Genomic DNA, 72,089 nt, shown 5'->3' with positions numbered 1-72,089 from the left:
TAGCGAATTTGGTGTTTTTAACCTTATTTAAAGGTTTTTCAGTGTGTTTTAAAGCTTTTCAATACATTCTACGTCTGTTTGAACATGAATTTTACATTACAAAAGGAAAGACCTCTCAATTGTTCAAGAACAATTGACAGTTTAATTAAGGTCTTTCCTTTTACAAAAGGGAAAGACCTTACTGTATTTCTTCTGATTATTATTATTATTATTATTATTATTATTATTCTTTTTGTTCCGCCAAACTTTGACGAAGTTAGCCTCCGTAACCGTAAGACGTGTCGCTTTCATGTTCACACTTTGTATCGGTGTCATGAATACCTATCCGGAACTCACCCTGTGAGTCGAAATATTTTGTCGGTTCGGAGTAATCCCTCCGAAACCCAAAAACCTTGTTATCATTCAAACTCCATAACCATAATAGGTAGAAAAAAAACAAAGGGTGGAATTGGTTCAGGAACAGACCCCGGTTCTTCGTTACATTTGGATCGAAAAGATTCAACGACTCATTGGTAGGGTTATGCCCCTATCAAAATTAACCGGTGTCGGTTGGCCACCAAAACTCAGAAACCTTAAGTCGTAGACACCTAGGATCTTCACCATTCATCATCAATTCATGTGACTTTGAAAAATACCTCAAGGTCAAATGTGTATGTTGACCTTGACCTTTGACCTAACACCTTGTTATGGGATAATCTCAGCAACCATTATACTTACAGAAATTTTAAATAGTGGAAAATGTTTGGGTCATTACGGCGCAACTTTGTTATATTTTGACCAAAGAGATTTGACCTTTTTTTAAGGGGCATAAAGCCTGTTTTAGGTTTCTGAAAAGACAAAATCAGCTTTTACTATATAACAAAAGATCCTAGACCCATGGGGTCTTCAGCAATGACATTGGGGACTAATGACCTTGACAAGGTCAAAAGGTCAAAGGTCAAGGTCATGTCCCAAATCGCGAATTATGTGTTTTTGACCTTATTTAAAGGATTTTTAGTGTGTTTTTAACCTTTTTAAGTTTGACCTTGACCTTTCAATACATTCTACGTGTATTGGAACATGTATTTTACATTACAAAAGGAAAGACCTCTCAATTGTTCAAGAACAATTGACAGTTTAATTATTATTATTATTCTTCTTGTTCCGCCAAACTTTGACAAAATTTCCCTCCGTAACCGTAAGACGTGTCGCTTTCATGTTCACACTTTGTATCGGTGTCATGAATACCTATCCGGAACTCACCCTGTGAGTCGAAATATTTTGTCGGTTCGGAGTAATCCCTCCGAAACCCAAAAACCTTGTTATCGTTCCAACACCGTAACCGTAATAGGTAGAAAAAAAATGAAGGGTGAAATTTGTTCAGGACCAGACCCGGGTTCTTCGTTACATTTGGATCGAAAAGATTCAACGACTCATTGGTAGGGTTATGCCCCTATGAAAATTAACCGGTGTCGGTTGGCCACCAAAACTCAAAAACCGTAAGTCGTAGACACATAGGATCTTCACCAATCATCATCATTTCATGTATCTTTAAAAAATACCTCAAGGTCAAATTTGTATGTTGACCTTGACCTTTGACCTAACACCTTGTTATGGGATAATCTCAGAAACCATTATACTTACAGAAGTTTTAAATGGTGGAAAATGTTTGGGTCATTATGGCGCAACTTTGTTACATTTTGACCAAAGAGATTTGACCTTTCTATAAGGGGCATAACCCCTGTTTTAGGTTTTTGAAAAGACAAAATCAGCTTTTACTGTATAACCAAAGGTCCTAGACCCTTGGGGTCTTCAGTAATGGCATTGGGGACCAATGACCTTGACAAAGGTCAAAAGGTCAAAGGTCAAGGTCATGTCCCAGATAGCGAATTTAGTGTTTTTAACCTTATTTAAAGGATTTTTAGTGTGTTTTCAAGCTTTTTAAGGTTGACCTTGACCTTTTCAATACATTCTACGTCTGTTGGAACATGTATTTTACATTAAAAAAGGAAAGACCTCTCAATTGTTCAAGAACAATTGACAGTTTAATTATTATTCTTTTTGTTCCGCCAAACTTTGACGAAGTTAGCCTACGTAACCGTAAGACGTGTCGCTTTCATGTTCACACTTTGTATCGGTGTCATGAATACCTATCCGGAACTCACCCTGTGAGTCGAAATATTTTGTGGGTTCGGAGTAATCCCTCCGAAACCCAAAAACCTTGTTATCGTTCCAACACCGTAACCGTAATAGGTAGAAAAAAAACAAAGGGTGAAATGTGTTCAGGACCAGACCCTGGTTCTTCGTTACATTTGGATCGAAAAGATTCAACGACTCATTGGTAGGGTTATGCCCCTATGAAAATTAACCGGTGTCGGTTGACCACCAAAACTCAGAAACCGTAAGTCGTAGACACCTAGGATCTTCACCAATCATCATCAATTTGTGTATCTTTGAAAAATACCTCAAGGTCAAATTTGTATGTTGACCTTGACCTTTGACCTAACACCTTGTTATGGGATAATCTCAGAAACCATTATACTTACAGAAGTTTTAAATAGTGGAAAATGTTTGGGTCATTACGGCACAACTTTGTTATATTTTGACCGAAGAGATTTGACCTTTTTTTAAGGGGCATAACACCTGTTTTAGGTTTCTGGAAAGACAAAATCAGCTTTTACTATATAACCAAAGGTCCTAGACCCATGGGGTCTTCGGCAATGACATTGGGGACTAATGACCTTGACAAAGGTCAAAAGGTCAAAGGTCAAGGTCATGTCCCATATAGCGAATTTGGTGTTTTTAACCTTATTTAAAGGTTTTTCAGTGTGTTTTAAAGCTTTTCAATACATTCTACGTCTATTTGAACATGTATTTCACATTACAAAAGGAAAGACCTCTCAATTGTTCAAGAACAATTGACAGTTTAATTATTATTATTATTCTTCCGCCAAACTTTGACGAAGTTATCCGCGTTAACCGTAAGATGCTTCACTTTCATGTTCACACTTTGTATCGGTGTCATGAATACCTATCTGGAACTCACCCTGTGAGTCGAAATATTTTGTCGGTTCGGAGTTATCCCTCCGAAACCCAAAAACCTTGTTATCGTTCCAACACCGTAACCGTAATAAGTAGAAAAAAAATGAAGGGTGAAATTTGTTCAGGACCAGACCCCGGTTCTTCGTTACATTTGGATCGAAAAGATTCAACGACTCATTGGTAGGGTTATGCCCCTATGAAAATTAACCGGTGTCGGTTGGCCACCAAAACTCAGAAACCGTAAGTCGTAGACACCTAGGATCTTCACCAATCATCATCAATTCATGTATCTTTGAAAAATACCTCAAGGTCAAATTTGTATGTTGACCTTGACCTTTGACCTAACACCTTGTTATGGGATAATCTCAGAAACCATTATAGTTATAGAAGTTTTGAATAGTGGAATATGTTTGGGTCATTAATGCGCAACTTTGTTACATTTTGACCAAAGAGATTTGACCTTTCTGTAAGGGGCATAACCTCTGATTTAGGTTTCTGAAAAGACAAAATCAGCTTTTACTACATAACCAAAGGTCCTAGACCCATGGGGTCTTCAACAATGACATTGGGGACTAATGACCTTGACAAAGGTCACAAGGTCAAAGGTCAAGGTCATGTCCCAGATAGCGAATTATGTGTTTTTGACCTTATTTTGATGATTTTTAGTGTGTTTTAAATGTTTTTAAGGTTGACCTTGACCTTTGACCTTACAACTTTTTAGTTGATATCTCAAAAACGGTTAATCTTACAGAAATAGTAAACAGTGAAAAATGTTTTTGTGACAGAGGCACAACTTTTTTACATTTTGACCGAAAGGATTTGACATATTCTTAAGGGGCATAACCCCCGTTAACGGTTTCTGAAAAGGTAATATTAGCTTTAACTCTTGAACGAAAAGTCCTAGACCCATGGGGTCTTTTACAATGACATTGTGGACCAATGACCTTCACAAAGGTTACAAGGTCAAAAGTCAAGGTCATGTCCAAATTATTGAATTTGTTGTTTTTATCATTTTTAACGGTTTTGTGTGTGTTTGAGACCTTTTCAATGCATTCTACGCCTATTGGAACATGTACTTTACATTTCAAAAAGGAAAGACCTCTCAATTGTTCAAGAACAATTGACATTTTAATTAAGGTCTTTCCTTTTACAAAAGGGAAAGACCTTACTGTATTTCTTTTGTTTATTATTAGGTCTTTCCACTTTTCTGTGGAAAGACCTATTGTTTTTCTTCTGATTATTTTTTTTTTTTTTTTTTTTTTCTTCCGCCTAATTTTGTTCTTGCGATAAACATTTGTTTCGCAATATGTCGCTTAGATATTTGCTATATGATATCGAACAGTTTATGCGCTTTTGAAATTTACCCTGCGTAAACGAATACTTTTCTTTGTAGGAGTTATCTCCCCAAACACTGTTTTCCTTGTTAGCGCATCTCCTTCGCAACCGTAAAAGATTATGACAAATTTATTTTACAAAATTGCTCGTTATATCCTTCGCATGATTTGTCCTATTTTGACCGAAGCGATATGACCGCTCCATATGAGAGTTATTTCCCCTTATGCATCTGATATAAGTGATATGAATTTCTATCTTATAAATCATAAGTGATAGAGACCTAGGATCTTTTGATTTGAGGTCCTTGGTCCCAAAAAATGAAAATTAGGTCAAGGTCAAAGGTCAAGGTCATATTCTAATATTTGAATTTGGCTTATTTTCACTTATATCCAAAGACTGTATAAGATATCAACAAATTATTTTTACTAAATTGTTAGTTGCGACATGTCGTAAGATGTAAATTTTGATTGCAAGCGTACGTTGAATGTAAAAGGGAGTTTTCTACCCTCTTGTATTTAAAAATACGCGTTTGGTGATATAACTCATTAACTAAATATAATAAAGACCTATGGTCTTTTGATTTGAGGTCCTTGGTTTATGACCTTGAAATTGATCCCAAGGTCATAGCTTAATTTGACGTTCTAGATTTTGACCTTTGCTTTTATTCTATATGTATACATGATAAAGATATACAACTTTTAGAAAAAGGTATCAAACCATATAACCTTGTAAAAAACAACCGGAAGTGACCTTTTGTAAACCGGAAATAGCTATTTTTTAGTACTTTATTAATATAAAAGTATATAGAACCAGATATTTTTGGAATCAGTGTCAAGTAAATATTCAAATATAATCGGAAGTAACATTTTTCAAACCGGAAGTAACAAATTATCTCCCTTATTTTAAAAAAAATGTATGGAAACAATATATTTTTGGAATCACCTTACTAGGAGCTATCATTTGACGATTGAAATGACATTTTAAACTTAGTTTCACAACTTTTCATATCAAAATACATTGTTTTGATGGAAAGACCTTCAATTGTTCTCTGAACAATTGGTTTTTAATTAAGGTCTTTCCTTTTACTAAAGGGAAAGACCTTACTGTATTTCTTCTGATTATTATTCTTCTTGTTCCGCCAAACTTTGACAAAATTTCCCTCCGTAACCGTAAGACGTGTCGCTTTCATGTTCACACTTTGTATCGGTGTCATGAATACCTATCCTGAACTCACCCTGCGAGTCGAAATATTTTGTCGGTTCGGAGTAATCCCTCCGAAACCCAAAAACCTTGTTATCGTTCCAACACCGTAACCGTAATAGGTAGAAAAAAAATGAAGGGTGAAATTTGTTCAGGACCAGACCGCGGTTCTTCGTTACATTTGGATCGAAAAGATTCAACGACTCCTTGGTAGGGTTATGCCCCTATGAAAATTAACCGGTGTCGGTTGGCCACCAAAACTCAGAAACCGTAAGTCGTAGACACATAGGATCTTCACCAATCATCATCATTTCATGTATCTTTAAAAAATACCTCAAGGTCAAATTTGTATGTTGACCTTAACCTTTGACCTAACACCTTGTTATGGGATAATCTCAGAAACCATTATACTTACAGAAGTTTTAAATGGTGGAAAATGTTTGGGTCATTATGGCGCAACTTTGTTACATTTTGACCAAAGAGATTTGACCTTTCTATAAGGGGCATAACCCCTGTTTTAGGTTTTTGAAAAGACAAAATCAGCTTTTACTATATAACCAAAGGTCCTAGACCCTTGGGGTCTTCAGTAATGGCATTCGGGACCAATGACCTTGACAAAGGTCAACAGGTCAAAGGTCAAGGTCATGTCCCAGATAGCGAATTTAGTGTTTTTAACCTTATTTAAAGAATTTTTAGTGTTTTTTCGAGCTTTTTAAGGTTGACCTTGACCTTTTCAATACATTCTACGTCTGTTGGAACATGTATTTTACATTAAAAAAGGAAAGACCTCTCAATTGTTCAAGAACAATTGACAGTTTAATTATTATTATTATTCTTCCGTCAAACTTTGACAAATTTAGCCGCGTTAACCGTAAGACGTGTCGCTTTCATATTCACACTTTGTATAGGTGTCATGAATACCTATCTGGAACTCACCCTGTGAGTCGAAATATTTTGTCGGTTCGGAGTAATCCCTCCGAAACCCAAAAACCTTGTTATCGTTCCAACACCGTAACCGTAATAGGTAGAAAAAAAACAAAGGGTGAAATTTGTTCAGGACCAGACCCCGGTTCTTCGTTACATTTGGATTGAAAAGATTCAACGACTCATTGGTAGGGTTATGCCCCTATGAAAATTAACCGGTGTCGGTTGGCCACCAAAACTCAGAAACCATAAGTCGTAGACATCTAGGATCTTCACCAATCATCATCAATTCATGTGACTTTGAAAAATATCTCAAGGTCAAATGTGTATGTTGACCTTGACCTTTGACCTAACACCTTGTTATGGGATAATCTCAGAAACCATTATACTTACAGAAGTTTTGAATAGTGGAAAATGTTTGGGTCATTAATGCGCAACTTTGTTACATTTTGACTAAAGAGATTTGACCTTTCTGTAAGGGTCATAACCCCTGTTTTAGGTTTCTGAAAAGACAAAATCAGCTTTTACTATATAACCAAAGGTCCTAGACCCATGGGGTCTTCAGCAATGACATTGGGGACTAATGACCTTGACAAAGGTCACAAGGTCAAAGGTCAAGGTCATGTCCCAGATAGCGAATTATGTGTTTTTGACCTTATTTAAAGGATTTTCAGTGTGTTTTAAAGCTTTTCAATACATTCTACGTCTATTGGAACATATATTTTACATTATAAAAGGAAAGACCTCTCAATTGTTCAAGAACAATTGACATTTTAATTAAGGTCTTTCCTTTTACAAAAGGGAAAGACCTTACTGTATTTCTTCTGTTTATTATTAAGGTCTTTCCTTTTACAAAAGGGAAAGACCTTACTGTATTTCTTCTGTTTATTATTATTATTATTATTATTCTTTTTCCGCCAAACTTTGACAAATTTAGCCGCGTTAACCGTAAGACGTGTCGCTTTCATGTTCACACTTTGTATCGGTGTCATGAATACCTATCTGGAACTCACCCTGTTAGTCGAAATATTTTGTCGGTTCGGAGTAATCCCTCCGAAACCAAAAAACCTTGTTATCGTTCCAACACCGTAACCGTAATAGGTAGAAAAAAAACAAAGGGTGAAATTTGTTCAGGACCAGACCCCGGTTCTTCGTTACATTTGGATCGAAAAGATTCAACGACTCATTGGTAGGGTTATGCCCCTATGAAAATTAACCGGTGTCGGTTGACCACCAAAACTCAGAAACCGTAAGTCGTAGACACCTAGGATCTTCACCCTTCATCATCAATTCATGTATCTTTGAAAAATACCTCAAGGTCAAATTTGTATGTTGACCTTGACCTTTGACCTACCACCTTGTTATGGAATAATCTCAGAAACTATTATACTTACAGAAGTTTTGAATAGTGGAAAATGTTTGGGTCATAAAGGCGCAACTTTGTTACATTTTGACCAAAGAGATTTGACATTTTTTTAAGGGGCATAACACCTGTTTTAGGTTTCTGGAAAGACAAAATCAGCTTTTACTTTATAACCAAAGGTCCTAGACCCATGGGGTCTTCGGCAATGACATTTGGGACTAATGACCTTGACAAAGGTCAAAAGGTCAAAGGTCAAGGTCATGTCCCATATAGCGAATTTAGTTTTTTTAACCTTATTTAAAGGATTTTCAGTGTGTTTTAAAGCTTTTCAATACATTCTACGTCTATTAGAACATGTATTTTACATTACAAAAGGAAAGACCTCTCAATTGTTCAAGAACAATTGACAGTTTAATTATTATTATTATTCTTTTTCCGCCAAACTTTGACGAAGTTAGCCTCCGTAACCGTAAGACGTGTCGCTTTCATATTCACACTTTGTATTCGTGTCATGAATACCTATCCGGAACTCACCCTGTTAGTCGAAAAAATTTGTCGGTTCGGAGTTATCCCTCCGAAACCAAAAAACCTTGTTATCGTTCCAACACCGTAACCGTAAAAGGTAGAGAAAAAACAAAGGTTGAAATTTGTTCAGGACCAGACTCCGGTTCTTCGTTACATTTGGATCGAAAAGATTCAACGACTCATTGGTAGGGTTATGCCCCTATGAAAATTAACCTGTGTCGGTTGACCACCAAAACTCAGAAACCGTAAGTCGTAGACACCAAGGATCTTCACCATTCATCATCATTTCATGTATCTTTGAAAAATAACTCAAGGTCAAATGTGTATGTTGACCTTGACCTTTGACCTACCACCTTGTTATGGGATAATCTCGGCAACTATTATACTTACAAAAGTTTTAAATAGTGGAAAATGTTTGGGTCATTATGGCGCAACTTTGTTACATTTTAACCGAAGAGATTTGACATTTTTTTAAGGGGCATAACACCTGTTTTAGGTTTCTGGAAAGACAAAATCAGCTTTTACTTTATAACCAAAGGTCTTAGACCCATGGGGTCTTCGGCAATAACATTGGGGACTAATGACCTTGACAAAGGTCAAAAGGTCAAAGGTCAAGGTCATGTCCCATATAGCGAATTTAGTGTTTTTAACCTTATTTAAAGGATTTTCAGTGTGTTTTAAAGCTTTTCAATACATTCTACGTCTATTGGGACATGTATTTTACATTACAAAAGGAAAGACCTCTCAATTGTTCAAGAACAATTGACAGTTTAATTAAGGTCTTTCCTTTTTCTATAAGGAAAGACCTTACTGTATTTCTTCTGTTTATTATTATTCTTTTTCCGCCAAACTTTGACGAAGTTAGCAGCCTAAACCGTAAGACGTGTCGCTTTCATGTTCTCACTTTGTATCGGTGTCATGAATACCTATCCGGAACTCACCCTGTTAGTCGAAATATTTTGTCGGTTCGGAGTAATCCCTCCGAAACCAAAAAACCTTGTTATCGTTCCAACACCGTAACCGTAATAGATAGAAAAAAAACGAAGGGTGAAATTTGTTCAGGACCAGACCCCGGTTCTTCGTTACATTTGATTCGAAAAGATTCAACGACTCATTGGTAGGGTTATGCCCCTTTGAAAATTAACCGGTGTCGGTGGACCACCAAAACTCAGAAACCGTAAATCGTAGAGACCTAGGATCTTCACCATTCATCAACAATTCATGAGACTTTCAAAAATACCTCAAGGTCAAATGTGTATGTTGACCTTGACCTTTGACCTAACACCTTGTTATCAGAACAACTCAAAAACCATTATACTTACAGAAGTTTTAAATAGTGGAAAATGTTTGGGTCATTACGGCGCAACTTTGTTATATTTTGACAGAAGAGATTTGACCTTTTTTTAAGGGGCATAAATCCTATTTTAGGTTTCTGAAAAGACAAAATCAGCTTTTACTATATAACCAAAGGTCCTAGACCCATGGGGTCTTCAGCAATGACATTGGGGACTAATGACCTTGACAAAGGTCACAAGGTCAAAGGTCAAGGTCATGTCCCATATAGCGAATTATGTGTTTTTGACCTTATTTAAGGGATTTTCAGTGTGTTTTAAAGCTTTTCAATACATTCTACGTCTATTGGAACATATATTTTACATTATAAAAGGAAAGACCTCTCAATTGTTCAAGAACAATTGACATTTTAATTATTATTATTATTATTATTATTATTCTTTTTCCGCCAAACTTTGACAAATTTAGCCGCGTTAACCGTAAGACGTGTCGCTTTCATGTTCACACTTTGTATCGGTGTCATGAATACCTATCTGGAACTCACCCTGTTAGTCGAAATATTTTGTCGGTTCGGAGTTATCCCTCCGAAACCCAAAAACCTTGTTATCGTTCCAACACCGTAACCGTAATAGGTAGAAAAAAAACAAAGGGTGAAATTTGTTCAGGACCAGACCCCGGTTCTTCGTTACATTTGGATCGAAAAGATTCAACGACTCATTGGTAGGGTTATGCCCCTCTGAAAATTAACCGGTGTCGGTTGGCCACCAAAACTCAGAAACCGTAAGTCGTAGACACCTAGGATCTTCACCATTCATCATCAATTCATGTATCTTTGAAAAATACCTCAAGGTCAAATTTGTATGTTGACCTTGACCTTTGACCTAACACCTTGTTATGGGATAATCTCAGAAACCATTATACTTACAGAAGTTTTAAATAGTGGAAAATGTTTGGGTCATTATGGCGCAACTTTGTTACATTTTGACCGAAGAGATTTGACCTTTCTGTAAGGGGCATAACCCCTGATTTAGGTTTCTGAAAAGACAAAATCAGCTTTTACTATATAACCAAAGGTCCTAGACCCGTGGGGTCTTCACCAATGACATTGGGGACTAATGACCTTGACAAAGGTCACAAGGTCAAAGGTCAAGGTCATGTCCCAGATAGCGAATTATGTGTTTTTGACCTTATTTTAAGCATTTTGAGTGTGTTTTAAGTGTTTTTAAGGTTGACCTTGACCTTTGACCTTTCAACTTTTTAGTCGATATCTCAAAAACGGTTAATCTTACAGAAATAGTAAACAGTGAAAAATGTTAAGGTGACTGAGGCACAACTTTTTTACATTTTGACCGAAAGGATTTGACATATTCTTAAGGGGCATAACCGCCGTTAACGGTTTCTGAAAAGGTAAAATTAGCTTTAACTCTTGAACGAAAAGTCCTAGACCCATGGGGTCTTTTACAATGACATTGTGGACCAATGACCTTCACAAAGGTCACAAGGTCAAAAGTCAAGGTCATGTCCAAATTATCGAATTTATTGTTTTTGTCATATTTTAGCGGTTTTATGTGTGTTTGAGAGCTTTTCAATGCATTCTACGCCTATTGCAACATGTACTTTACATTTCGAAAAGGAAAGACCTCTCAATTGTTCAAGAACAATTGACATTTTAATTATTATTCTTTTTGTTCCGCCAAACTTTGACGAAGTTAGCCTCCGTAACCGTAAGACGTGTCGCTTTCATGTTCACACTTTGTATCGGTGTCATGAATACCTATCCGGAACTCACCCTGTGAGTCGAAATATTTTGTCGGTTCGGAGTAATCCCTCCGAAACCCCAAAACCTTGTTATCGTTCCAACACCGTAACCGTAATAGGTAGAAAAAAAACAAAGGGTGAAATTTGTTCAGGACCAGACCCCGGTTCTTCGTTACATTTGGATCGAAAAGATTCAACGACTCATTGGTAGGGTTATGCCCCTATCAAAATTAACCGGTGTCGGTTGGCCACCAAAACTCAGAAACCGTAAGTCGTAGACACATAGGATCTTCACCAATCATCATCATTTCATGTATCTTTAAAAAATACCTCAAGGTCAAATTTGTATGTTGACCTTGACCTTTGACCTAACACCTTATTATGGGATAATCTCAGAAACCATTATACTTACAGAAGTTTTAAATGGTGGAAAATGTTTGGGTCATTATGGCGCAACTTTGTTACATTTTGACTAAAGAGATTTGACCTTTCTGTAAGGGTCATAACCCCTGTTTTAGGTTTCTGAAAAGACAAAATCAGCTTTTACTATATAACCAAAGGTCCTAGACCCTTGGGGTCTTCAGTAATGGCATTGGGGACCAATGACCTTGACAAAGGTCAAAAGGTCAAAGGTCAAGGTCATGTCCCAGATAGCGAATTTAGTGTTTTTAACCTTATTTAAAGGATTTTTAGTGTTTTCGAGCTTTTTAAGGTTGACCTTGACCTTTTCAATACATTCTACGTCTCTTGGAACATGTATTTTACATTAAAAAAGGAAAGACCTCTCAATTGTTCAAGAACAATTGACAGTTTAATTATTATTTTTTTTCTTCCGCCAACTTTTTTTTCCTTCGCAGGTTTTTTGTTTCACAAGGTGTCGCTTAGACATACGGTATATGATATTGAACAGTTATTACGCTTTTGTAACTGACACCGCGTAACCAAAATCTTTTCAATGTAAGAGTTATCTCCCCGAACACTGTTTTTCTTGTGATCGCTTAATATTCGCAACCGTATAAGAAACCGACAAATTTATTTTACCAAATTGCTTGTTATATCCTCAGGATGATTTGATTTATTTTGACCGAAGCTATCCGGACACTCCATATGAGAGTTATTTCCCCTTTTATATTTGATATAAGTGATATGCATTTTTAACTGGAAAACCATAAGTGTTAGAGGCCTATGGTCTTTTGATTTAAGGTCCTTGGTCCTAAAAATTGAAAATGAGGTCAAGGTCAAAGGTCAAGGTCATGATTAAATTTTTGATTTTGGCTTGTTATCTCTTATTTTCAGAAATCTTATAAGATATCGACAAAATATTTTCACATAATTGTTAGTCGCGACATGTAGTTACACATAAATTTTAGTCGAAAGGGTACATAAACATTTGCTGCGAGTTTTTCCCCCTTTTATAACTAATATCAGTTGTATGGTAATATAACTCATTAACAATATAGAGTAAAGACCTAGAGTCTTTTGATTTGAGGTCCTTGGTTCATGACCTTGAAATTGAGCTCAAGGTCATATGTTAATTTAACGTTCTAGATTTTGACCTTTGCTTTTACCTCATATGTATTCATGTTAAAGCTATTAGACTTTTTGCATTAGGTTGCAAGCAGTATGACGTTGAAAAAGCTAAACGGAATTGACCTTTTGTAAACCGGAAGTAGCTAATTTTTGTAATAAATTATTGTAAAAGTATATAAAACCATATATTTTTGGAATCAGCGTCAAATAAACTCTAAGACAGTACCGGAAGTAACATATTTTGAACCGGAAGTAAAAAATTATCTCCCTTATTTATATCTTATTGTATAGAAACCTTATATTTTTGGAATCAGCGTACAATAAGTTGTCATTTGACGCTGAACTTGACATTTAAAACCAAATTTTAATATTTTCATATAAAAAAAATCATTACTGGTGGAAAGACCATCAATGGTTCTCTGAACAATTGGTTTTTAATTATTATTTTTTTTCTTCCGCCTAATTTTCTTTCCTTCGCAGTTTTTTTGTTTCGCAAGATGTCGCTTAGATATATGGTATATGATATCGAACAATTAATACGCTTTTGAAACTGACAGCTCGTAACCAAAATCTTATCCATGTAAGAGTTATCTCCCCGAACACTGTTTTTCTTGTTATCGCTTAATCTTCGCAACCGTATAAGAAACCGACAAATTTATTTTACCAAATTGCTCGTTATATCCTCAGGATGATTTGATTCATTTTGACCGAAGCTATCCGGAGACTCCATATGAGAGTTATTTCCCTTTTTATATTTGATATAGTGATATGCATTTTTAACTGGAAAACCATAAGTGGTAGAGGCCTAGGGTCTTTTGATTTGAGGTCCTTGGTCCAAAAAAATTAAAATGAGGTCAAGGTCAAAGGTCAAGGTCATGATTAATATTTTGATTTTGGCTTGTTATCTCTTATTTTCAGTAATCATACAAGATATCCACAAAATATTTTCACACAATTGTTAGTTACGACATGTCGTAACACATAAATTTTAGTCGAAAGGGTACGTAGACATTTGACGCGAGTTTTCCCCATTTTTATATCTAATATCATACGTATGGTAATATAACTCATTAACAATATAAAGTAGAGGACTAGAGTCTTTTGATTTGAGGTCCTTGGTTTATAACCTTGAAATTGAGCTCAAGGTCATATGCTAATTAAACGTTCTAGATTTTGACCTTTGCTTTTACCTCATATGTACACATGATAAAGCCATGGGACTTTTTGCATTAAGTTGTAAGCAATGTGACCTTAAAAACACAACCGGAAGTGACCTTTTGTAAACCGGAAGTAGCTATTTTTTGTACTAAATCAAAGTAAAAGTATATAGAACCATATATTTTTGGAATCAGTGTCAAGTAAACTATCAAACAATACCGGAAGTAAACTTTTTAAACCGGAAGTAAAAGATTATCTCCCTTTTCGATATATTTTTTTTATAGAAACCATATATTTTTTGAATAAGCGTTCAATAAGCTGTCATTTGGCGCTAAAATTGACATTTTAAACCAAATTTTAATATTTTAATATAAAAAAGGTCTTTACTGGTGGAAAGACCATCAATGGTTCTCTGAACAATTGGTTTTTAATTATTATTAAGGTCTTTCCTTTTTCAAAAGGGAAAGACCTTACTGTATTTCTTCTGTTTATTATTATTATTCTTTTTCCGCCAAACTTTGACGAAGTTAGCAGCCTTAACCGCAAGACGTGTCGCTTTCATGTTCACACTTTGTATCGGTGTCATGAATACCTATCCAGAACTCACCCTGTTAGTTGAAATATTTTGTCGGTTCGGAGTAATCCCTCCGAAACCAAAAAATCTTGTTATCGTTCCAACACCGTAACCGTAATAGGTAGAAAAAAAACAAAGGGTGAAATTTGTTCAGGATCAGACCCCGGTTCTTCGTTACATTTGGATCGAAAAGATTCAACGACTCATTGGTAGGGTTATGCCCCTATTAAAATTAACCGGTGTCGGTTGACCACCAAAACTCAGAAACCGTAAGTCGTAGACACCTAGGATCTTCACCATTCATCATCAATTCATGTGACTTTGAAAAATACCTCAAGGTCAAATTTGTATGTTGACCTTGACCTTTGATCAATCACCTTGTTATGGGATAATCTCAGAAACCATTATACTTATAGAAGTTTTGAATAGTGGAAAATGTTTGGGTCATTAAGGCGCAACTTTGTTACATTTTGACCGAAGAGATTTGACCTTTCTGTAAGGGGCATAACCCCTGATTTAGGTTTCTGAAAAGACAAAATCAGCTTTTACTGTATAACCAAAGGTCCTAGACCCATGGGGTCTTCAGCAATGACATTGGGGACTAATGACCTTGACAAAGGTCACAAGGTCAAAGGTCAAGGTCATGTCCCAGATAGCGAATTATGTGTTTTTGACCTTATTTTAAGGATTTTTAGTGTGTTTTAAACATTTTCAGTGTGTTTTAAAGCTTTTTAAGGTTGACCTTGACCTTTGACCTTACAACTTTTTAGTCGATATCTCAAAAACTATTGTACTTACAGAAATAGTAAATAGTGAAAAACGTTGAGGTGGATTAGGCGCAACTTTTTTACATTTGACAATACATTCTACGTCTATTGGAACATGTATTTTACATTACAAAAGGAAAGACCTCTCAATTGTTCAAGAACAATTGACATTTTAATTATTATTATTATTTTTTTTTTTCTTCCGCCAACTTTTTTTACCTTCGCTGTTTTTTTGTTTCGCAAGACGTCGCTTAGATTTTTGGAATATGATATCGAACAGTTTATACGCTTTTGAAACCAACTCTGCTTAACCGAATACTTTCCCAAATAAGAGTTATCTCCCCGAACACTGTTTTCCTTGTTATCTCTAAGGCTTCGCAACCGTATAAGAAACCGACAAATTTATTTTTCCAAATTGCTCGTTATATCCTCAGGATGTTCTGTTTTATTTTGACCGAAGCTATCTGGAGACTCCATATGAGAGTTAACCCCCCTTTTGTATATGATATAAGTGATATGCATTTTTAACTGGTAAACCATAAGTGATAGAGACCTAGGGTCTTTTGATTTAAGATCCTTGGTCCAAAAAAATAAAAATTAGGTCAAGGTCAAAGGTCAAGGTCAAATTCTAAATTTTGATTTTGGCTTATTTTCACTTATTTTCATTAACCTTATAAGATATCGACAAATTATTTTTACTAAATTGTTAGTTGCGACATGTCATAACTTATAAATTTTGGTTGCAAGGGTGCGTAGACAATAAATATGAGTTTTCGCCCCTCTTATATTTAGAATTATGCGTAAAGTGATATTACTCATGAACCATACATATTAAGGAACTAGTGTCTTTTGATTTGAGATGTTTAGTCTATGACCTTGAAATTGAGGTCAAGGTCAAAGGTTAATTGGACGTTCTAGATTTTGACCTTTGCTCTTAATTCATATTTATACATCATAAAGCCATAGGAACTGACATTTTCAACTGAATTTTAATACTTTCATATCAAAATAGATCTTAATTAGTTGAAAGACCTTCAATTGTTCTTTGAACAATTGGTTTTTAATTATTTTTTTTTTTTTCTTCCGCCAACTTTTTTTTCCTTCACAGTTTTTTTGTTTCGCAGGATGTCGCTTAGACATATGGTACATGATATCGAACAGTTATTACGCTTTTGTAACTGACACCGCGTAACCAAAATCTTTTCAATGTAAGAGTTATCTCCCCGAACACTGTTTTTCTTGTGATCGCTTAATATTCGCAACCGTATAAGAAACCGACAAATTTATTTTACCAAATTGCTCGATATATCCTCAGGATGATTTGATTTATTTTGACCGAAGCTATCCAGAGACTCCATATGAGAGTTATTTACCCTTTTATATTTGATATAAGTGATATGCATTTTTAACTGGAAAACCATAAGTGTTAGAGGCCTAGGGTCTTTTGTTTTGAGGTCCTTGGTCCAAAAAAATGAAAATGAGGTCATGGTCAAAGGTCAAGGTCATGATTAAAATTTTGATTTTGGCTTGTGATCTCTTATTTTCAGAAATCATATAAGATATTTACAAAATATTTTCATAAAATTGTTAGTTACGACATGTAGTAACACATCAATTTTAGCCGAAAGGGTACGTAGACATTTGAAGCGAGTTTTCCCCCTTTTTATATCTAATATCATATGTATGGTAATATAACTCAAAAACAATATAAAGTAGAGGACTAGAGTCTGTTGATTTGAGATCCTTGGTCCAAAAAAATGAAAACAAGGTCAAGGTCAAAGGTCAAGGTCATATTTTAGATTTTTATATGTCTTTGATTTCCCCATAATTCTCGAATGGTTATAGATACAGAAAATTTACATAGTGAAAAATGCTTGGTATTTCAAGGGGCAACTTTGTTGCATTATGACTGTATTAGTTTTACCATTGCGTAAGGGACATAATCCCCATTAATGGTTTATAAAAAGCCATTATTAGGCAAAACTCTTAAACAAAAGGTCCTTGACCCATAGGGTCTTTTGCAATGACATTGTAGAGCAATGACCTTGACGAGGTCACAAGGTCGAAGGTCAAGGCCATGTACAAAAAGGCAAATTATGTGATTTTGGCACTATTTAAAGAGTTTTATGTGTTTAAATGCTAACTTGCCAACCAACCAACCAACCAACCAACCAACCAACCAACCAACCAATCAACCAATCAATCAATCAAACTATCAATCTATCAATCAATCAATCAGTGCATGCATGTATGTTTCTGTCTCGTGTCTTTAATATGGGGTTCAAGATCTTCTGTTTCTTTTTCGCATGTTCAATTGACTGCCAGCAACTATAGCTGACTATATATAGCATTGGTATCTTTCAAGAGGGAGCTTTCAACACTTTCTATCTAATCTGTGCAGTCCCCCATTTGCCAAGTAAGTCAAATGATGGACAGGAGCTGTGCCGGCGGGGATTATTTTTCCTGGTACCGCCACGGAAGCCGGATTGGTTCAGGCCAGATGAACGAAAAGCAAATGAAGTGTTCCATCTTAGAGCCTTGTATAACAATCTCTTTTTATGTGATCTTAAACGATAAATTTAGTGTAAGGGGTCTAATTTCAACCTTTTTTTTTTAATTGTTCAAACCGTGATGCATATGACTGTAAAATTTCATTTTGATAGCATTCTTCTTTTATTGATAAGAAACTTCATCCTACACGTTAACCTATGTTGGAAAGAACAGAAGGACTCAACCCTGTCTATTGTCCGAGATTTCTCTGACATCAAACGCCAAGCTGAGACTGTGGGACGTCAGAGCACGTCGGCGAATGTGAATTCCGTCCGGTCAGTCAACTTTTTTTGAAGAAAAACATTTTTATTTACTATAAAGTTTATATTTTCATATCAAGTATTTACTGATCTCGTAAATTTTTTAGTTTCGTGTAAAAATATTGTAAAACAAATAAGATATTAACACTTTTTTTTATCAGTTCAATATAATTAACGCGTGCATCGGCAAATGTGAACACCGTCCGGTCAACTTTTTTTTGAGAAAAACATTTTTTTTTACTATAAAGTTTATATTGTCGTATCCAATATTCATTATTCTCACAGATTCCTGAATTTCATGGAGAAATATTGTAAAACAAAAGAGATATTAACACTTGTTGTCGAGGAGTTGAATATATGTAACAGCGTTTAACGGCGAGTGTGAATACCGTCCGGTCAACTTTATTTACTCAACAACAACAAAAATCACTTTTTTTATTTGATTTTCATAAAATATATTTTAATATCTTTAAGGTCTACAAATATTAAACAAATCTACCAAATAACAAAAAAGTTATGACTATTTATATCTCGTCCGGTCAACCGTCCTGTCACTATCCGGGCAATCGTCCTGTCATTAGTGCTTCCCCAAAAAAAGAGATAGAGTATCATCATTCACCGTTCAACAGGTAAACATACATGTACATGTAGGCCTACATTGCCATTGACATAACAATTTATATACATGAGTCGACTTCACAAAAGTAAGATAAACACACTTGTTTGTAATTTGGCAGAGCGACCTCTCCTCTCAAGGAAGGCGTCCAAGAAATTTTTTTTTAAATAGCCTTGCCATACGTCATAATTATTTGGACTAAATTTCTTGTAATTCCGCCCTAGTCCAAATAATTATGACGTCTAGAAAGGCTATAATGTTTTTTTTATTTGATGCCTTACATCAACTGGGTAAACATAGGAAGGTGTTAAAGCAAAAATTTTAAATAGCCTTCCAATTAAGAGGTTATAATTATTTTGACTATAGTCATTGCCGGTATCAGGTCCGTTAGCCCTGAGTGTGTTTGCCCATATAGTCTGTTTGCCCTACCAAAAAAAATATTAATATTCAGGGCTTTGAAGTACATGTATATATTCTTGAAATTTATGGAAACATGGAAGTATTTAATAGTTTACGGCTTGTTTAGGATCATTGATTGTTCAATGACAAAATAATTTTGATCACTGATTATTGTGAAACTTGTCTTTTGATCATATTGATGGATTAATAATAAAATCAAACGATTTGTTTTTATAAAATATTCAGCTTCAAATTAAGAAAATATACCAAAGAAATGTCTGAATAAGTTTATTATATAAATTCAAAATATCTCTCGGACTAATCTCAGTTATACTGCATACATTAATTCATGATTGACTGAATGCAATTATTTTGTTAACAAATATCAATACAGATTATTATTACATTGGTTGCAATGAATTACATTGATTTCCCAGTGAAATAAAAACTGATATTTAACTCATACATGCGCGCATTCATGAATTAATGTGTTATTCGGTCACTCATAACTCGTTGAATATTTTTCTCTATTTGAATTCTTCAATACTTATTCTATAAATACATTGTACATGTTGTATTCTAGCATCTAGTATTCTACTCTCTTGACTCTGCAAATCAAAGGGAAAATGATAAATCGATTGCAGCAATATTAATATTCTGTAATTTTCAACAAATTTTCACATATTTTGTTCAAATACTTTTGAAAAATTATGCGACTAGACAACAATTAAAAAAAAAACAGGGTGAATGGACCCTTGTCGAGCAGGTATCAGGGCAAACAGGTACTAGGGCAAACTTGAGTCAGGGCCAACAGTCCCGGATTCGTCACCGGCCCTGAAATAATTTGCCTTCTAAAGACGGGTCTGTATGTTTTTGATTGAAGTAACTATTATTATATGTACCTGATTTGAACCCTGTACAGTTGTGCAAACATCACACAATTATATTTGTTTTCATTCCTGTTATTATAAATACATGATAGTTTTTGGGATACGATTGCTTTCAAGCAATCTGTAGACTTATACCGGTGGCTCAGAGCATTTCCCTCACGTCAATCTTTTTATTCTAAACATTAAGGAACATCTCAGATTCTTATGATTGTCTTGCTTTAAAAGGTAAAAATAAACAAAGGGATTGAACTTAAACAACTTTCCTATAATGTTCTTTTCATAATCTTCATGTTTGATAATTCCCTCAGTGATCTGGAAGGTTTTTTTCACTATGGGCCCAGGGCCCCTCAAAAATAAATTCAATGGGCCATTTAAAAAAATAATGGGCCATGTTGTCAAATGAGTGGGCCATTTGAATTGACTTCTGTCAAAAAATAAAAAGTATCATTATTTTTTGGCAAAGAGGTGTTGGTTATTACCTACATGTATATGATTTAAAATAATATCATGGATATTGTTCCTGTGATTCTGTAATTTCAATGAATATACAATAACTTCTTCCAAAACGGACAATATTAAAGATAACCTGTATTTACAATGTTTAAACTGGTACTGTTGCCTTGGCTTGTTCATGTTCATGGTTGGTTTTTTTAACATTAAATTTGGGTCTTCGTCGATACCATACTTATTCCAGACGTTCCGTATTAGAGGACATTTTAGGCACTTCCTCTTCACTTCTTGTATTATTATTATTACTTCATCACGATGACAAGATTAACAGTAGAGAGTACCATTAATTGATAGAACAAAACAATAATTCGCTGAAGTCATGTTTATAACAAAATATCAAAACGAGCCAAAGACCAAAAAATGACAAGGACAGTTAAGCGCCTTTTAGTCTTTTATAGAGACAAAAACTATATTCATAAAAAGGCTTCAGGGTTTTCAATCGAAATAATAGCAAGCTAAACTAAATTAAAAGATTATTATTAGAGTTAAATCTAGTCTGTAATAGCCAAATTTCACAAATTTAAAGTTGTTTATAAAAAAATATATCATGAATCAGAATGATGATTAATTACCTTTTTGGGTTATCAGTTAGACCGCATGGTTCTAATATTACTATAGGAAAACACCAGAGACGTTAAACCGCATGGTTCTTATCTATTACCATAGGAAAACACCCGAGACGTCCCAAAAATATATAGGTGCTCCTATGATTGGAGGAACATTATACAGTTGTGTACGCACACATGGCGGCACGGAACACGATTGGAAATCCATTTGACGATATCTAAACATTTCGAAATGATGTGAAAAATATTGTGCGCCCACAGGGCTTACATTTGTCCCTCAATGCACCATTTCTGGTCAATATGTGCTATAGGCGCAGGGCGCACGTCCTTCCCAATCACTGGATTCCCTTGACTTATATGCGTGTTTTTAGGTGTCACACCACCAATTACTCCCTCAAATTTAGAACGTATGTAAAAGTAGGCCTACTCGGACAAAAAATAGTGCATTTGATGTCATTGTTTACTTAAACTACCCAACAAATTTGCAGAAATGAAACTTTTGGTGAAAGAGAAATATATTAAGACCATTTTGAACCCAAATTTACTTGTCTATGAGTTGACATTAAAAATCTATTTCTGTCATATAAGAACGGAAGTGGAGTTTTTCTTATATGTTACCGTTATGAAACTGATATTTGAGATTGTACTTCCATAAAGAAATAGAGAACCATCTAGGTCGTTTAATAAACATTTAATATACGTTCTTGCTTCAGGGTTTGTTTTGGAAATTATGTGCATGCGTATAGTTTTCTTGACTTCAAGGGGTTTTAGATTGAATGGTTGCTCTAGATTCCACACTCAATTAGTTAATTTATAACTCATGGGATCTTTTCTATGTATGTCCGCTATTGAGGGTTATTGTTGTTGCATAATTTTAAATCATATGCATCATTTAAATTAAAATAAATGTCGTCAACATTGTAGAACAGCCCTTTCGGCGAAATGGAGCCTTCCATATTATCGTTTCGAGTTGTCTCCCTTCCGGAAGTAACTTCCGTGAATTCTGAATCAAAACAACACATCTTGTATTAGCTCGTTCTGTCAATAAACGTCGTATTATATTAAAAACGAACTCAATTTAAACCGATAAATGTGTACGGATAGGAGTCAATATCACTGACCCAAAGGAAATTAAATATTTAGAGAGTTAGGAATGGGGTGCCTCGTAGAATTAACGTAGGAAAATAGGTGATAAGATAATGTACGAGGTGAAATACCTTCTCTGAGTCTCAGTGACTGCTGTGGAAAGTAAGCTTGGAATTGATAGTACAAAAATAAAACACAATAGGCCTAATTACATTGTTCATACACTTTTATCCGGGATTGGCTATTTGTAACTATTTTACATGTGCAGTTGAATTAGTTTTAAAAATAATATTATCCAGCTACATGTATACATGTGTCAATGAAACAACAGCAATTGTATCCCTCAGAGCAATCTGCTCTTTTCTTTTTCTTTTTATACAACCGCAAAAATTGAAAATTTTTTGGTCGTATATTGGTATCACGTTGGCTGCGTATTCATCGTCTTCGTCCGAATACTTTAAGTTTTCGCACTCTAACTTTAGTAATAGTGAATAGAAATCTATGAAATTTAAACACAAGGTTTATGACCATAAAAGGAAGGTTGGGATTGATTTTGGGTGTTTTGGTTCCAACAGTTTAGGAATTAGGGGCCAAAATGAGCCCAAATAAGCATTTTTCTTGGTTTTTGCACAATAACTTTAGTATAAGTTAATAGAAATCTATGAAATTTTAACACAAGGTTTATGACCACAAAAGGAAGGTTTGGATTGATTTTGGGAGTTTGGGTCCTAATGAATTAGGGGCCAAAAGGGTCCAAAATTAAACTTTGTTTGATTTCATCAAAAAATTAATTATTGGGGTTCTTTGATATGCCAAATCTAACCGTGTATTCAGATTCTTAATTTTTGGTTCTGTTTTCAAATTGGTCTACATTAAGGTCCAAAGGGTCCAAAATTAAACTTAGCTTGATTTTAACAATAATTGAATTCTTGGGGTTCTTTGATCTGCTGAATCTAAACATGTACTTAGATTTTTGATAATGGGCCCAGTTTTCAAGTTGGTCCAAATCGGGGTCCAAAATTATTATACTAAGTATTGTGCAATAGCAAGAAATTTTCAATTGCACAGTATTCAGCAATAGCAAGAAATCTTCAATTGCACAGTATTGTGCAATAGCAAGAAATTTTCGATTGCATAGTATTGCGCAATAGCAAGAAATCTTCAATTGCACAGTATTGTGCAATAGCAAGAAATCTTCAATTGCACAGTATTGCGCAATAGCAAGAAATATCTAATTGCACAATATAAAGCAATAGCAAGAAATTTTCAATCGCACAGCTTTGCGCAATAGCAAGAAATATTCAATTGCCCAGTAATGTCCGGTTTTCAAAGGAGTAGGTCCGGTAAGGCCCTTTTTTGGCCCCAAAATATAACAGTTTTACAAAATTGTTAAAATGTAAACTTTTAGTTATTTATTGGACAGTTGAATGCTTTTGCTACATAAATATGGGCTGTTTTTGACAATACAATGCACATATATCGGGTTGTAGCACCATTAAGTCATGCTAAATTACTGAAATCTTCAAAATTCTATCATTTTAGTTAAATTTTAGACGGTTTCCGTGTAAAACGAAAGTGGCCGCATTCGTGTTCATTCTTAATATTGCAATGTAAGTTGTATTTTATGATAATACATAACATATATAAAGGTTGTGGATGAACACGGATGCGGCCACTTTCATTTTTGACAAAAACCATCTGAAAAGTGACGTTTTTTGGCATATTTGAGAGATTTTTCATTCAGATCGTTTTTAATGACTTAATCAGTTAAAATCTTTCACATAAACTAATTGAATCAAGTGGAATAGACACTTAAGTGTTTAAAAAGTGGTCAAAATCTTTCGTCAGATGAAACTGAAATTTGAGGCCAAAATGAGTCCTTACCGGACCTACTCCTTTGGTCTACATTAAGGTCCAAAGGGTTAGAAATTAAACTTTGTTTGATTTCAACAAAAATTGAATATATGGGGTTCTCCAATATGCTGAATCTAACCATGTATTTAGATTTTTAAAATTTGGGCCTGGTTATCAAATTGGTCGACATTCAGGTCTAAAGGGTCTAAAATTGAACATTATTTGATTTCATCAGAAATTGAATTCTTGGGGTTCTATGATATGCTGAATCTAATCATGTATTTAGATTTGTGATATTGGACCATAATAGGTAAATGTCCAATTTAAAATTTTTAAGTTTTTGAGTTTAAGTTCTTAGACCACATTCATTCTGTGTCAGAAACCTATGTTGTGTCAACTATTTAATCACAATCCAAATTCAGAGATGTATCAAGCTTAAATGTTGTGTCCATACTTGCCCCAACTGTTCAGGGTTCGACCTCTGCGGTCGTATACAGCTGCACCCTGCGAAGCATCTGGTTGGTTATTATCTTGAATATTATAATACATGTAGATAGAGATAAACTGTAAACAGCAATAATGTTCAGCAAAGTAAGATCTACAAATAAGTCAACATGACCAAAATGGTCAGTAGACCCCTTAAGGAGTAATTGTCCTTTATAGTTAATTTTTATCATTTTTTTTTAATTTTTTATAATCATTTACAAAAATCTTCTCCTCTGAACCTACTGAGACAAATTTAACCAAACTTGTCCGCAATCATCATTAGGGTATCTAGTTTTAAATATGTGTCCGATGACCCCACCCGTGAACCAAGATGGCTGACATGGCTAAAATTAGTACATAGGGTAAAATGCAGTTTTTTGCTCATATCTTTGAAACCAAAGCATTTAGAGAAAATCTGCTGTGAATAAAATTGTTCATTAGGTCAAGATCTATCTGCCCTGAAATTTTCAGACCAATCGGGTATCTTGTTGTTGGGCTGCTGCCCCTGAATTTGTAATTTTAAGAAAATTTTTCAGCTTTTGGTTATTATCTTGAATGTTATTATAGATAGAGAAAAACTGTAAATAGCAATAATGTACAGCAAAGTAAGAGCTACAAATAAGTCACTTGACCAAAGTGGTCAATTGACCCCTTAAGGAGTTATTGTCCTTTATAGTCATTTTTTTACAATTTTCATAAATTTTGATTTTTTGCTGATTAATGATTACAATGATTACTTGAAAAATTGTAATCAATTACAGCTGATTAATGATTACAATTACAATTACCCCAAGTCTGTTGTCAACACTGCTATATATATAAATACATGTACTATTTACAGGTATTTCTTCAGTTTGTGTTGTTTGAGTGGCAGAGGTTCTTGACTACATTAGAAGCTGAATGTAAAACTGGTAACATTTATTTGGGAACTTATAGTTAACATTGTGGTAAGCTTATTTAGCCAATTAAGATTTCAAAGTACCTAACCACAACATCTGGCCCATGACAATGTTTGCTAAAGAAATTTAATTCCAAAAATTTGAAAATTAGATATAAAATATATAGAACATAATATAAGTTCAACATATGTACAAGCAACCCTGAATTGTATTTAAAGGTTCTCATAAGCAGATTTTATTTGCTAGGTGTGAGGTACAGGTTCAAGTGAGTCTCTTGTTTTTAACTGTAATTGGTGTAGATGTTGAAAATAAATGGACAGAAAATATTAAAATAATAGTATATTGATTTTTTTTTTCTTTTTTTTTTCTTTTTTTTTCTCAAATTTGATTGAAAATGATGTTCCAGTAGAGTTAAAACAGCTCAATTCAATAGAGCAGCAACTTATAGCACAGAACATTCCATTCATGAAAAATTAGGCCTTTGCCAAAAGGAGGACAAAAAGGAGTTCATGGACCTGTTGTTTGTGTGCCATCTGATTTGAAAAAAGTGACATCTATATTACCCCGATCTGAAGATGAAAGTCTATTACTGAAGGTAAAGTTAAAGAGAAAGCTTAACTACAAAGGATATGACAAATATCAATTTGTAAGACCCAACCATCTAGAGCAAGCACTTTTGTATTTAAAGGATCAAAACATATGGTATAAAGATGTGGCTATCAACAATGAATGGATTAATCCAATTCCTGAATTAGACGATGATCAAGTAGTAAATGAGGAATCTGAATCTGATGATACTGAGCTGGTGATGGAAAACGAAATCCAGGAAGAAGAAATGACAAAGTCTTCTACAACAGGCAAAGAAAGAGAAATAGAAAGTGAACCAGTTAGCTACATTGATGATAGTTTACGTGGTGTTCAGTTGGACACCTGTTTACAACCTGCTGATATCGGACAAGAGGCTTTAGATTTATGCTTTGACCAAGTATTTAATATAGCTCCAGCAGAAAATAATAGTCCTCTAAGTGTTCTTCAAGAACCAGGAATTGAAGCTAAAACCTTTCCTGTACACTTTCCTTCAGGCAAAAATATATTTGATGAAAACCGTGATGAAAAGCTGACTATTGGAAGGTACTTTAATCTTAGATTGATGAGTGTCGAAAATAGATTTGCCAGAGATACTTCCTACATATTTTTCAGTCAATATTTAACTGAGCTCACTAGTGTGATTTCAAATGTACAGATATCTCTTAGAAAGCAATGTCCTATTTCAAAAGAAGGAAAGAAAGTAACTAGAGAAATGCTATGCAACAAGGAAACCTTAAAAGAATTATTTAAAAAAGATGAAGCTATAAAATATTTAAAACCTATTCGAGGAACTCCTCCCTATTGGCAAAGTTCACAAAAAGATATATTTGCAATGATAAGACAGTTAGGAGTCCCAACATTCTTCTGTTCTTTTTCTTCTGCAGACTTTAGATGGTCAGAAATAGTAGACACAATTTTAAAACAACAGGGTGACATGCGAAATACTGAAAATATGACATGGGATGAAAAATGTAAAGTTCTCTGTAGCAATCCAGTTACAGCAGCAAGAATGTTTGATAATAGATTCCATAAATTTCTGAAGAATGTTATCATGTCAGAAGCCCAACCAATAGGGAAAATAATCGACTATTTTTACCGAGTTGAATTTCAACAAAGAGGTTCTCCCCACACACATTGTTTGTTTTGGGTAGAGAATGCTCCAAAATTTGGTGAAGTTGAAAATGATGAAATTATCACTTTTATTGACAAGTACATTTCATGTGAGATACCAAATGAAAAGGAAGACAAAGAGTTGCATGACATTGTTATGGCAGTACACCAACATAGCAAAAAGCATTCAAAATCTTGTAAGAAAAAAGGAACAGTATGTCGTTTTAATTTCCCTAGACCTCCCTCAACTAGAACATTTATCTCAGAACCAAGTGATCCAGATAATGATTCAGAGGAAGAGGAAGAATTTGCAAAGGAAATGTTGTCAAACTTATGGAAAGTAATAAAAGAGAATGAAGATAAAGACTTAGATGTATCTGAAATTTTCAAGAAAGCAGGACTAACTCAAGAAAGCTTTGAAAAATGTTACTGTTTCATCACCAATCGAAATACAGTAGTTCTTAAACGTCAGCCAAATGAAATATACACAAATCAGTTTAACCCACATCTTTTGAGGGCTTGGGATGCAAACATGGACATACAATATATTTTGGATGCATTTTCCTGTGTTGTATATATTATAAGCTACATAAGTAAAGCTGAGCGAGAGCTAGGATTACTACTACTGCAGACCAAAAATGAAGCTGAAGAAGGAAATTTAAATGCTCAACAGACTTTGAAAAAAAATGGAACTTCATACTTGCACCATAGGGAGATAAGTGCACAGGAAGCTGTTTTCAGAGTAACAGGGTTGAGATTAAGAGAATGTTCAAGAAAAGTAAAATTTATACCCGTTGGTGAAAATCCATGTCGAATGAGCAAACCTCTGAAAGATCTGGAGAAACAAAAAAGTTGTAAGTCTGCAAAAAGAAAAAGAAGTAATAGTGACAGTGAAAATGAAGATGAAGATGAAAATAGTACATGGATGAACAATGTTGTTGATAGATATAAAGGTAGACCACACATTGACACCTTTATCAAAATATGTCTGGCAAGATTCTGTTCTGAATACAGTGTTATACTAGAATCACAATTACCTCAAAAAATTAATAAAGAAACAACCTTCAAACTTGATGGCTCACTTGGATACATTAGAAAGCGGACAAGAACTTCACCTGCAGTTATAAAATATCCACGCTTCTCATCAGAAAATTCACCAGAAAAATACTACCAAAGCATATTGCAACTTTATTTACCATACAGATATGATGAACAGTTAAAACCACCACTATTTCAAACATATGAGAATTTCTTCACCTGTGGTACAGTAAAATTTGAAGGAGATAATGAGTTAAGTTCTGTAAAAGAAACTGTTGTCAAAAACATGTCAGATTTTGTAAAAGATGGTCATGATTTAGAGGAAGCAGAAAAGCAATTAAATGAAAAAGGTCCGAATGAAGATGCATGGTGTGAGTTATGCCCAGAAGCAGAAGTGAATAGAAGAGAATGTATAGATGAAGGCAAATTAACAAGTGTGATTGAGGAGGATTTATCAATACCAGATTTGAATAATGAAAAGAGCTCATCATCTGTTGGAACTAATTTGCTGTCTGTTTCTCTCACAAAAAATGAAATTATCCCAAGGCTAAGAAGTCTGAATGTGAAACAAAGAAGAATTCTCTATAAAGTAAGAGATTGGTGCATTCAAAAATCAAATGGAAAAACACCAGAGCCTTTACATTTATTTATCACTGGAGGAGCTGGAACGGGTAAATGCCACTTGATCAAGTGTATACAATATGAAGCAACTCGAATATTAGCACAAACTTCAGAGAATCCAGATGATCTCACAGTTCTATTAACAGCTCCAACTGGAACAGCTGCTTTTAATATCCATGGATTGACAATTCATAGTGCTCTTGGAATTTTCAAAACACTGTCACCTGATCATGCAACTCTCAGTGAAGACAAAATTAATTCACTCAGAACAAAGTTAGAAAATTTGCAAATCTTGATTATTGATGAAATTTCTATGGTCAATAAGAAGTTGTTGTTTTTCGTACATGAGCGACTTAGACAAGTGAAAAAAAGACCAGACAAATGTTTATTTGGAGGTGTTTCGGTAATTGCTGTTGGCGATTTTTATCAGTTACCACCTGTCAAAACAAAAAGGGTAGACAAATTGTATGTAGATGATCCCTCTAATCCCTCAAATCAACTATGGAATGGTTTGTTTGAAATTGCTGAGTTGGATGAAATAATGCGTCAACGTGAGGATGGTTTGTTTGCAGAACTACTAAATAGATTGCGTGTTAAGCCGAAAAATGAAAGTTTGACATTGTTTGATAAAAGAACGCTAACACACTGCTTTGGAGATGGCCCCGATGAAGCCTTGCACATATATTCCACAAATGCAGAGGTTGATAACTTTAACAAGGAGATGATTATGAAGATATGTACAGAATCAAAACTAATCGAAGCACAAGACTTCCAAAAAGACAAAACGTCAGGAAAATTGACTTTGAAAAGAGTTCATTGCACAAAGTCTGATGTATGTCTTCCAAAATCTATCCTTTTGGCCGAGGGAGCAAGAGTAATGCTTATCAAGAATGAGGACACCGCAGATGGTTTAGTAAATGGTGTAATGGGAACTGTTATATCTATCAAAGACTTCTCGCCTAACTCCCTCCCAAGTACCATATACATTCACTTTGACAATGAAAGAGTAGGAAGAAATGCAAAGTTACAAAAAATCATAAGTGGAAAACGCTGTGTTGGATTGAAACCCTCAAGTGAAGACATTCCTTTTAGCAATTGTGTACGAAAACAGTTTCCATTAAAGTTAGCCTGGGCTTGCACAATTCACAAAGTTCAAGGATTAACAGTTGAAGAATGTGTTGTTGATCTGAACAAATGTTTCACATATGGTCAAGCATATGTTGCTCTTAGCAGAATTACTTCAAAATCTGGTCTACACATTAAAAGCATAGACACTGAAAAAATAGACAAGAAAATCTTCTGTGATCCTGATATTGTAAAGGGTGTTTCAGAAATGACTAGATTTTTGCCTGAAATCGATGATGTAGCAGAGGAAACTACAAAATCTTTTCAAATAATGTATCACAACATTCAAGGTTTACAGACTCATACAGAAGATTTGAAACATAATCCAGACTTTAGAAGGGCTGATTATATTTGTCTAACTGAAACCTGGACTAATCAAAAACTCATTTGCTTTGAAATGATGGGATATGATGGTTTTTATTTGCCCAGGTCTCTAGCTTTCGAAGATGATAATTCTTATTATTCTTCTTTAAAGGAAATGCAGCATGGTGGTGTATGTGTTTTTTACAAGCTTTCTACAGAAACTGAAATATGCAACTTGGCCTCGAACTTAGAATGTATAGTTTTCAAGATATCAAGTAAAAATATTTTAGTTGCTACTGTATACAGAACTCAGAAGTATAATCTAGGAAAATTTTTGGAGAACTTGGAGATATTAATATGTAAGTTGGTAGACTTATCAGAAAAAATTGTTGTAATTGGTGATTTTAATCAAGATATTTTGAAAGGTGGTTGCACAGTATCTAATTTCATGTCATCAAAAGGTTTCAGACAGCTTGTAGATAGTCCAACAACAGAAGGAGGGACTCTTATTGATCATGTGTATGTAAAAGGATGTCTGGATACACATATTGCTATTATTCCAACATATTACAGCTATCATGATGCACTGAAAATAGTAATTCCATATGACTGAAATAGGTAAGATAAATATGTAGAACCAACAGAGCCATAAATTATAAATATGAACAGTATTAAACAAATATCAGTTTTAAACTTGATTTAAAGCATTGTATAAATTTAAAAAAAAAATATGCCTCCTAAAGTCCAACCCTTCGTCCCCGTCGTAGGAGGCGGATATCAGCACTAAAACATGATTTAGTGCTGATAACAAACAGGGCTCTGGCAACACACATACCCATTGTTATCCGACACAATGGGGGATCAGAAAAAATGTCGGAATACTCAGGTTTTTTCTGCAAGGATAGGTATATTTTTGGACCACTAAAATGTGTCTGTTAAAGCAGGATGTTGGAATACTCAGGTCTCGATTAGGCAGGTTAAACTGTATGGCCATTGTAGTTGCTAAAGTGTTTTTTTCGTCATTCTGAATTAGTTTGAAATATTTGACACTGTATGATAAACAAACAACAATTTAATCAATTAATCCAAATGAAAGATTAGAAAAGATAATTTCTTAAAGTAATACACATATTTAATGTTTATTTCACAATTCTGTTATACTTTTTTCTCTGTCTAAATGTAATAATTGATCATCAAGATATATATTTTCCAGAATGAAAATCAACGTTCTCCTCAGAAAGAACAGTATAAAACTCAATTGTTTTAGCTCTTGTGCATTGTTTCATATATGAAATTACAACTGCCATGAGGTGAAATAGTTGATAATGACTAATCAGCAAAAAAGGAAGATGTTTCTATAAGACATAGTTGTTTATATCCAAGGCTTTGAGTACTGGTAAGCCATACTTTTCATACTTTTCAGGTCAATATAACAATGTGATTATCTTGTATTTTCCAATTGATGCATTTCAGGATATTTTTGCTATTTATAGAAAAGATAACTTGAGCGATAAGGTGGAAAGACCTTCAATTGTTCTCTGAACAATTGGTTTTTAATTTTCTTTTATTTTGTGCTGGCATGTAAAACGTATATATATGAATTTGACTTTTATCGGTTGAGTACTTTATGTCATTCTAATTATAGATAAACAGATTTTAATATAATGCTTTTTCAGGGCAAGACGACTTCTTTTGATAATTGATGCATTTGTACTCTACAACACATATATAAGCTGCATGCCCATGGTTTGGTGCTCAGACTGTGATGAAGGTTTATGCCAAGATTGCAGAGAACACAAAAGTCTCCTCAAGGCAACACGAAACCACAACATTATTCCAATTGTTGACTACCAAAAATTACCATCCTTTATTGCAAACATCAAATTGCACTGTAGCGAACACGATGATAAATATTTGTTGTTTTGCAAAAAGCATAACCAACTTTTATGCGGAAAATGTGTCATTTCACTCATCCACAAGGAATGTAAAGAGATATTTTCCGTTGAAGATGTGGTTAAAAATGTCTTCGAATCCGAGATATTAGCACTTCAAAAGCATTTAGATTCTTACCTTGATAAAATGAAAGACCATGTTTAAGCCGAAGTGAACACAAGTGTTGAAAATTCACCAAAACAAATGCAAAGCTTCTTTGCGTCTCTTAATAAAGACCAAAATGAAATTCATGAGTGCATACGTAGAAACCATAAAGAAACATACAACGAGTATGCAAACATTTTTAGGAATTTCTCATTTAGAATTTAAAGAATAATAAATAAAACAGAAAATGACTTGCAGACTTGGATTAAAGGTGTTAGTTTTGTTCACACCGTAGTTTCTTGTCAATTAAACAGTTCATTACAAACTATCAGTAAAGAAATAAATGCGTTCGGAAAAATTATAGTAGATATTCAACCATGTGAACTGCCATTACAAAAAAAGAAAGAGGGACAAGCGCAATCAATGAAAGTTAACGTAAAGCCTAAAATTCATGTTGAGCATATATCACTGGAATTGAAAACGAAAATAAGTAAAACAGCTTTCAATGTTTCAGGCTGTGGCATATTTTCTTGTGGGAATGTCTTAGTATCAAACTTCGACCCTTTTTTTTTGTTATTTTATACATACCAAGGAAACCTTGATAAAAAAAATCACCAATATTATGCCAAATATATATGATGTTGCATGCACCGACGATGAAACTATTGCCATTATCTCATATATTGAGAGGAACATCAAATTACTAAGTGTAAAATCGGGTTTTCAGAAGCATTGAAACTAGTTTTTCGCCGCGTGGCTTAACTTATTCTGAAGGTAAATTTATAGTGTGTCCTGATAAAGGAAAGTTACAGGAAGTCCGTTTATAGGATGATAAGGATAAATATAATTGACAATAATCTGGTCTCAAGAAAGAGAGCTACGAAAACGATAGTTTGTCATAATAAAATTGGAGATATCTTATGTACCTTTTTAAGCAAAACCGTTCTGACGGGACCTAGTGGCATATCTGCAGATGAACATGGGAATATTTTTGTCGTCGGGGGCAAATCAAAAAACGTAGTTCCGATAACTTCGAATGGCTCAACGCACAAAATACTTCTGTCAGAAAAAAGTCTTGTGTAATTCACACAGTGCAGTCTGCTATAACAGCAAATTAAAATATTTGCTTGTTGCTAACGAAACTGACGGCCATGCGTTTTTGTAAAATGTAAATTACGAATAAACTATATTTTATGATTTGATATTATGTTTAGCAAAAATGATTAAAAAGATACAATTTATATTATATTTTTTTGGTTATAAATTTGCACAAATTTGTTGTATATTTTGATAAAAAAAAAATGGAATGAAATGGGTTTTGAGATATATGTATGTTGATAAATTGCAGCTGCAAACATTTGCGAATGAACCAAAGAAAATGTGTAGTCAGTTGGTTTTTTTAGTTATAGATTTGTTTTGTCACTAAATTGCACATGTGTCTTTGACAATATTAGGTCCATTGTAAGTGATTGATAAACAATTACCAGAAGCTCACAAATTTTACTAGACAACGGGTTATTGCTGTCTTCTGTGTGAAACTATTTCATTTGTATTAAAGTCATATGAAACAAGTGATTGTTGAAAAAAAATGTTTATCAAATTCTTAAACCAATGCATGTATATTTCATAAACTTAGTCTTTTGTGCATGATTTGATAATTTCTGACGCAAAAATATAGTATAATCGTCAGGTGTTTTTTTCTGTGTCTGATATGATTTAACAAATATGGCAGCTAATTAATTGCCGTGGTTTGAACCATTGCTTACTGATTGTCACCTTATAGTAAACAATCAACAAAGAATCATGGATATTGAGAACAATGCATTATGACAATTTGCCCTATATTGACAAGAATATGTTTTGGAAAAATGTTTATCTTTACTTTTAAATATATTATTTTCACAGAATATCAAAAAAAAAACAAATTATTGTAGTTTGTTTTTTTATTAAATATGACAATTTTGATAACTGTGTCGTGTTCTTTTGCAAGAATACTATTAAAACTGTAATTAAAAAATCTAGATATACAGAAAAATCTTATTCATAGAGTATTAACACTGACACAACCTCAAATCACACGGAAAATTCATGTTTTGTTTTGTCAGTTTTTATGGCAAAAGAGATGAACAAATCATACTCAAACTATGAGAAATTAATCAGGAAATCTTGTGTGTTGCTTAAACAGTGTCAGATCGTTGGAAGTTTAACAGTCAGGACATCACATAGATTTTTAGATAATATATCAAAAACCCATTCAGCAGTGTGTTCTGTCATATGTAAACCAAAACTAGCGAGGAAAACTTCTCAAAGCACAAATTACAGGGAGACACAAATACTGTTACAACAAATGGCAAGTATTGCACCTGAAGTTACTGGTGGTGAATATCAGCATAGATTATATATTGCTCAGAGTATTACAAATTTTTCGAGTCATGGGAAGAAGTGTATGGTCCTTAAAGTTCAACAACATGATTCTGTTGAAAGTACAGATTCAAGTGGCACCGAACACGAACAAACAGACATGTATGTTAATGAGGATGTTGAATACATCAATGATGATTTAAATGTAGCAGATAATAAAAAATGAAACAGATGTCCAAATATTCGAACATTGCAGTGAACTAGTTTCGCTAGAAGAAGAACAAGATATAATTCAACCAGAACATCTTCTGGATTCCAAATGTTGTGGATGTTACTGCCATCAAATATCAAGAAACGTTGAAAGCCAAAAGTTTAAACTAAATGTCATTGGTCTGCCAAAACAAGCGTACCTGAAAAAGCAATTGTGTACCATGATTTCATAAGAAAAGTTCCAAAATCAGATTCCTTATACTAGAATGGATTATTTGTCGCGATTGAACAAAACATGTTGTTAATAACAAGTTGAAACAAGACCTGAACTTTTAACTGCTTCTTGTTTGGACTCAATTGTTAATATTAATTTAATAAAAAAAAATGTCAAAAAAATGCATGGGAAGCTATTCAGGACGTATATAAAGAGAAGAAAAAGAATCCGATCTACATATGTAACATATGCGCACATTACACCGATTCAAATGAAGCCAGTGTAGGGTTTATTTCCTGTTTGGAATGGCAAAATTTATCTTGTGCTAGACTAAATCAACTTCAAAAGGCAAATAATTGTTTTTTTAACAATTGCAATTACATGTAAAATCATGTGTCAATTTAAAATTTGTATAAAACAAATTTTAATATTGTCTGTGTTATGATGTAGTTTACCATAGCACTATTCGTTGTTATCACATGGCACAATATTTAAACCATAGATTTTATGGGGAAAAAAATTAAAATTAACTTTTTTATATAAATATTTAAGAAAAAGTAAATCTAATAATGTGGATCACAACCCTCCCCTAACCTGGGACAGTGGTGTAACATTACAACATAGGAAACGAACTATGAAAATCAGTTGAAAGAGGCTTAACTCATCCGATGGATACAATCAGAAAAACTACACAGAGTGGACATGGCTGTATATCCCATACAACAACAAAAAGAAATACCCACTAAGTACAGAATACACGTTTGAAAAAAAAGAAAAGAAAAACAAACTTAATATTGATCTCTATGATAAGAAAACTATTGTAAGGATTCTACGGAACCCAGGGTCTCGCCCACTTTTTATGCCAATGGCAGGCTCAACAAAAATGAGTAAAAAAATCAATAAAAATATTCCTCTCGGTACTATCTTTTGATTGCAAGAAGCTTCTGTCAAAAGTTTGGTAAAAATCTAGGATAGTTTAAGAAACTTATTAGAATTTTTAAAAATTTAACCACAGAGTGAATGTAAGTCCATTTATAAGTAAAATATGGAAAAAATGTAACAAATTTACTTATGGATACTATCTTAATCTCATAAACAAGCTTCTGTCCATGTTTGGTAGAAATCCACGACAGTTTAAGAAATAATTAAAGATTTTAAAACTTTAACCACAGAGCAATGTAATGTTTCCCGGCAGAAAAACTAAGTCCATTTACAAGTAAAATACGGAAAAACAGGAATTTAATTATTACAAGATTTACTTCTGGATACTATCTCATGATCATAAACAAACAAATAAATAAATACGAGAAAACAGTAAAAGAAAAATAATACCAACAATCCCAGACTTACTAACTCAAAGAAAGGTGTTTTTCAATAAAACATTTTGTTTAAAGCAAAAGTAGAGGCACAACTCAAAGATATTGTGTTGTACAAGTTATTATCTTTTTCTAAAAAAAAATTGTACAAGTAATTACTGGTACAATTATATTTGTACAGGTAATAACTTGTATGATGGCATTATACAAGTAATTACTCATACAAAGTTTTTGTACAAGTAATAACCTGTACAAAATAATAAAATGTACACGACATATGCATTACATAAGTGTTTTCATGCTTTTAGTTAATATTATAAAGTTATAAATGATTTATTTATTACCATATCTTCATAATTAATTTTTTATTGTACTGGGTTTTTTTATTGCTTGTTAATTTTATTGTGATAAAATGAATTTTCATTATTCTTTATTTTTTTCCTCCTTTATTATTCACACTTCTCAACAGTTTAAGCAATAGCCGAAACAAAGTGGAACCAATTCATCTAAAAGTTAAATAAGTTCCCAAATGAACTACGGACATTTGTCTCCTGATTTAATTTTAAATAAGTATTGTTCATTCCTTCTTTAATACTTATATTATCATGTTATTATAGATACTGAGGTTTAGTGAATGTAAAATTATAATGGGAACGTTTGATGAGGCAAAGATTGCAAAACTCTACCTAAATATCGATCAAATAATTTGCAAACTGTCATTTTAAAATGTTGACAGGACCTAGCTTTTCAACATATGCAATATAGAAGAAAGTACAGGCAATGCATGCACCTCATTTGAGAGCAGGAATTTCCTTTTAATTCTTGTCTACTTATTTTTTTGTTAAATTATCTGCTTCTTAAAACTAGAAAATTGAAACGTGAGCTGCACAGTTATTGATTTCATTCGAAAATTACATTTTTTTTATTCATTTTTTTTCTCCTCCACTTCAACATTAATTCATAATGACCATTAAAGGCTATTTGCATGTTTCAAGGTACTTGAATAAATTAAGAAATAATTCATAGAAGCCATAGTATATTTTATCGAGACTTTTATCACAGTGTTGTTTACAAAGCTAAAGAAGCACGTCATATTAGAATGATGAGTAATTGCCTATATATTTAAATATACTTTACGTTTAGTAAGTAACACTGTAAACACATCATATTTGCTCGTGTGTGCTCATAAGTAGCATGCATGTTTCATTATATTACATTATTTTAAATACAGTTGTTGATAATTGAATTATATCTTGTACATGTAATATGGAGAGAGCGCTTTTATATAATGTGCTTTTTGCTCAATCATTTTCTTATCTTAATAAATAAAATGTTTAATATCAAAGTCACTTTTATTAAACCATTCTTCATTCATAAGTTTCGTGTGGACTTTATTGAACCAGATTTTATAACACAACAGATTACCTGAGGTAACCTTTGAAAGTAGAATAATATATTTTTAGTTTATTCTATTTTTAGATCATGTTATTACTACGCATATGGGCAATATTACTACGATTACCTGAGGGCACCGATTACCTCAGGGCATAAAGCAGCGGACCTATCTTCCACCTGCAAATTTATCTACCTGTTGTTTTTATCACGTGATCACATACAATAATTTACCTCCCTTTTCAACGTGTTGGATTATTTAGACTTGGTAAACCCGTTTTATGCTTTAACGAAGAACAAGTATGTACAAGGGCATTATGTTATCAAAATATTGCAACAGCAAACTATAAAGTTACAGACACATATCTCCCTAAAACCTGGATTCTTAATAAATCATCATCTGACTTTTCAAAACCGTTCTATAAAGTGGACAACCAAATTCTTATTTTATAACTTAAACGTATGGGAACAAACAATAAAATATTAAGGTTCCGCTAAAGTCAAAATCATGTTCAACTTTAAACTTTAATATCAGACTATATACTGGATAAAACATACCATATTATATCAATTGAAGGCCATTTTTGTTTTGGAACTATTTTTTTTTAAAGTATGGAGCACAGTGTTACTAAATAACATATATGAATCCTACAATATTTAAAATATTTATTTGAAAATGAAAGTTGGAAAAGGTTCAATACAATTTATGTTTTATTACAAATAATGCAAACAACTGTAGCAAATACTTCTTTGCAAAACTGGATAATAATGGGGGGGGGGGGGGGTAACATTACAAATTGATTAAACCCTTCATTCGTTCAAGAATTATAATTCTTGTATAAAAGTAATCAATATTATGGCACTAAGTTCTAGCATAACATCCTTTTAATTCAAGAAGCTGTGTGTGCATGCAGGTTATGGTTTTACAATATTGAGCATGAAAACACACTTTGGTATTTTGGATCAAGAATGTGTGAAATTTTGTTGCAATACCATATACAATATGTAGATATAAGTAACAATAAGTAAGTTTAACAGAATCATATATTAGTTCAATAAAAATAAAAAAATACTAGAATATTAAATATGACATTTCACAAGAACTTTCATGTCTTTTGACAATCTTCGGGTGAATGGTGACATTATTTGTTAGATGAGATGTAATAGATATATATAAATACAATATTTGTTTACCTGTCCCCAAGCAAGATATTTTTTTTTTGTTTTCTGTTATATGATATCTGATTTTTCATGTGAAATACTTTGCCTATTTTGCTTAATTATAGATATAACTATTATTTATGGTATTTTAATTTGAATGTATATATTTGTTTCCTTGTATTATTGTATGGACTGCTGCTTACTGCTAAACCCTACAGTTGCATGAAAATTCATAGATGATGTTAGTTTGTAAATGTTATATTTCTTTTATGGTGTCTAATTCACATATACCCAATATCATTTTGGTGGTTCCACACATTAATAAGGAAAGAAGTATGTATTGCAGAACAAAATACTACATAATTATGGCAAAAATGTCACCATTTAAGGTTTGCCTTTTGGCCTTCAACAGTAAGCAACAGTCCACACTACATAAGAAGCAAGTTCTCCTCTGAAAAATAAATGTTTATTTATCAAAAATACCTTTTTTCTTATAAAACTGTTACACATCAATGAACTGCACTGATCCAGATTGATAATCCTGCATTAAATGGTCAATTTCAAATGGTTCATCCTCTCCCTCATACAACACTTCATAAACGGCAGTTAACCTTCCATCAGTTCCAGATAACAAAGATACTACAGTCCCTTTATACAATTCTTTTTGTTGTGAAGTTTCATCAATTATCCATTCATGTTTAATGCTTCGGCCTAAAAAATTTTCCTAAAATATAAAAACCTGTCATCTAAAATATTTGTATCATAATAAACAAAGTAATATCATTATGGTGTTTATGATGACCAGATCACTTACAATGAATGTTTGCAAGCTTTGTGGAGTTTTACTTTTGTTTTTTACGACAGACTGATCACAGTGCAGGGTTCTGATGCACCCTTATTATTTCTTGTAGCATGGGAGATTTATGTGTCTGGGTGATCATGTTTGCCATATCTTTTCTTATATATTATGTGGTTACATATGAAGAAATAAGGAAATGGGGTATGCATCAATGATACATCATCCCATTTGAAAAAAAAAATATTGCAAAAACTATATGTGAATATAAGAAGTACATGTAACAGCTTTAAATCCTAGATATTAGTCCACCTGCTGTCACTCCCATTTCTTGGTGAGAGTTCATCATGGAAGTGCTATTTGTTGAATTGTTATTATTTTTGTGTTTCTTGGTTCTTTGCTTGGTTTCTTTATTACACAAAATCAGAACATTTACATAAAAAAGTTGAAGCCAAAGAAACAGCATGTTTATTGCTGTTCTTCATCTTGAAAACAGTGATGTCTTTCATAATGAAAAATGACGTTTCGAGCATAATTCTTTCCTAAAGCCGATTGTGTCACACCTGTGATAGTTCAAAATGCACATATGTAATTAGGCAATATCAACATGTATGTAGATATGATTTTTGATAAAAACAAACTTTCATAGACAATTGTTTGTTGTGTAGTATGGTCTGTTGTTTATTGTTGAAGGATAATGTAAATTTTGTCACTTTCTATTTTTTTTTAGATGTTGTCTCCTTGACATACATGTATAAATATACACCTGGAAAAAAGTATTGCAACACCAAATTGAAATTGAATTAAAAAAAACACTCATTATTTTTTTGTGATATAATTTGGTAAAATAGAACTAGTTAAACATTATTTAAGTATCACCTGAGTTTAAGCAATACATATCGACTCGATAAGTTTTTATCTGCAAATGCAGCTACTGTACCCGTAAACAGCAAAAAAGATGTTTTGATACTCATTGTTTTCAGCACTTTAAATAACCAAGTTTTTAAAATTATGTGATTGACACCTTATAATGGGTCCTTGACAACTCTTAACTGCAGCAAGATGGCAGATTATTAGCATAAGAGAAGCAGGGCTGTCGCTGTAACAACTGCACGCATTGTTGGTCATCATCATGCCACTGAAGTCGTTTTGAGAATAAAAATCAGGCAATAAACGCTGTAAAAGACCTTCTGAGATAATGAAGACCCCCTATTCCATTTGCTAGAGAAAATCAAGCATAATGAAGGTTGGTCAGAAGGAAACCCATTGCATACAAGACAATCCTAAAATGAGAGTGGTGGCCATACACGAGCCTTTTAACAAGAACTGTTCGAGATCAACTCATCGCTACTGGTTACAGTGCGATAATACCATTTCGGAGACCTTTGCTAACGAGCAGACTTACAGTTTTCCGTATCCAATGTAGTGCAGAGCTCGCCAAAGTTGGAAATTAGCATCGTGGAGGAAGATCCAATGTTCAAATGGAATTTGGTTCATCTTCCTTGGCCCGATCGTAGCCCGGCTTTGAACCATATTGAGCTTATATGGGACACTATTGGGCGGAAAGTGAGCGAAAGGACACCCCAGTTCAAACACAACATGAAATAAACAATTCCCTTCATCAGAAATGGTTGCTGCTACCTTAGCAACAAATTAGTCGATTTATGGCAGGAATCAGAAGACGTTAAGATGCGGTTATCCGTTTGAATGGAGGCTGCGCACAAAGTACTAATTCTTTGGCGTATAACGATCAACCATGATGTGAACAGTCATCTGAAGATTAATTTTGAAATGTCTGACATTGTAAAGTTCGACTACAGTGAAACTTGTCAAATGCGTTTTTTTGTTCAAAAAACACTTCATTTTGTTATTGAAATTGTGGTTATATAAATCTTTTTTTTTTTAAACATTTTTTGTTCGTTTCAATGCCAATGTTATCGTGAACTATGTTTCAATAATATTATACACATATTTTATTATATTCCATAAAAAAAGAGGCTGATTTTTCAAATTTTAAAAAATCAAGGTGTTGCAATACTTTTTTCCATGTGTATATATATATTTTAAAAGGACAAATTTAGAATTGATCACTTTTCAATTTTTGCTAAATTACTATTCAAAGATTGTTTTACCTTTGACTAATTTGACCCGACCCCTGTGGTTGATTGTCAGTGATATCAGAGTCTGATGAACTGGATTTCCTTGATTTTCGTTTCCTGGTTTGTTTATTTGATGAGGTCGAAGACTGTTTCCTCTTTCCTTTTTGTGTCTTTGGTTTTACTGGGTTGACATACTGCAATGACAAAAATCATATTATCACAAATGCATACATGTAGTTTTATACAACTGAATAACAAATCTGAAGAATGACAGCAACACTGAAAAATGTAGCATATTCATAGTCATGATAGTAGAAAATCTGCAGTAATTTTAAAGGATTTTAAGTTGTTCTAATAAGATTAACATAATTTAATCAAATAAAAGAGGCTTTTATGGACATTTTTTATGTGGTATGGCCTATTGAGCATTGTTATCATGGTAATGGATTATGTAATATTTTTCTATATTGTCTCATTGACCCATAGTGACATACATCATTGTACATTACACCTTACACTTTCTTTTACATATAAAAAATGTTACCTCAATGATCATAAGAAGCAAAGTTAATTTCTAATTAAATAAATAAATAAAAATATGTATGTATTTTTGGGAGATTGTCTCCTTGATACATGTACATACCTTTGTATCCACTATTTACTACCTTTATGTAGCATACATTTTAATTTGAGCATGATTATATTTTAAAATCATGTATATATATATATATATGTCAAATATATACATCTTGTTCTGGTGATTTTGATTTGAATAAATGTCAAGAGTTTTGTTATATTATGTACTAGCAAATGATAGCACAAGATATGAATACCCACCTGTAGTTGATATTACTTATCAATTAATGTAGCTATTTTAAATTTATTATCTTCATTTGTTATTACTTTACCATATAGGTATCATGACTCATTTCTTTTTATTCTATGCATTTGTGAATATATTCAGACTTACCCACATCCCAGGTTCTCTAATTCCTGGACTTTTCCCCTCTCTTGGTGAAGCTAATTCAGGAAGTATTGCCTTGTTGTAAAAAGACTGAAGTTTTGGAAGCATTGTATTTTCCCATAAAGAGACATCTCGATTGATTCTCTGAATAAAAATTTGGTAAAGATTCAATGTGCGGACCACAAAATCAATCCAGTCTTTATTGCAGATGTTAAGAAGTCCATGACATTGGTAAAAGTAGTTGTGGTTTTCTTTTAGTTGCAGTTTTCCAGATATATTTTCTAAGCAGAATGTTTTGTTTTCTGATGCTTGCCAAAGGTTTAAAGGTTACGAATGTAGTAAGTTTTTTATTTCAATAATACCACTTTCTCCTGTGGATATAGTAACTATGCCATCTGGGCTAGCAGCCAAGTATTTGTTGGTATGATGTATGACCAGTCCACTACGTTCTACAGATACATTTTCATTTTCTTTAGCTTTCTTTAGTTTGTATTCCTCTATTGTGCTATCTTCTTGGTTAATACCATTTCTTGTGTGACGATTTCCACTGAATGACGAATAAAGAATGGTACGGACAAATTTTGCAATAGGCAGAGATGGATTTCTTTTGACAATTGAACCAAAGTTAGATGCAGTTATTCTCTTTTTCCTTTCTGAATGCCAAAGACCTGACTGAGATTGATGAACTGTAGAAGTAGTTATATTTTTACACTGTTGGGCCGAAAGATTGATATGAGTTTGTAAAAATTTATCTTAAAGTTTTTGAAGTACTGTAGTGGAGACATCTTCTACAACATCAGTAGCTTCTGGACCATATGCTCTAATAGCCTTTCTTGTTTTCAGACTTGAGAACTTCTTTTTCCATCGAAGTTGATAAACTTCGATGGCTTTGATTTGTACCTGGTAGAATTTGCTTAAGTTTGTTCATGACGGGCATAAAGTTTTCTATAGAAAAATCCAGGTTCTGTTCCTGTGGAAGATTCCCAAACCTTGCAAGACCATTGTGGACCTAAGTTCATTCTCAAAGCACCACCATAACAACGATCATGCCATGAACCCCTATTACAAATGTTGTAAACCTTACCACCATCAAACTTTGTCCTTATATGCATCCAACTTTCAGCAAGGTTGGTAGTGCTGTTTCCCAAAAGTCTATCGGATTTCTCAGCGATCCTATTAAGTATTAATGTGACATCTCTAATAATATGCTGTTCAACATTGGTGTAATCAATACAAGTACCACCACGGGCCTCTTCCTGGCATGAAATGGAAGATCCTTCAGTCCAAAAGTCAATTTGGTCATTAATTATTACAGTTTCTTTATTATCTGTATCACTTGGTTAGAAGTTGGTGCAGTTTGATTTTTGGCCTGACAAAAATCAGAACACTGGTCATGCTGACCAAAAACATGATGAACCGAATTTCTTATGTCATTATTTAACTTCTTTATGGCAGTTAGTTTATCATATTTCTTCTCTTTGAATTCTCTTGGACGTACTCGAATGGCACATCTCAAAGCACTAACTAGCCTTACTCTCGTTGTTTTTGAAAGATGATGCCTACCTTTGTACAGGGGATTGTCAGTCACAAGTTTCTCTAAATTTGACCTGTAACATTTTGAGACATGATTTGCACATTCCTCTTTTTTTACGGATCTTCCCCAACCTGGTACCTCCTCTCTGATTTTGGCAAATACTGATGAATCACCATCACCAACGACCCTGTTTTTTCTCTGCTTCCAGAAACCCTTGCAAAATAACGTCACTCTCCATTGACTGACTGTCTTGGTCCCAATTTTTAAAACAGGTGTGTTCTTTCGTATTATTGGTGCTACATATGTAACAGTATTTATTCCTTACGCCAATATGTAACAGTTTTTTTGTCTCTTTTCCAATAATTATGGCCACCCCCCCTGCTGCATTATAGGAATGTTTATGGGTACGTTTTGACCAACCTCCATCTGTAATTACCGTTATTGCTGGCACTTCTTCATGAAAATCCTTTCTATCGATGGCAAGAAGTCTTTCCTCCTGCCCAGCTGACAGCATGTCCTTCTCTAGAATAGAGTGCCACCACTGGCCGATCTCTGTTTCTATTGCAGTAAATGAGGGCTGTGATAATCCTGGGGAATTCAGTGTTGCCAAAAACTCATTTAGATGGGACGGACCATTCCCAGTTACCATACTGCCCCAAACAGCCCTCACGTTGATATCAAAGCGTTTTGACCCAGGGACCTTTGGGCTACTATCTAAAGTAAACTGGTTTGTAACTTTAATGGCTTCGGCACATAAGCATACATGCATTGTAATGTCTGATATATGGGATTGTAAACAATCTAAGTTCATTAATCGGTAACCCTTTGGGCTTAGATCTTTAACCTTACGAATCTTGAGCTTAAGTTCACAACCAGTAGCAAAGGATACATAAACGGATGCTTTCGATTTGTTTTTATGTATGGTGGTGTTGTAGAACTTATGAATTTTTCTAATTACAAATGTATCAGCTTCAAACTTTCATTTTTGGACTGCCTTGACTTTTTAATTCTATAGGTTGGTCTTCCTTTGTGTTTTTCTCTCCTTTTTTGCCGATGTCTGCCTAAACTTCTACCAAATTTCTTACTTATTTTGATTTTTCTAGCCATTCTTACTACAGTGCTGTTTACATGTGCTTCCTCTTGCTTTCCATATAAAATTGTTTTTCAACAATGTGTAAAATAAATTAATTTTTTTACTTACCTGTCAATTTATGACACTTTTATCTACACTTTTGTGCTTCATTTTGCTTTATACAATTTTATTTGTAGTTTTAAAAAGTTATTACTTACCAGATACTTCACGTGTTGTGAAATGACGATGGAAAAAATCATAATATTTTTATAATTTTTCGCTTAATCCTTTCGTCTGATGGACATATTATGGACTTTTATAACAGTAATATACATATTAATATAAGGAGACATTAGTGCTTACCAGATCAAATACACCGATTGTCTATAAATTAGATTTTTTCCCACTGTTTACAGGTTCGTGATCAAAGATCAGCATATTTTCTTCTTTCCGGAAGTTGTGTACCTAAAAATAGTACGTAGTTTCGTATTATAAAATCAACATTAAACTTATTGTTTTCCACTAAATGGTTAAAGAATTGAAACAAATGTAAATGTTTAAACTTAGAAACAATCTTTCAAAGAGTTCTTGGGTATATATATCGTTTTCCTAACAATGCAAAACTGCGCATTGATTTTAACCGCTACTTTCGGTTTCAAAGAATGGAGGGTCAGCTGCTTCAGATGGCCTTTTAACAGTGTAAATGGTAAGGACATTTCGATCCAAACACATAAAACTATTCCCAAATAACGAAATTTTATTACAAATAAGTTTCATGTCTGATCAAAATCTATAAACCAGAAAAAGCAAGCATAATCGGTGTGTGGTAAAAAATTTAAAAAATGGCTGCCTTCATCAAAGATGATATGGTCAAACTTTTGTCGTTTTCACAGAAACTGGCTATCTACAACAACTTTGAATGGTAGCTTGCACTGCGTATACACATGCTTATTAAAATGCGATTAATCTTATACTTTAATATTCGTTAATAAATGTCCTGGATTTTTTTTTTTAAATGTGTGTTGTAAACTTCATTTTTCAATATTTTATTGGTGAATACTCTATTTGTTTATATGAGTTTCTTGGAGTCATGTATATTTTTTTCAACCTTATATACATATTTATAATTGGTACAAATTTCAAGCTTCAAAAATATGTATTTTTTATAGAATTTTGACATTTTAAAATGCTCCACCTTTTTGGAAAATTTGACTTTAGTGGAACCTTAAGACTGGATGGAGGCATATCTATCTCATATATCTCAAAATGTGGTATTTAACAGTCACACAACAAATAGCTGTATATTCCAAATAATTATGACGTCTTGAAAGGCTATTATACCTATTTTGCTTCAACGCCTTGCAGCTTCAAAGCAAAATCTATAATAGCTTTAAAAGCTGCATAATTATTTGGACTTAAGCTGTCCAATACCGTCAGGGGTTCCTCAAGGCTCCGTTCTCGGTTCATGTCTTTTCTTAATTTAAATAAATGACATGCCAGACAACCTAAAATCAGGGACTTGCTATACTAACGAGACTCGTCTCTGTTGAATTTAGCTAATTTACAACGCCGCCCCTCGAGAGCTAGCACCCAACAATAAACTTAGTTTCGTATCTCCGATATACGATGCTAGTAGTTATTTGCGTATTGAACAGTACATTGTTGTTATATTATAATTATTATTATTTGTAAATATTAAAATCTGAATAATAGCCATTTACGATGACAAAAAATATAAGATTTTGAAAGAATGATGAATTATAAAAATTAGACGTATCATTTGAAGAACGTCCCAGTTGTGTAAAATGGTTTACATATCAAACAATTAAGATGGCGGCTACTGAAAATTCAACGAACAAATACATCAAAGTTCAGAGATTAATATTAAAAAAAAACGATTCGAGAAATGTTTTGAAAAACAGCATTTTGCAATGACAAAATGCATAAAATTTCATAAAAACGGGTTTTTTTTTGTTAAAATTGAACATATATAGTTATGAAGAAAACACGATAATGTGAAATGATTTGCTCTAAAGTAGCGTGACATCAGCTACGGCCGAGATCAGTCTGATAATTTGTATAGACATCGTTATAAGTGACAAGTCCCGTTAGTATATCTTTGTAAAGCCTTGAGTGTAAAGCAAAAGCATCATCATTAAGAAATATTAAAAGAAACGTAAAAAAACCCAGCATATAACCAAAGAACATGCTCACTAAATATATGTCACACCAAATATAGAAAATTGTAGTGTTGTATGGGACCCCTGACAGAAACTGCCAGGTCAATCAATACAGTGTAACAGCTATGCTTGAACATCTAAGCTGACCGACTCTGCAACAAAAAGAAATATTGCATTAGTCAACATGCTACACAAAATAATTCAACACCAATTAGTATCCAACTCAATTATTTACAAGCAAGACTTTATACAGTCAAAAGAACAAAAAATTGAACAGCCATTAAGGTTTATAAAATTAGAATGGAAATGGGGAATGTGTCAAAGAGACAACAACCCCACCATAGAAAAAAACAACAGCAGAAGGTCACCAACAGGTCTTCAATGTAGCGAGAAATTCCCGCACCCTGAGGCGTCCTTCAGCTGGCACCTAAACAAATATATACTAGTTCTTTTATAATGAACCCCATACTAATTTCCAAATTGTACATAAGAAACTAAAATTAAAATAATACAAGACAAACAAAGGCCAGAGGCTCCTGGCTTGGGACAGGCGCAAAAATGCGGCGGGGTTAAACATGTTTATGAGATCTCAGCCCTCCCCTTATACCTCTAGCCAATGTAGAAAAGTAAACGCATAACAATACGCACATTTAAAATTCAGTTCAAGAGAAGTCCGAGTCTGATGTCAGAAGATGTAACCAAAGAAAATAAACAAAATGACAATAATACATAAATAACAACAGACTACTAGCAGTTAACTGACATGCCAGCTCCAGACTTCAATTAAATTGATTGAAAGATTATGATTGCATCATATGAATATCAGGCACAATCCTTTCCGTTAGGGGTTTAGTATCATACCATCATAACATATATGAGAAGAACATAACCCGTGTCATGCCAAAAACTGGTTTTTGAATAAATGTGTTTAGTTCCGATGCAAAGACCCTATAAGTGAATCAATATTAACGCCAAAATATGCAATATTTAATGACCTGACAACAGTATCGTAACTATATCCCTTCTTAATAAGTTTATTTAAAGGTTTTGTTTCGGAGGTGAATACTGACATTTTTGTGCTTTATAAAGAATATTTCCATAAAAAAAATGGATGTGAAATACTTGAACGTATAATAAGTCTGCATGTTGAGCTATATTTACGAATGATGTCCTTATACCGATGATAAAATTTAGTAAATGTTTTGACTAGTTTGTGATATCGAAAACCCTGATGTAATAATTTTTCAGTAATACATAAAATTCTCTCGTTAAAATCTAAAACATTGTTACATACACGAGCGAATCGTACAAGTTGAGATATATAAACACCGTAAGATGGTGACAAGGAAACGTCACCATCTAAAAATGGATAATTAACGATAGGAATTGAAAAATCATCTCTTTTTTCATAAATTTTATTATTAAGATTTCCGTAAGTGATATAGATATCAAGATCGTGGAAAGGGCAGTGGTCATTGTTAGTATTAGCTTTATTTAAAGTAAGTTCAACAGGGTAAATTTCTTTAGTATACATACTGAAGTCGTCATTTTTGAGAGCCAAAATATCATCCAAATATCTAAAAGTATTATTAAATTTGTTTATCAGATGTTGTTTCGATGAGTCTTTGCTGATATTTGTCATAAATTGTAACTCATAGCAATACAAAAACAGGTCCGCAATAAGTGGTGCACAGTTAGTTACCATTGGAATTCCGATAACCTGCCGATATACGGAATCTCCAAAGCGAACAAAAATGTTATCTAGTAAAAATTCAAGGGCATATATAGTATCAAAGCATGTCCAATTGACATCGTTTTTTTGTTTATTGCTACTAAAAAATTACCTAAAAGAGTTTGAACATATATATATATTCACATTCTGACTTTTTAAATGCCCATTTAATTAGGTGTGTGAATTTTTTCTTTATGAGAATGTGAGGCAATGTGGGATACAGGGTAAAAAAATCAAAACTTTGAACAGATTCAAAATCACCAATATAAGCATGCAGTAATAATAATTTATGACCCCTTCTGTAGCCATTTTTGTACGAACTTTTCAAACTTCAATTGTATCAAAATTACAGATATTATGAATAACAGAGATAGGTAATTTTGTACATATACCAAGGGGAATCTTGATAGAAAACGTTATTATTTACTATTCCATTGCATTTAATAGAAAAAGAGTACTTTGTGGAAAATAAACCAAGATTTATATAGAAAATCCACAGCCTTTAATACAAAGATTTTTGTTATAAAATTTGAAACATAGATTACTCACTTGCTTTTCTATGATGTGCTAGTGGTTTTTTTTTACAAAAGGTTCTAAATAACCTGTAAATTCCAAAACACCTCGTGCTGAGTCACTAAAATCTAGCTCACCCTAAAGGTGTACTTGATTTGGTCCGTATTTTTATTTGTTTTAACCAATACTTCAATAATAAACTTGTTTTAAGTAAATCAAAGCTAGCACTGCATGCAATAATGCTATAGCTATCAGTAATCAAATTGCCAAATATGAGAGTACAAGGATAAAGGCTGTGGATTTTCTATAAAATTTCCATATGTTTAGCATAGAATCAACACACGGGTACATAATCCTTAACTCCAACAGATTACCAATTTCAATTTTTTTCCTAGACAAAATAAACGTGTGGACTTCCCTACCATACCCAGACTTGGAACCATTTTTAAAAGTCTTTTGCAAAAGCACATATATATTGCTAGATCAAAATCTGGTTTTTACTAATTATGCAAATATTTTTAAAAAACGTGTTTTGAAATTATTTTAGATATGCTCAGATTTTAAAAATTTTCCTACTATGTGCCTTCTTGTAATCTTCAAAATTTTGAAGTACTTAACGAAGTATGTATAGGTAGATGTTAATGAAACATTGGACTGTTTGGTTTAGCAAACTGAAGGCACGGTGGACGGACATGAAGTTGACTAAATCAAATCAATGAAAATACAGAAAACATACTGTAAATATTTCCTTATAAACCATTGGATTACGTGATAAAAGGTAACCAATACAGCCAAAATAGAATCTTGTCTCTGTCAGGAACACCACCAAACGGTGTAATTGGGATTTGCTATATCAAAAAATTATAATCACACCTAAATTTCATCATTATACAGGGATTTATTTTACTCAATTCAACCATTGACCAAAACATATTTCTACAAGTAGTTTTCGATTGAGGTAAGAAAACAGACGGATGGTTTCAAATAAAAAGATTTTGAAAATAGAGAATACTATGCACTTTATAATAAGCATGACTTTTTCAAATAGCAATTTGTATATTAGAAATCCAGACTGAAAATAAGTCCTAGATCCTAGATACTTTACATCAGCTACATATTTCATATAGTTTTTTGTTCAGTTCATTGTGTTTTTACATGCATTCTCAATTTAAACATGTGTTATTATTTATGATAATATGAAGATTGTTTTACAGGTCATGGCTACCTCTTTTGATCACTGTGGTATTTGTACTTCAAGACACATTTCGAAACCATCCGTGGTTTGGTGCTCCGATTGCGACGAAGGACTATGCGAAGACTGTACAGAACATCATAACTTGTCAAAGTCATCGCGAAACCATACGACTGTTCCTATTGATGAATATCATAAGTTGCCATCCTTTATTGCAAACATTAATCTGCACTGCGATGAACACGACGAGAAGTATCTATTGTTTTGCAAGAAGCACAATGCCATGTTGTGTAGAAAATGCGTCATTTCTGAAAATCACGCAGAATGTAAAGAAATATTCCCTGTTGAAGATGTCATTCAAAATGCTAAAACATCAGTAGCCTTTACAGAAATCGAGTCCTCATTCCAAGAAATGAACGATAATCTCAAACTTATCCTCGAAGACAGACAAAAGAATGTATCTTCACTATTAGATTCAAAACAAAAACTCAAATCCGAGATAACAGCGATTCGACACAAGATAAATCAACACATTGATCAAATACAAGACCGTTTCATTGCTGAAATTAACAAAGCTGTAGAAAATTCAACCCAACAAATACAAAGCTTCATTGCATCTCTAAAAAATAATCAAAGAGAAATAGACGAGTGCATAGAAGATGTAGAAAACATAAGGAATCATGCAACAAATATGCAAACATATATAGGAACAAGGCTTTTAGAAAATAAACTGAATCAAATAGAAAATGACATGCAGTCTTGGATAAATGGTGGTAGTTTGGCTCACACTGTAGTTTCGTACGAGATAGACACTGTATTAAATAACATCAGAGACGAAATAACTAAGTTCGGAAAACCTGTTGTAGACGTGCAATCGTGTATACTGCCATTACGAAGGAGTAAAGAGGGTCAGGCTCAGTTGATGAAAGAAAATATCGGACCTAAACCTTTTGCTGAGTATATAACATTGGAATTAAAAACAAAAGTAAAAATAGGAGCATGGAATGTGTCAGGTTGCTGTATTTTGCCTTGCGGCAAATTTGTGATTTCAAACTATGATCCCTCTTTTTTAATGTTATTCACACCTGATGGGAAACTTGAAAAAGAAATAACTAACATAATGCCCGAAATTTATGATGTCACATGTGTCGATGAAGAAACTGTTGCCGTCATATCATGTTCTATAAAGAATATTATACTAGTTAGTCTTAAAGCGGGGAAAGCATTCAAAACTATCCATACAGCTTCCACCTGCCTAGGTGTTACATACGCTAATGGCAGTTTTATAGTTTCTCCTGATAAAAGGCAGTTGCAGGAAATCAGCTTGGGGGATAACAAGACAAATGATATTGGCAGTAATATTTCCTCAAATTATGTCGCGTCCCTTGGAAACAACATTTTCTCTAGAATGATAGAATCAGATATAATCGTTTGTCATAAAAGGAACGGTGAGATGCTTTGGACATTTGAAAACAATACGGATTTAAAAGACCCAAGGTGCATCGCAGTAGATGAATTCGGAATTGTTTTTGTCGCCGGAAACAAATCAAAAAACGTCGTTGCAATATCTTCTGATGGTAAAGAACACAAAATACTCTTGTCAGAAGCAGACTTGGCTGGAAACCCGTGGGCAATCGATTACAACATCAAATTGAAATCTTTGCTTGTGGTAAATGAACGCGATGGTCAAGTATTTGTGTACAATGTTAACTATGCTTAAAATAAACTCCTTATATAAATGTTGTTTAAAACTAAATTATTGGACAATGATAACTTATTATATTATATCAACTGTACCTAGTTAAATATATGTTTTAAAAGACTATGTATCACAAGTAGGAAATAAGTTCAAATCTGTATCCATGTATATATGAAATGCACTAAATTACGTACTTGAAATCTTTAGTTCATTCCTAAACAAAAGAATACAAATAAGACAGCACCGAATGGAGTGAAATTTATATAAAGACAGGACAGAGATCATAGCTCAAATGAAATGCAGACCAAAGTTTTTAAACCTGAATCCTGGCAGTTATATTTCATCTGCATAATGTCCACAGCTTTACAAATGTTAAGTAAGTGAAAATCGACGGCATAATTTATACAACAATGAACGTCAGACAAATATGTCAGCCATCAGACCACGCAAGGTAATGGATTATTGTTTTTTCCTGACTTGAAATATGTATACTTATATACAGAATTTGGTACCATTCCAGCTTGGTTTGAATAAAATTCCCTCATTCGTAACAGAGGTGTAAAATAGTGCGATTGAGCGTAATACTGCTATGATTATTGTTTCCCTCAAATTCTATTAAAGATTATCAAATATATAAAGTAATGAAATGTGAATGCGTTCAACTTATTCACCATTAAAAGATCATCCAAACAGGATTTTCAATCACATCAATGGTCACTAGTTAGTGTACTAGCCTCGTTTGAGGGAAGTACTGGATTTGTACATCGGACAGTTTAGACCGAAGACTAAGAAAAATGTTGTTTGTTGCTCTATGTGTCATATAGGACCATTAACCATGTTCCCGTCCTATTTTCCTTAAGTGTGACATCACTGATTTATGTATCTACATTTTGTTACTTGCATGAGCAGGAACACGACGGTTGTCACATCTAAAGCAGGATATGCTTTCCGGAACACTTAAGATCAATACCGTTTTTGTCATTGGGTTTGTTTTGCTCAATCTTTAGCTTTCTATTTTTTGTTTTATTGACTGTTATTTGTCTTTAATTTTGAAGCCTTTGTTTTTGTTTTGACATGACATTTTCGGAAAAGTTTCTGTTCGACTAAGGAGTTTGACTATCCCTGCTCTCTTCTATAGAGTTCCAGCTAGCTCATGTTTACAAGACGCAACGCCTAAATATGTAAAGGTATTAAGGCAGAAAGTCGGAGAGTATTATTATCTTTATCATAACGACCTAGCACTTTTTTACTGAATACTATCACATATACTTATTATTGTCTTATAGAGAGTATTAACTCCTATATTATGTTTTCCCAATAAAAAAAAATGAATATTGTGGTTATGGGTTTTTACTTACGTGAGCAACACGACGGGTGCCCCATGTGAATCAGGATCTTCTTACCCTTCCGGAGCACTTAGGATTAGCCCAATTATTTTGTGTATTTGGTTTGGTGTCAAGAACTTATTTGTCTGTTGCCTGTTGTCTTTTTCAATCATGACGTTGTCGGTTTGATTTTTCGACTTTTTGAGTTTAAATTTTTATTTGGTTTCTTACACCTCTATTTTACGATAATAAAAATCTTATTTATACATTATTCTATTTAAATATAATTGAATAGATTTTTATTCTTGAATATTTTTTGGATTACTTTATTGTGCGATATGAAGATTGAAAAGAACATAAAGGTATTATCTCAGAATGATATGAATAATTTTTAACATCACTATTATAGTAAAATTGAGAATGGAAATGGGGAATGTGTCAAAAAGACAACAAACCGACCAAAGAGCAGGAAACAGCCGAAGGCCACCAATGAGTCTTTAATACAGCGAAAAGGTTATCTATTCCTGAGGTAGAAAAGCCTTGGTAATTCAAAAGTTCATAATTTTGTTAACAGTTTTGTTAACAGTTAATTTATAATTATGACCATACCAATGATAATTCATGTCAACACAGTGTCGACACAGAAAGCTTTACAACAATAAAAAAAAACGATACAATAATAGGGCTAAAAGGTATCCGGAGTGGGAAACCTTCCGTGAATAATGATACGATAGAATAATGTGCAATCTCAGTGAGTCATACAGGTAAATTATTAATAGCCTCGGGTTGGTGTACACAATCAAATATAGATTTCTTTAACCTACCTAGCTGTTAGCCATTTGCTTTTCCTCGTGATAACAAAAATAAGGCTTACTATTTACTTCCAATAACGAAGTGTTAAATTTAAATTTGGTGACATTTACTAATTTCTGTCCTTATGTTTGACTGCATTTAAGGTATGCAAAAGGAACCACTGAGTAAAGTATTAAATTGATTGTACAGAGTATACAACATATCAAAATACATGAATAGTTGAATAGTTGGTTAAAATTCGACAGAACTGTATCAACAAACGGTTGGTTTTCACCTCAGAATGTACTCAATGCACTTGTGCAACTGAGAAGTGTGTAGGTCTATCCTCACCTAGTAAATTCATAAATACATGTTTTCTTATGTTATCTTTTCTTTTCTATTTTAAGATTCATTTTTAGCTCACCTGATCCAAAGGGTCAGCCAGCTTTTCACAGCATATGCGTCCGTCGTCGTCATCCGTTAACAGAATCAGTATTGGAATATCTAGTTTTAAAAAGTACTCTCTAAAAAAAGTTATGACTCTTTACTGATGAAATTTACAACGTCAATCACCTTACAGTGGGAAGCTGGTGACAAAATATTACCTCCCCTGTAAACAGTGCGCTCTTCTGACTAGAGGTAATCGGTAAAAAAAAAACCGGATGATGCTGTAATTGTTTAGCTTGTTTAAAATGAGCTAGCATTAACGAACTAAGACGTGTCAACATAATGTGAATATGATAACGAATCAGGTAAATTATTTCTTGTTAAGTTTATCACCTCATCGTATCATCATATGATAGGTAAATGCGTGAATTTTCGAATTTCAGTGTCGTCAGGGATCAAACATGTAATCATGCCATCCTTTCATTATTTTTTTTTAAATACTATTCAATGGTCGGAACACCTTGATTTTCTCCCAAATTGTAAAGTTGATTATGTTGCATGATATATATTTTTATCGGGGGAAAAAATTGATATGCAGCAAAGATTGACAGTTTTTAATTTGTGTTGCTATGTGAAATAATGGGAGGTAAATTCAAGTATAAGAAGGCGCGCTTTTTCAAATAGTAAACAATTTAATTCAGATGCATAGTATTTTGTCAAATAATAAAGAATATCGTAGAAACTTACTAAAAATTCATCTAATTTATAAAATATATACAACATGACATACTTAAATCTGAAAAGGTGTCAAAAGGGGTAAAACCACTATACCTTGAACAAAGTCAGTTAAAAAAAGGGGGTATGGTGAAAATGCTACGCAATTTATATTATATTTATCTGGGGTCTACAACCAAAGGATGATGGGACATGCAACTAACTACTTTTTCAATTTGATTGTAAAGTAAAATAGCTGGGTTTTTCTGGGGCCGATTTTATTTAGCATCTCTGTTCAAACGTCTAATATTTTCAGGTTCTCTTTGGATTGCCAAATAATATTATAATCACCTAATTGAATGTTCAAATTATTTTGCAGTGATGTTCTGTATGGAAGGAAGAATGTCATAAAATCTAACAGTTCCGGATGGCCCGTGTCTGATCCAGCACAAGTTTAGCCAGATTTTCCACACTATGTATATACAGTGTCTGGCATTGAAAGGATATCAAACGGATGTTTTATGGAATGATTCTCACGTATATATGACAATCATATGCATAGGAATGTGGAGCTAGACTCTTTCATGCAACAATTTAATTTCCAATATAAACTCCGAAAATACAAGAGCATAGAAATGTACATCAATGAGAAACATTCTTTGTGAATAAAATCCTTCCAAAACTTAAATTTGTCATTAGTGTTGCATTATTTATCAGTAGAGATAATTAGATTCCAGTCAGATTGCCCTACTGAAGGTTTTTGTTAGAAATGTTTTGTAAATCTTTGCTGTTTTGCAAGACAAGCTTCTCTGTGCAGGTTGCTCGGCCGCCCCTTTCAGTATGAGAAAATATTTTGTTTATTACTAGTATATACTAAATCACTGACGCAAGACTGAAACGGGTCCCCTTTTAGGCATATAGTGCGAATCACCTTATGTTTCAACCATTACATGCCAAACTGGGGGAGGGGGAAGGTTTTTTCATAATAATAGAATAAGAATAAGAAACCTTGGTGACCCCACAGTTTAAATGTCTATCGTATGTACGTCGTGAACAGTGGTCGTTACAGACATACGTTCACGTAAATTGTCCCAGTCTATGGATGAATTTAATGTGTCAATCAATGGCCACAGCCACACTGTTTTGAATTTCATTCTAATACATTGAGATTTAACATATACTTTCCTATATGTAGTGTTTCTGTAAAAGTATTGCCAACAAAATTCCTCAAATTTGGGATCATAATATTGTTTAAGAAAAATACCTTACCCCTGTACTTCATAAAAGTGCAAAGTCTTCTTCAATACACGCGCATGGTTAATTCGGATCACATACTTTCTATTCCGATATTATAAGAATTCGAAGGTTCATATCATTTACAATATCAATCAACATTTTTCTGGGATTTTTTGTTACTACCAACGTTTAACCTCGAGGTTACATTGTAGTAAAAAAAAATCCAATAAAAACGTTGAATGTAAATGATATAAACCTTTAAAGTCTTATATTATAGGACTCATGTTTTTCAAATATAATGTGTTAATCAATTATGTTATGATGCTTTTAATAAACTTCACATTAGGTTATTTGTCACGTATATTGATTACATTATATCGAGTTGTCCCAACGATACACTTGTCGGTGTGCTCGATCATACGAATTTACCGACATTCATATAGACAAAATGACCCAACTTTGAAAAATTCTTGTGACGAAACTACATTTCGGAACACGTTAAAAATTGGATACTCAGAAAGCTGCATTATTAAGGTTTGATATATATTTTTTCAAAAAAAAAAGAAAAATATGCAGTCAAATCTGGCAGTTTTTTACACACCCCTATGTTGAACAATAAATTGTTCAATTAACAGCATGTTCGGCAATTAAAAATTCATATATTAACAAATTTAGCTTTAGCATATACTTTGTTTATAGTGGTTGTATAAAAGTTATATAATGGTTTTGTGTTTTAAGAGATATTCATCTCTATGCATATCGGTTTTTATGCGTAAATTGTCTCTCCTTTTTTTTTCTACCTTTTTTATCCCTTTCATTTAAGTTATTGGTTGTATTTTGAATTATCTAATCTGTAAGATTTCACCGTGTTCACGTGATTAAAGAAAATGACGTATCATTAACCTACATGTACACATTTGTTGAACTTTAACAGTACCAAGTATGATGTTTAATTGGTTTTAATTGGATTTAAGGTATGTACACATGTTGATGTTCTCATTATAAATACATATGCAGTAGGATATAAAAAAGTGTAATCAAATCTACAATTCAAGCTCATATAGATGTATAACCGAAAAAGATATATTCAAAACTATCTCTCTTTGACATCGTTCAACAAAATGTATTAGGCATAAACACTTATTAGCTTATAATTAGGCATAATCATCCAGCTAATAATGTAGACCAGACTAAAACTTCAAGGTTCATTGATCGTCGCTGAGAAGAGTTATTTCAGTCCAACACAAGATTTCCTCAATGATAGACCCTATGCCTTTACATGGTTCGTGAATCAATATAATAATTTCAAAACAAGACTAGTTTAATGAATATATCTCCCTCATGCAGAAGTCTGATTAATTTCTTGACTAAGGCTATATACCTTTTGTCCGTTTTAATTATATAAGCTTAAACAGTTTAGGAGTACATACCTTGTCATTCTGATAGCTCATTGATGAACGGTACTTGAGTACATCATATTTTCAGCAAAAGGAGAAGACATGTTAATGCCATATTTGTGGACATTGGTTATCGAAAATTAAAAAATATTACAAATCTATCAACTAACACCCTTCCAAGATGTTCTTACAATACTATTCTGTCAGAATTGATAGTCCTTTTTTCTAGATTTTGTTGAAATCTACAAAACTTAATGGAAAGTCCACAAAAAATCAACTAGTAACACAACGAATGGAAAGTAATTAATAGTAAGATATGAGTCAACACTTTACATAAAAAGATAGTTTGTAACAAAATATATATTATAAAGATGTCAATGTGTGTATAATAGCATAAGAGGCAAAGCACTTGTTCATATATATTTTGTCCAAAATCTATGTTTTTTATGGAAATTGTTGGTAAAAAAATGTGAATTTCAATATCTTTATGACGTAATAGTGACATCACATGTTGAAGTGTACACATTTTAAAGAACAAGTTCCTGTATCAATAAAATAAAAAATATTTTTGAAAGTCTTGAATAAATGTTCTAATGTTACAATATCAGGTGCCAAATAATGGCTCTTGTAACACTTCCTTTGTTGTATATAATATTTTTTGGAGTCGTGATTCATAATATATTGATTTTGTTAAATTGTTTAACCTGTAGTAGACGGTATTAACCATACTCAGTAAAGCAGACACAACCTTCAGTCTGTCCATTCTTGTAAAATAATGATCATATTCTTTGGATTTCAAATATTTTGGCCACGAGCATCACTGAAGAGACATGTATTTGGTACCGTAAATGTTATTACTTATAGTTTGATGTTTTTTTTAAATCAAGATTTTATACCCAAAAAAAAACAACGAAGAAACAAATACAATACAAAAAACCTTGTTTTGACTTTATGACGTTCCATTGTTTAATTTATTTTAAAATTAAACCACATAGAACTATCTATAGTAACAAACTGTTTGTGTTTACAGGTCATGGCCACTTCTTTCGATAATTGTGGTATTTGTAGTTTGCGATACATTTCAAAGCCGGCTGCTATTTGGTGCTCTGATTGTGAAGAAGGATTGTGCCAAGAATGTTCAGAACATCATAGCTTATCTAAGGCCTCACGAAACCACAACGGTTATCCTATTAATGAATATCAAACGTTTCCATCTTTTATTGCAAACATAAAACTGCACTGTGATGATCACAACGAGAAATACTTATTGTTTTGCAAAGAGCATAATGAATGTGTGTGTAGAAAATGTGTTATTACAGAGAAACACGGAAAATGTAAAGAAATGGTTCCCATTGAAGATGTGATTAAAAATTCCAAAACATCTGCAGCATTTACAGAAATTGAAACATCACTTCACGAACTGAAGGCAAACTTTGGTTTACTTCTGGAACACAAACAAAAGAATCTATTTTCAATTTCAGCCTCGAAAAAGTTAATTGAGTCCGAGATATTAGCGACTCGGCAGCACATAACTCGCCATCTCGACTTAATACAAGACAATTTTAATGCTGAACTTAACAAAGCTGTAGAAAAATCTACCCAACAAATACAGAGCTTCATTGCATCTCTGAAGAATAACCAAACAGATATCGACGAGTGCATAGAAGATTTAGAAAGCTTAAAGAATTATGCAACAGATATGCAAACATTTTTGGGAATTGCGCAATTAGACACCAAACTTCGAAAACAAGAAAAACACCTACAGGATTGTATTGATGGTGGTACTTTGGTTCACGCTGTTGTTTCTTCCCAGTTAAATCCGTTATTACAAAATATACACAAACACATAACTTCGTTTGGAAAAATCGTCATAGATGTTATACCATTTCAACTATCACTACCAAGAAGCAAGCTAATTTAGACTCAAATGATGAAAGTAATGGTGAAACCTAAATGTTCCGTTGAGAATATAAATCTCGAGTTAAAAACGAAATTTAAAACTAAAGCTTTTAATGTGTCAGGCTGTTGTATTTTACCTTCCGGAAAACTTGTAGTGTCAAACAACTGTCCCTCGCATTTGACATTATTTGTACCTGATGCGAAAATAAATCGAAAAATTAACTGCGATTAACCATATATTTATCATGTTGCATGTGTCGACGACACAACTGTAGCCGTTGTTTCAATGACTATGAAAATTATCCAACTTATAAATATGGAATCAGGTAAAACATTCACAATTGTTCGCACTTATTCCCCTTGTTGCGGCTTAACTTATAAAGATAATCATTTTATAGTAAGTCCCAAAAAAGGACAGATACCGGAAATCAGATTAGAAGATACAAATACATATGGTATTAGCAGTTCTATGAACTCGTTGAATTTGGCTGCATTAGGCAATACATTGTACTCTAGAAAAAGGGACACGAATACCATCGTTTGTCATAATAAAAACGGTGACGTTCTATGGACATACACAGACACGTCAGTTCTGAATGTACCCGGAGGTATCACAGTTGATGAATATGGAACTGTGTTTGTTGCTGGGAAGAAAAATACCATCTCATGGTAGAGGACACAGAATACTCCTTTCAGAGAAAGACTTATGTGGTTCTCCATGGGCACTTTGCTATAATGAAAAATTCAAATCTTTGCTGGTTGCAAATGAAACTGACGGCCAAGCATTTTTGTACAGCGATAATTACACATGAACTAAATTTGCTGCTCCTGTGTTTTTACAAAGACAGCTAAGTTGAACGTTATAAAATACTTCATTTTTCATTGACAATAACAAAACACAAAGAGATATTAAAATTAAAAGTAGCGTTGTATTTAATTTGTTTTAAACCTTTTTTCAAGATACATTGAATACCATAGGAACGAATAACATTTATCCTTGTATATTCATGGCGAAAACTTATATAAAAGTGTCATTTATACGCGCTGGTTATCTTTTCTAAAAGACAAGATTATTATTACTGAATATAATAAGATCTCTTTTAATCTGTAGGAGTTTATGATATAAGTATTGCTAGCGCTCATTGGTAACTATTTTTTCTTATTTTTTTTTTTTATTTTGAAAAACAATTGGTTTTTTTTTCTCACTTTCTGCCAATAGATAGTTTTAGTTAAAATATCTAATCTGTTTCATTTTCCCATTTACGCGTTTTTGTTCATGGCTATTGACCATTTTAATCAAATGGTTATCGTTGGCTGGAAATAAACGTAGACCGCATTAATATGTTGTTTGACATGTTGATAGCTATCGGTTGTGTGTATTTAATATCCTGAATATTCAAATTTCATTCCTCATTAAATATGGCGTATTTTTCTACCCTTTTTCAATCAACTAAAGACGTAAATTATCGAAAACAAATTGAGCTATAAAGTTGAAAGATAGCAAATAATACATTGACTAGCTTTTATGTCAATTATTTCTGTCTACCAGCGAAAACATCTTTTACTTTTAACAGATACTCGGTATTAAGAATAAGGATTTCGCAATATAAATCCTGCTTTCAATATAGGCTAATCTTATGTTGTATGCATATCCTGTTTCACAAGATAAATAGCAGTGTATTAACATGGATTTTTGTGTTGTTGCTTGAATCGAAAACGTTACAAGAACATCCTCTGATGGTACAGAGAACAAAATACTCCAGTTTCGATACTTTATTTGTTCTCAATGGCCAGTATGCTACAACAGTAAAATAATCAGATGGCAAACCATACGTGTACACTGGTAAACACGCGTACACAATATGTCCATATAAGGCCGTGTTCACACCTAACGCCATGTACAGTAAACATGTTTACATTTAGTGAAATGTAATGTACACTGGTTTCACATTAAATTTGTTCACATCTATAAACCTTGTTCAGTTACCTGTACATAAGATTTGTCCACACTTGTAAACCATATGTCATTTAAATATCCATTACATAGAACCGAAGCAAAATTTTCTAGCAGGAAGGGAACGACTATTTGACTTCATAAAGGGGGAGGGGATGTTTTCAAGAAAGATATTCTTATCCCGAATTTGATGAAAAAAAAATTTAAAAAAATTATTCTGGTCATAGAGATAATAAAACAAAATTTGAATCCAGAGTTTCCCCATACATTACAGTGTTAAATATTGAAAAAAGATATTTGATGGCTGGCAGCGAAAAGAACTGAATAAAAATGTTCACGCGAAAAAAAACTCTGACTCAGAAAAAAAAATACCCCGCCCCTTTTGAGGAATTAAGTGTTTGCTCCTTTATGAAAGCTATTTTCACGATTTGCAGTTGTTTAAAGATACTTAAGATGTCTCGATTACGCATTAAAAGCATAGGCTGCAGCAGCGTACTTACAGACGAAGAAAAATGATTGAGATGTTAAGGATCACTACATGTACTTTTATCTTTTCTGTTTCTTTCAAATGGTATTTCTTCTCCAAGGAGTATTTAGAAAAGGGAGATGTTTATGTTCTTTTTTTTTTTTTTTTATTTCTAAGTGTATTTTAACGGATCTGAGATACTAGACAAATGCATTTATAAGTGAATCTTTTTTTAAAGTAAAGACCAGTGGCAAATATTTCAGTGTACGTCCAGCAGATTCGAGAAGACCTTTTCAAATGAATTATGTGTTCGGCAATGATGATGCTTTGAGTCTTGATTAAGATGATAACACAATGTTGACTGCTGTACCCCTATTTTTGACATTTTTACCTATTATGTCTGTTTGTTTTGTTCACGCATCGGTGACTATATAATGGAATTTGATGCGACTGTCATACAAGTGAGAGGTTTAGCTAGCTATAAAACCAGGTTCAATCCACCATTTTCTACATTTGAAAATGCCTGTACCAAGTCAGGAATATGACAGTTCTTGTCCATTCGTTTTTAATGCGTTTTGTTATTTGATTTTGCCATGTGATTATGGACTTTCCGAATTGATTTTCCTCTGAGTTCAGTATTTTTGTGATTTTACTTTTTAATAAAGCTACCTAAAGGTTTTTTTAAAACAAATAAATTTATCAAGTTTAGACAACTAGTTCTGTAAAGAACTTAATTGATAATTGTTTTAACTATCAATTTTATTCATAAATTGTTCCTTTCTTAAATATACTTAGTAACATTAAAGTTCTAAATGCCTAGTTTTGTGTTCACTTAACCTACACAGGGCCTACATTGACTATCGACTGCACGTAGACAAAACTTAATTTAAACTACATGTAAACATTGAGTTTTATCAATGAGAACGTAATTAGGTCTTTCCACTTTTCTGTGGAAAGACCTATTGTATTTGTTCTGATTATTTTTTTTTTCCGCCACATCTTGAAATTTTTGTTTCGCAATATGTCGCTTAGATATTTCTTATATAGTATCGAACAGTTTATGCGGTTTTATATTTCACCCTGCTAAGAGGAACAATTTTCTTTGTAAGAGTTATCTCCCTATTCACTTTTTATCTAATGTGTGCATCTCCTTCGTAATATAAAATGAAACGAAATTTCTTTTACAAATTGTTCTTTATATCCTAAGCGATTCGATGAAATTATATAGGAGTTATCTACCTTTACAAAATAAATTTGTCAGTATGTGTTTTCAACTCATCAACTATTAACCATATAACCCTGTAATGTTTTTATTTGAGGCCCCTAGGTCTTAACTTAGAAAATGAGGTCAAGGTCAAAGGTCAAGGTCAAGTTCTAAATTTTGAATTTGCCTTGTTTTGAGTTTTTCTCCGACAGTTTTAAAGATATACATTAAAAAAAAAACAAGCGCAAAATGTTTGCTTTATTGTAATGAAGATATGTTACATTTGATCTGATGCAAATTCAAAGTGCATCTTATAGGAGTTAGTGCCCCTGAAATGTCTCAATATATAGTTGATTATAACTTCAACAAAGTTCATTATAAAGCCATATGACCTTGTACAAAAGGTAAGGTGACATATGACCTTGAAAAATGACAACCGCAAGTGACCTTGTCGAACACAAAAGGAAAGTAGTTCGCATAACATGCAAGTGGTTCACTTCGTTCCGTATTGAACATATCATCCTCAGGAAGTAAGCAGCATTTGTTAGAAAAAAATCTAAAATATATCTATTAGAGCTTTTGAAAAGAATTGATAACACAATTTATCAAATTGGTTGCATTGAAGTATTTTGATTTCCAAGTGAAATATAAACCGACAATTTCACAGTAGGCGTTGTCAAGACGTTGTTGATAACGCCGGATCAAAACAAATTCTTAATGCGTTGAAAAAGATATAGTTCCTTACATTTTTCACTTTAATATCATTAAAAAAGCCATTCCAATTTAATAGAAAGTATAACTAATCAAAGAATTCAGATTCCGAAAATTATCCAACTCGTACAGAACAACACTGATAATTAATTCATGCGCTATGCACATTAGTGAATTTATTTGGTGTTCAATCAATCGTTGCATATTTTTTATCTTTTTGTATTCTTCGATTAGTTATTTTATGAATACGGTGATATATCACCAATACATCACCCATATGAAAGATATATCATCGTATATACTTTTTTTCTCTAAATTGGTCAATTTCAGGTAATGCCAAACATTTTGGACAACAGATATGTAAAAGATATGTTTTAAGGTTTTCGAAAATAAATGATAAAAACTATATACGGTGATATATCTCCAATATGGAAAAGAGTTGTTTTAATGATATGAGTTGACGCAAAGTAACTATTATCTGGTATCTTTCGCCACTCTTTTATCGACATAATGCGAAACAAAAAGTGACATTTTATAAACATATAAAAGCAAACAACAAAGCAGAATAACGGCGGAAAGATCTTAAAACAAAAATAACTTTTCAAAAAATTCTGTAATCACTTTTAAATATGCCAGGCAAACAATTTAGTAAAGGTCGATAAATTTGAAAAAAGGGACACTTTTTCTCGACAAAAGTAATGATGTATTGTCAATAGGTTACATAAAATGCTGTGAACAAAATCTATATGTATGCGTCTATGGATCAAAACGATCCTTCAATCCGGATAATATCTACCCTTTGGACTCAAAAGGCCTACGATATCAAACCGAATCAGCAATTGTAGATCATCTTATCCGCACACTATCGAAAAAAATACGCCTAGACTGTGACATTCGTTGTACCTTTTTACATGTACCAATTAGGAATCCATACAATCTATTTGCCAAGTAAATGTTAAAAAAGCATGACCCTGACCTGTAATCAATTCAAACGAATTAATTTTAGGACGAAATAAATGTAAACAAAACGAATCAATATTCTACCTAAGAAAACAACTTCATGAATCTTTGTATCGCATTGTGAGAAAACCTTTGTTTTTCTTGCTCACTATATTGTGTGGGTTCTTGGTGATAACCTTGATCTATGTGCGTTCTTGATGTCTTTAATCGCTGTGTAAAAAAATCATAACTCTTTCCAAACTGTGCTCGTCTTTTGCATTGCTCTAGTACCTGTATTCTCTGAAGGAACCCCTTGTTCTTTTCAAGCTTTTCACTTTCTATCATTAGTTCAATATATTCCACTGTACTGAGTGGGTCAGGACGCAAAGCAATCTCCTTGAGTCTATTGGTATATTCTGTGATTTCTTCGATCATAACCTGTATTCCACATTCTAAAGTCTGGATGTCAGCATTTATTTCCTGGATGAGTTGTCCGTGTGTAAGCTTTTTCTTTGATGCCTCTTGGTATTTAACTTGCATTTCTGAATACGTTTCTTTAATCGTTTTCGTTTTATGTTCGAATATATGGGGTAAATTAAAATGAATGTCCCACTTGCATCGTTTGGGGCATTCCGTGCACTTTCCGTCAGTCATTGCGACACACCTTTCTTTGTCCTCATCTTTTGCAAATGCACAATTATTGTGGCATGTATAATTGCACACCAAGCAGGTCGTTGTGTGTATACCTTTTCCACTTATGTCTACCTTTTTAATATCAGGGACGACTGTGGTAAACTCAAAATCTTTATTTTCCTTTATCTGGCATTCATATTTTTTTAACATTTCAATCTGTTTCTCTAGGGAGTTAATTTTTGTTAGACCTTTATCGATGTCTTCTTGCAGGTGAAGAATAGTATTTTCAAGTTTTTGTCTTTTAGTTAAAACCTCCGAAGTGAGCAAGAGACTTTTTGTTTGTAAACTTTGTATTTTTAAAAAAAAGTTCTCGCAGCTCTTCATGCCCATGTCCCAGAAAAATGGCGAAAGACTTGCTGGATCTGTATCTCCGTTTTTGACAAAGAGCGCGGAATTGTTAAATGAAAAATAAACTTTGTATGGAAGTGGCTTTCCCGGAAGTGCTTCAAGACCTGCTAAAACTGGAGGTCTTTGACCATCTGCAAATGTTACAAGAGTGCAGATATTTTCAACAATATCCTTACCAAATAATGCAAGAATTGATTCAAAGATATACTTTTGTGTTGTTGTAAGCCTAGCATCTGGTGCTTTTAAAATAAAACAAACTGCATCAATAACCTTAACTCCTTTTTCACCATTCGCTGAGAACAATTTTCTTATTTGGGAAACTACCTTGGCATCTTGGGTAAGTCCTCGTGTATCACCAAAGCCTGGAGTATCAATCAGGTTGATTGTGTAGTTTATCCGACTAGAAACATCGTTGTATATTGTATAACAGGTTATCCATTCTGTCTGTGATACGGCCTATAAAATAGTTAAAAAAAGAAAGCAAAATGGTAGAGATGCTTACTTATGCTCTAAGAACTGTACACGTTTTTAGAAAAACCATTCTTGTTTCAAGAATTCAAAATACATTTTTGTACTAGTATGTCCTGAAGGACCATTAATATATATAAGAACGTCTAGACCAGGTACGACTCTACATCAGATTTTATCCATCGGATCACCAGCAGCTGATAATATATTCTGTATAATTATATAATTCATCTACATATCATGCATTCAATGTTAGATTTGAAATTTGATGAAGAAATTTTTCAAGGCCGGAATTCGGACTTATGCTACTGGGTTATCGTTGCATCAAATCGGCTTGCACCATGTCCGAAACGCTAGACCACTCAACCACCTAAGCTTTACAAAAATAAAACAGTGTTTCGAATTTTAAATTTGACGGTAATATTGTACTATAAAAGGGTACAGAAATCACTAAGTGATAAGTTAAACCTCATCGAACCTTTCCATATTCTTATTAAGGTTATATTTTAGCTTTACGACTGTCGCTACTTTTATTTTCGCTCTGCATAAGTCATGTCTTCTTTGACGGTCCATTGCATTTAGCCAATAACAATAAATAAGAGAAATAAACGCACTAGAGAGTAAAATCAATTGAAATACATGACTTGGAACAAGAAAATGTTTGATTAAAATTATTAGCTCACCTGGCCTAAAAGGCCAAGTGAGCTTTTCTCATCACTTGGCGTCCGGCGTCCGTCGTCCGTAGTCGTCCGTCGTCGTCGTTAACTTTTACAAAAATCGTCTCCTCTGAAACTACTGGGCCAAATTAAACCAAACTTGGCCACAATCATCATTAGGGTATCTAGTTTAAAAAATGTGTCCGGGGACCCGGCCAACCATCCAAGATGGCCGCCATGGCTAAAAATAGAACATAGGGGTAAAATGCAGTTTTTGGCCTATAACTCAAAAACCAAAGCATTTAGACATGGGGTAGAATTGTTAAATAGGTGAAGATCTATCTGCCCTGAAATTTTCAGATGAATCGGATAACCCGTTGTTGGGTTGCTCCCCTGAATTAGTAATTTTAAGAAAATTTTGCTGTTTTTGGTTATTATCTTGAATATTATTATAGATAGAGATAAACAGTAAACAGCAATAATGTTCAGCAAAGTAAGATTTACAAATAAGTCAACATGACTGAAATGGTCAGTTGATCCCTTTAGGAGTTATTGCCCTTTATAGTCAATTTTTAACCATTTATCGTAAATCTTAGTAATCTTTTACAAAAATTTTCTCCTCTGAAACTACTGGGCCAAATTAATCCAAACTTGACCACAATCATCTTTTGGGTTAGTAGTTTGAAAAATGTGTCCGGTGACCCGGCTTTCAAACCAAGATGGCCGCCATAGCTAAAAATAGAATATGGGATAAAATGCAGTTTTTGGCTTATAACTCAAAACCCAAAGCATTTAGAGCAAATCTGACATGGGGTTAAATTGTTTATCAGTTCAAGATCTATCTGCCCTGAAATTTTCAGATGAATCGGACAACCCGTTGTTGAGTTGCTGGCCCTGAATTAGTAATTTTAAGGAAATTTTGCTGTTTTTGGTCATTATCTTGAATATTATTATTGATAGAGATAAACTGTAAACAACAATAATGTTCAGCAAAGTAAGATTTACAAATAAGTCAACATGACCGAAATGGTCAATTGACACCCTTAGGAGTTATTGTTCTTTATAGTCAACTTTTAACAATTTTCATAAAATTTGTAAATTTTTACTAACATTTTCCACTAACCTAATGGGCCAAGTTCATTATAGATAGAGATAATTTTAAGCAGCAAGATTGTTCAGTAAAGTAAGATGTACAAACACATCACCATCACCAAAACACAATTTTGTCATGAATCCATCAGCTTCCTTTAATATTCACATAGACCAAGGTGAGCGACACAGGCTCTTTAGAGCCTCTAGTTTTAGTTTCCGTTTTTGTTTTCATGTCAAACATTTTACCATAAGTTTTCAAGTTCTTTTCCAATTATTTTTGTTTTGCCTGTCTTGTGATGCAAACCATACACGCGAAACATACTTTTATTTATCAATAACATTAACAGTACCATTTTTTTCTGAACCATTGGTGCATTTCGAAAATTACTCTTCAGGAAAGGTCTCGAAACAAGCATTACATATCGATAAATTGAAACCTCATGAGCAAAATGTAGGATAAATGAAACAGAACGCGCATATATAATGAAGAGAGGACGCGTATTGATTTAAATTCTTAGTGCAAATATCTTTATTGTTTAAACATATGTATGGGAGTAGCTAGTTTGTTAAACACATAACAGCGATACTTTATATACAGAAATAGAACCTTTACAAGTTCAAAAATCAAAACTTGATAAAAATTGACAACTTCTAATTCTATATTTTTAGTATTTTTTTCAATTTTTACCTCATTTCCTTTTCTATTTTTTTCGCATTTCTCGAGATTTACAAGAGCAAATCTAAACGGGTCCTCCCATGTAACACCCATTGCATAATTAGCCATACTGTTGATCAGTGTACTTTTTCCAGAACCAGTAGCTCCTACCATCATAATTGTCTTTTCTTGTGTGTGAATACGTTTACCCGGGGATCCTAGAAATACACAAAAATACATAAAACCTAGATTATATGTTATGGATAAATCATATTAATAGAATGAAAAACAAACCGTAGGTGTGCTATATGATAAGATTTTTTTTTTTAATTTATTATCTGACTTGTTTACAGTTTAGAATATCATTTTCTACAAAAAAAAGTGTTTTAAATTAAATCTTACTTTACAGATAAGTTCAAGTGGGAGGGTCTTTGTTTTTGTTGGGATTAGGTATAACAACGCCCAATTGTACACATTGTAAAGAAAATTCACTTATCCAGATACAAATGTAAGTAATCACATGTCAATATAAATCATAAAAGATTCTTTTATCGCATGAAGCAAGAAACAAGACTGAAGTGTAACGGTGTAAGAGAAATACAAGTCATTTGCTAAATTACTCGTATATTAACTTTCTACAGAAGGCACTATGTGTATTCCATGACAAGTTTGACAAGAAAAACTGATTATTTGTTTTTTCTCTTTTCTCTCTTTAAGAATGTTTTTCCTTCCAAATAGAAAGTCGATATTACCATTTAAAACTCATATGCCCACCCATCCTCTCCTCCATCACCACGAAAAAACTGACAACTATAGATAATTGTATGATTTCTAATACGAAGAGAATCATCATGGTTTTATGCTTCTCCTACACGTTATTGTGATAAACTTTGCCCTGATTTTAAAAAGTTATGATAAGTATTGTGTTATCATTTTTTTCTAACATAAATTAGATTTCTTTTCTGTCAAACTATAGTATAAAAAAGAGGCGAAAGATACCAGAGGGACAGTCAAACTCATAGATCAAAAATAAACTGACAACACCTTGGCTAACTTAGATTATCGAAACCGTAACCATAACAGAAACATCAAAAATAAATGTATGAATGATGGATGTACAAAATGAAGCACGTCGTTTATTAATGCAAATTCAGACTCGGTATGGCAATCATAATCATGAATATAACAATAATGGTATTTGAAGGCAATTTTATAATTAGTTGGACGTAAATGTGATTATAAATATAATCCATACCCGTGTTTCATATTTCAAATTACCTAGCGTAAATTTTCTTGTCTGTGCAGACTCATTTCTCGCTGCCTTGTTTTCTGTGATCGGTAACATATAAATATCTGGCGGTCCAGTTGCACTTTTTATGGATTTTTTCATAATCCGAAGAGCAGGAGATACTCCTGTTCTAATGATTTCACTTTCAGGACTAAAAGGCCCTTCAATTCCAGTATTTTCATCGGCTACTCGAACCTTAAACACATAAGACGTGTCAGCCTTCAGACCATCAATGACAACCATTTGATTACGGCACGGCATGGGTAGGGAAAAAACTTTCCACTTTCCTTGTGACAATTCTTTAAAAGATATTTGGTATGATTCCTCAGCACATAGTATTTTGTTGTGTTCCCATTTGAGATTGATGTGGTTGGACGTACCTTCATCTTCTGTCACATATGGTTTTTCCGGCTCCTCTCGAATTTTCTGTAAGATACAAATGATAAATCGCCTTTTAATGCTGAAAAAAAATATTTCAGAAACAAGATACATTTTCAAATATTTAATTTTAATCTTGGTATGCTCTAAAGAACACACCTTATCGCTATTTCGAAATCTGTCCCGGTTAACCAGATAATCTACCCCGCTTATTGACGTTAACAACAATTATTTTTCCATTGTGGCGTCAGAAATTTTGTATAATGACTTCAAAATTTTACGGGAACCTTTGTAATGTCCAGTAATGGTTGACAAATAGCCATTATAGTATTATGCAAGACAATACTTAATTATCATTATGATTTTGAGCGCAATAAATTCAACCTTATGTGAAAACATAATTTTTCAATTGGTTTTGTGCATCCGAGAATTAATGAAAACGTAAAATTCCCAAATTGCATTATACACGCTTCTGTGACGGCAATCGTACCATATATTCTTGTTTTTGGAAATTCTTTTTCTTTATTCATTTATGATACAATGTATTGAACTACAACTATGAGGCATTTTTGTGCATTTTACTCGAGCAGGTTGTTAAAAAAACGTACGATACTGATTACATCTTTCTTCTAACTCAGAGTATCGTAATCTGTCTATGGAGAGATT

General features: G+C 33.2%; 1 pseudogene; it reads right to left on the bottom strand.

Moving 5' to 3' along the window:
- Positions 1–42,875: 42,875 nt before the first annotated feature.
- LOC143084083 (uncharacterized) lies at positions 42,876–45,082 on the bottom strand (annotated as a pseudogene).
- Positions 45,083–72,089: the final 27,007 nt, after the last annotated feature.

The sequence above is a fragment of the Mytilus galloprovincialis genome, chromosome 7 (assembly GCF_965363235.1).
Source record: "Mytilus galloprovincialis chromosome 7, xbMytGall1.hap1.1, whole genome shotgun sequence".
NCBI lineage: Eukaryota > Metazoa > Mollusca > Bivalvia > Mytilida > Mytilidae > Mytilus > Mytilus galloprovincialis.
This window is presented reverse-complemented; position numbering and strand designations above follow the sequence as displayed.